General features: G+C 32.8%; 1 protein-coding gene across 1 annotated transcript; it reads right to left on the bottom strand.

The window, feature by feature from the left end:
* Positions 1 to 24,687: 24,687 nt before the first annotated feature.
* On the bottom strand, positions 24,688 to 43,314 carry LOC133335444 (lachesin). The gene is made up of 11 exons (XM_061543717.1): positions 43,197 to 43,314; positions 34,417 to 34,523; positions 32,180 to 32,387; positions 31,912 to 32,073; positions 30,999 to 31,127; positions 28,834 to 28,924; positions 28,581 to 28,664; positions 26,026 to 26,135; positions 25,756 to 25,818; positions 24,898 to 25,158; positions 24,688 to 24,770 (listed from the first exon to the last, which is right to left on the bottom strand). The coding sequence occupies exons 1-11, from the start codon at positions 43,312 to 43,314 to the stop codon at positions 24,688 to 24,690; spliced, it is 1,416 nt and encodes a 471-aa protein (XP_061399701.1).
* Between the last annotated feature and the right edge of the window lie 28,775 nt (positions 43,315 to 72,089).

Below are 72,089 nucleotides of genomic sequence, written 5' to 3'. Positions count from 1 at the left end.
TATATAGGGACTTTGAGGCACCATTTACATGAAATCGGACGAAACTATATATGGGAGCTATATCTAAATCTGGACCGATTTTCTCCAAACTTGGCAGACATCACTCTAGGCTTAATTCAGTACGTTATGCCAAATTTCGTGCAAATCAAAAGATATATAGGGACTTTGGGGCACCATTTACATGAAATCGTACGAAACTATATATGGGAGCTATATCTAAATCTGGACCGATTTTCTCGAAACTTGGTAGACATCATTCCAGGCTCAATTCAGTACGTTATGCCAAATTTCGTGCAAATCGAAAGTTATATAGGGACTTTGAGGCACCATTTACATGAAATCGGACGAAACTATATATGGGAGCTATATCTAAATTTGGACCGATTTTCTCCAAACTTGGCAGACATCACTCTAGGCTTAATTCAGTACGTTATGCCAAATTTCGTGCAAATCGAAAGTTATATAGAGACTTTGAGGCACCATTTACATGAAATCGGACGAAACTATATATGGGAGCTATATCTAAATCTGGACCGATTTTCTCCAAACTTGGCAGACATCACTCTAGGCTTGATTCAGTACGTTATGCCAAATTTCGTGCAAATCAAAAGATATATACGGACTTTGGGGCACCATTTACATGAAATCGTACGAAACTATATATGGGAGCTAAATCTAAATCTGGACCGATTTTCTCCAAACTTGTTAGACATCATTCTAAGCTCAATTCAGTACGTTATGCCAAATTTCGCGCAAATCGAAAGATATATAGGGACTTTGGGGCACCTTTTACATGAAATCGGACGAAACTATATATGGGAGCTATATCTAAATCTGGACCGATTTTCTCCAAACTTGGCAGACATCACTCTAGGCTTAATTCAGTACGTTATACCAAATTTCGTGCAAATCAAAAGATATATAGGAACTTTGGGGCACCATATACATGAAATCGGACGAAACTATATATGGGAGCTATATCTAAATCTGGACCGATTTTCACGAAACTTGGCAGACATCATTCTAGACCTAAATGATTAAGCTGTACCAAATTTCGTGCAAATCGAAAGATATATAGGGGCCGTTTACATTAAATCGGTTAAATATATATATGGGAGCTATATCTAAATCTGAACCGATTTTTCCCAATTTCAATAGGGTTCGTCCTTGGGCCGAATAAGTGACCTATGCCAAATTTCATTCAATTCGGATCATAAATGCGACCTGTACTTTGTTTACAATTTAACATGGACAGACAGACAGACAGACAGACGGACAGACGGACGGACGGACGGACATGCATAAATCGACTTAGAAAGTGATTCTATGCATATTCTCAAAAGGAACCATGTGTCTATCTCGTTTCCTTTTGCCTGTTACAAACATATGCACAAAGACATAATACCCTGTACCACAGTGTGGTGAAGGGTATAAAAAGGATAATACATCATTTGACATCACACTTAAGGAGAATGTTTGGTCAATATTGAAGAAACTCTCTAAAATATATATTACAAACAGGGAATGCATTTATTTTTTTAAGATCTGCAAAAACATTTCATGTGGCCTAACAGACTTCATTATTGGGTTTAATTTGGAATTCATATTAAATTTGGGAACAAGTTTCTTCAACAGCTATAGCCGTTAAGAATTATTATTTACTTTTAAATATAAAAAATCTACAGTCCATTTTTATCACAAAATGCAATTCAATTCCCGCTCACCCCAGACAGTTTTGTAATAGTAATTTGCTTATTTATTTTCCTGCTGCTCAAGAAAATTTAAATTGGATCCATGGGTTGTGGCTGCCTTTTAGTGGAAATACTTCTACCGTGGTTATGCACAAAGAAGGATCCTGTTTTAAAACTTTAAGTCAAGTCGTTTGTCCCCTTTGAGTGTCGGTGTGATTTTGTGGTGGCCGATTTCATGCTCATCTTTTGTGCAGCTGGATTGTTGGTTAGTGCTCGGGACTAGTGTTGCGCTGAGCAACGCCTTCAAATGGACTTCCTTGAAACTGTGGCTATTGCCGTGGTTGTAAATCGCTTTAACAAAAACTACATGCTAGTTACAAATTTGTTTTCGTTTTTCAGCAGAATCCCACTCGACGCCTTTTACAGTTAGTTTTTCTTTTCAACAGAATTTTTATGCTGACAATTTTAAGAAATAGAAACAGAATTGTGGCAATAAGGATAACATTAATGTAGCAGATACAGTGTTAAAAAATGAACGCCATGTATATTTGCCTTTTGTACACCATGTTCTTTAATAAACAACAACAACAGAATGGAGTCTACTTCCAAGTATATAAACAGCAATGACTGTAACTACGATTATTCCAGTTTTTATAGTTTTTTTTTTATTTTTTACCAAAGTGTTTAACATTCCCCAGCAGCTTGTATTTTTTTAGCTTTGCCTTTAAATTGGCTTTAGGAATATTCTTGTATCGTCTGGCAATATGTTGCCTCTTAAAACATTCATCTCTCATCTCAACTATGGCATTGTTTCGAAAGTGGCAGAGGAAAGTTTTTGTTTCTGGTATTTTTGTGGACATTTTTCCGCCACACCTGTGCTTCAAAACTAGAAAATAAAAAAATGCAGAACAAAAAATCCAAAATGGCAAAAATGTCAAAAAAGAAACTTTTTGTGAAGTGTTTTTTAAAAAAATGTCATTAAGTTGTGTGTGTGGACTTGTATGTAAAAGTACGTGGTTAGGATTCTTATGGACAAACATATAGAAGTGTACAAGGATGATATATATATATATATATCTATATATATGCTTACTGAATTATGGATGATGGGATGAACTTACACAGTGAGAAAAATGCGATATCTTTATATGAGGGTTATTGACCAATATTTTAAGTTATCTGCTAATATTTTATTGTACGTAAGATAACACAATGGTGTAATGTATCACAATTCGGGTTTTTCATTAACTCTTTGCTGAGTGTATACATCTCTTGCTGACGAATCAACGAACTTTCTATTGCATTCCAAGGACACTGAATGAAGCTCTCAAACATGTATAGCTATTTGTTTATGAATTACCTCTGATATGGTGTCTTTTCGGCAGGCATGTATGTGTTTGTAAATCAGTGTATGTAGAAAATTTATATAACTGTAATACAATTTAAATCACAATTTTCATTAAAAAATCATTAGACAATTTTTTAACAATTTGACTTTAGGTTCTACTGGCAAAACATTTATATGTTTCATTGACGTAAATATGTGAAGCATATACACCAACAAAAATCTGAAATGGTCACTGGCTAATTTTGAATATTTATTATCTCATGTTATTAATAGGGACACATCCATGAACAGTATTTTGTCAAATTATATTTCTGAGAGTATTCTTAGTAATACCAAGTTTTGTTGTCATTCCATAAATTTGTTCCCTAAAAGCCTGGAACACTTCAGAATGTAGCAAGGATGTCACGAAAAAAAATATTTATCTAAATGTGGTTTTATTTGCAGTGCTCCTTTTGTCTTCTAAACTGTTTAAAGTTTGCAGGACAGCAGAAACATTTTAGCAACGTCCTAAACCGTAATATGAGTTGGCTCCATTGAATTACAATTTAGGAAAAAGTTAATAATCTAAATTATGACATTGGGCAATAGTTTTTACCAAAAATCTGTGGACAAATAAATGGACAAATGTGTATGTCGTGCATGTTTATCCACAGGCAATATATAACGTAAGTGTGTTTTGAATTACACACAAAAACGAATAGTAGCAGTGGTATTTGATTTAACCCTTTTTTGCTTTGTGTGAAATTGATGTTCATATATATTAATATATTATATATATATATATATTATTAAAATGTCGTAATATCGATTTCATAGACATAACCGGCATATAAAAGTTCAAGCGCGATGTTAAGTATTTTGACAGTAATAGGGTTTGCTTTCCAATTTGATTTCAAAGATCAAGCCAACATGTCATAGCTGAGTGTCTATATTGTAGCATTTCATGTTCTTAGTGTATTAAAAATTGGCTGGCAGCAATTTTCGATTACATAGCTCTTTAAAAATTGCTACAGAATTATAGATATTTAAAATTCCGAACTTAACTACCTGTTTATTTATTTTCTACAATAATGTGACACAGTGTTTTGACGTTTTCCTTTAGTCACGATCCAAAATCCTAGATGTTTTGGATTTTGGATCGTGACTAGAGGAAGTCAATTATCGGATAAATATGACATTATAGTCCCTTAGTCCTTCCGATTGACATAAAGTTTTGAAAATATTTTCGATTGGCACGTAAATGCATTGATTGAAGTTGGTTGGATTACATATTTAATTTCGTCCGATTTCATGTCAATGATCCCCAAGGACATCTGACCGAACAACAGGATATTGTACACATAAAACCACAATAATTTAAGGTTAACAGTTAGTATGTTTGGGTTCGGAATTTGAAAATTATGATTTTTCAAAATTGGTACCTTACGCCCAAATAGACAATGTGAATTTAATTTTTAATATTTAATAAAAATTGTTGTTCATTTGATGGTTATGCGCCACAGACGCCATATAAGATGTGTCCAACAATACAGTTTCTTAAAAAAGAAAAAAAAATTGCCTTCATGCTCATGACCCGTTAACAAAATTTTAAACAATTTAATTAAACTGAAGACAACAACAATAGCGCACTCTTAAACTTCATTATAATTGCATAAATACAGCGTGTAAGCGATAGTTACGAAGTTAGCAAACGATAACCAGTACCCATACCGTGTACGATGGGAATATACACGTGTTCACCGCACACTTCTTGTCTGATTGTCTATTAGACAGATGAACATATCACGTGCAATATGATTATTTATGTGAGCAGCTTCAAATATAATCCGCAACAGTACACGGAACCGCTTTAAGTTTATTCTCATACTCTGTACCCCTACATCATACGTGGTGATTGGACGCAAGATGGAACAAATGGAGGGGGCAATAAGAAGCCGGCGGAGAATCAAGTGAGGTAAATGGCCGCGCACATTATATAACAAACTACAACTCTACGTGACTGTGCGGAAGGCGATTAAGATAGAAACGAGTGTGAGTGTTTTGCGAAATGATATGAAGATAAAGGTATTACGTTATGTATGCATCAAGCTGTTTTTGTTGCTCTGAGATAATTGAAAAAGAAGAAAAAAAGGAGTTGTTAACTTTTCGATGCTAGATGGTAGGGCTATGTTTTCAAGCAAGTAGCTGTATTTTTTTCGAAAATTTCAAACAATTATATTTCGTGTTTATTTATTCGCACATCACGAGATTTTTCAATACAATAAATCATTTTTATACATTTTTATAAGACACTGTGCGTAGTTAGTGTTACACTCCGTGTAATATTTGTAAAACCTTTATCATCACTCCCATTGTTCCTTGTTCTCGTTCAATATTTGTGTGTACGAATAAATCCAAGTCACGTAATATCCTATATCATAAGAAGGCTATTTGTCGAGCGACTGGCTAGTTGACCGGCTACAATGGGCTAACGTTGATTCAATTACTGAACCATAAATCAGTTTCTGGTAAATTAACGGCCATACTGAAGACAAACTACAGACCCTATCTATCTCTGTCCATACAACACTTGGCGTTGTTTAAAGAACCATGACATCCAATTTAGTAGTTTTGTAAAAGGATGTCATATGTGTTGCCAGGTAACAGTAGCACAAAGCTGATGTAACAGAATCACAAAAATAATTTGTATTCAATACGTTTCAATTAGTTTATTATACTTGCCAGATGAAAATTTATATTAGATAAATGAGAATATATAATTGTAACGCCTACATTTTTTATTTCGATCTGACATTTCCTGTAGTGAAATTCTGTAACTTCTTTGCTTTTACTGATAAATGTTGGTAATCTTAACACACATATTTTTCGTGTTAGAATACTATGTCATGTTGAAGATCTACGTTATTGGTAAAAATTTTCGACACATCCGTTTGCTTCACATACGGTCTTTACCTCAATCCCTGGCAATTGTCCTATGCGATGGCTACTTTATAGGATAATATGAACATATATTGCTTATACGCCACCACATCCAATAAATATAAAATAAAATATTCGTAATCAAAGAATTAGTTGAATTATCACCATTTCAGAATTTTGCACAACCTTACTATTAATTCATATATATATACTTAAAATAAAAACTCATTTTTATTTTTCTTATTTTACATAAAAAACATTTTCCTCTGGAAGTGAAGTAAAAGCATATTTGTGTTCTGACGACTGGTGAAAATGAAGCGGATTATATTTCACTATGACATATTCTAAATCTAATTTTTACTTCAACGCCTTTAAAAAATGCCAGCTGTAATCTCAGGTTTTCAGATAAAGAGAAACTTATCAAAAGTTACACAAAACCTACCAATAAGTGGATAAATTTTTTTCTTCTAAGAAAGTTTTTGCCTTGCCTTGGATGTAAAGCACTGGAGGTGCCCCATATAAGGGCACCCCAGTTTTCGGTATTTTGAGGTTCTTGAGCGCGATTTTCAACCGAATTCGGTGAAATTTGGTACATTGGGTTCTTACTGGGTACAAAATACCTCTACTAAAAATTATAAATATCGGCCCACTTTTTCATTTCAAATACCTGTCAGTATACCTGTGGTGAAGGGTATCCAAATTTCGGCCCGGCCGAACTTAACGCTTTTTCACTTGTTTAGTATTAAAAACTTCGTATTGATAAAATTCCGAAAATTAAATATAAACACATACATACAAGTATGTAAATATGTTTGTTACATATTTGTTAACATATGACATTTTTGCCACTTTAATGTGATTTCCCTTGCAACCCTTGCAGACAATGTAACGCAAGCAATTTAAATGGATTATTATCCATTCGATTACATATTCTCTTTAATTTACATACATACAAATGTATACTTGTTTATACATGCATGACTGGTTGGCTGGCTGGCTGGAGGACGGAACGAATGTTGCTATTTGGATACATTCGCAAATAAAACGAACGCATTGCAGTTCTCGTTACAAATACAATAATGATAAGAAAATCTGCTAATGGGAAACGTGTCATCCGGCATGCTTGTCGAAATTTAATTACATTAAGGATGATGTTTTGTTGACAATGCGCTTCATTAAACGATGTTTATATTACAACAACTTGTTGCAATGACGTGTGAATTGGTCCGTCAAAATTAGTGTACATTGAAAGAAAATTGAGGTGAGATAATCAATAGGAAAAGGCAGAGCAATTTAGAGAGTACTAATGGTAAATAAAATTTAGTTTATATAATTTTTATCAGGATATTCACACTGGCAATGTGTGAATGTATGTGTCTGGCTCGACAATAATAGTAAAAAAGTAGTACATAACGTTAGGTTAGTTTTATGTGCATATCATAGGAGGCTAGTATTGATAGGTTATTAAAAACTCAATATTGCCCCCAAATCTTTTATCGAATTCGGGTTCCTGATATTCTAATGACATTATATTGTCTTGTTACTAAAAATCGTATTTTTTAGTGTGTAGAGCAAATCTTCTTAACGTTGCAAATGATAAATGAGCTCATCTGCATTTGTATATGCATATTCTATTGAAAACAGAACAAAACTGTATACAGTGGAGCAAAACTTATGATAAGAAGTGAAAAATATTTTTGTTTCGCCAAATTCGAGAATTATGTTGCATTCAAGATACATAGTTTGTATATGCACAGAACATTTGTACCAAGTATTTTATCCACCAAGAACACAACGTGAATACCAAATCTTTTGAAAGTAATAGCAATGCATGTGTCAAATGTCAAACCTCAATTTTATGGGTCGATTATGGAGAGCAACCAAACTCCATTTGCGATTTCAACGCCACTGAAATAAAACTTAACATTATGAATATCAACTTTTCTCAGATGCCGTCGATAATACCCTTTTGACACTTCTTCAACTAGAAATATTTTAAAAAGAGATTATTTTTGATGATGAAAATGATGTGCAAGGCGTGTCATCTATTAGAAGGCATTTAAGAGATAAATCCTATCCATTAAAAATACCACCCATACTGTGAGTAGATGTTTATGTCTAGAGAAATTTTCAATCGACGGCTCATTTTAGCTACAAGACGTATTTTTGGCTACCAGAAGATGCCATTGTGTACTTAGTTGAAGCATTAAAACTTGGTTTCCGTAAAGCCCGGCGGTCAACAGCAATTCCTTCTTTCTTAAAAGTGTGTGCAGCTCTAAGGGTTTTTGCGGAGGGAAGTTTTCAAAAGTCCCATGGCAATGAATTCAACCTTGGCATGCTTCAACCCACAACATCGGTGGTTTTGACCAAAGTTGTCCGGCTAATAGAGGAAAACTTTGTAAAATTTGGATTGTTTCCAAATTAACGGTGGAGGAACAAGGGAAGAATACACATTTTTTTATTCGAAAACAAAGTTCTCGGGTGTTGTCGGATGTAAAGATGGCACTCACGCACATATCAAGGTCCCAAAAGAAGATGTTCGGCACTCTCTGCCATTCATTTGAAGTGCGTGTTGGTGGACCATAGCAGTTAAGGTCCTCTGAAATAGCCTTCCACACATCATCGGTAGTGGTTTTGGTTTGACCAAAAGTCCGCACGATCCGTGTTACATTTATGTGAGCTTCCATCCGGGCAATTAAGACCTCAAATTGTTCTTTTCTAGTAATTTTAACCATTACGCCTACAAATTTCAGTTACTATTGTTAAACACGACTAAACAGCAACCAGAAATAAATGGTTGCCGAAAATTTCTATCTGAAGCAACTGAAGTTGACAACAGTTGTCATCCATAATTCAAATTTGGCAACTGGCAACGCCACTAAACTATGGTTGCCAAAAATTTCATGTGTATCAGGTGTATTCAGGTGTATTTCAGGTGTATATAATCAGTAGACTTAATATTTCATCTTTAAAAACACTGTGCCACTTAAATAAACAATAAGCGCACACGCACATTTTCTAGAATCGATTCGATATTTATTTAAGCAAATTGAAATTTTGTGGAGTTTTAACGAATCTCATTAAATATTGTAGTTTAAAGTATTCTATAAGTAATAAAAATGTTCTCAAAGAATTGTATAAGTAATACAAATGTTCTCAGACTGAAAACATCTTTTATAATCTTTTGAAATATTAACTAAAAACTTTTAAGATTTTGAGAAAATATAATAAAAACAATTTCTAATTGAAATATAATATAATCAACTGATTTAGCATTTATTAATACCATAGAGATGGAATTTGATAGATATGGAATATGAATTTGAATTTAAATATACTAAGTACAAATTTTTGAAAATTCATAGAAAGAGAGTGCAGAGGAACATACAATAATGTCTTCTTAATAACAAAGAAACTATCTCTCTATATAATATTTTGACAAACTATTAAAATTTTGAAATTCATTTCTAGGTAACCATATTAGGGATGGCTGGATCAATAAACGCCTAATTCTATTTAAACCGTAGGTATATGTGTGCGTTAATGTTTGTTTTGCAGCAATTTTATTGCAATTTAGAAACATTTATGGTTTTGTTTTTTTTTCCTTTTTTCTATGTATTTTACTTTTTTTATGTACAATTGAAACATATGTAGCGTAAATATGCCGCCATGTTTCGATAATAAATCAAATATTATTGTAACGACCCGAATACGTACACATGCACTGTCATGTAGCCACTTTAGAATTTGCCACACTTTACAAGTGGCATGGCATGAGAACAGATGGCGTTCATGACTGTCAATTTTTATTACATTTGTTTTAAATATTTGTTAAGACTTGTGTTTTTTATGTATTGACATTATTGCCACATTGGGGATAAGGCATACTTGGTGAGTAGGTGGAGAATAATGGTAAATACCAATATTTGAATATTGGTTACAATTTCAGTAAGGCATGAAATTCTACACCCCGATATTTTGAAAAATGTAGGATGAAGTAATAAATAAGAAATTAGTAGAGGATAAACCGCGGACCATGCCACACGACGTAAAGTTGTCTTCAGTCAAAGTTTTCACTAAATTTCGAATGATGTATAATTTTGTAATGCAACGAAAAATTTGTTCAACGGATTTGAGCTAGGGCATTAAAAGAAAAAAAACAACGATATATGTATGTTATACAGTCATTTGTCAGCTTAGTACTTGTTGTACAATTTTACTGCAAATTTCAATCTCAGCCCTAACATGAACTGTGTTAACAAAATTTAGGTTTCGACACGTTTTCACTCAATACCATTTGAATTAAATGCAGCACGAATTATTACAATTTTTAAACTTAAATTGTAAAAAAAGCCTCATTATTTCAATCTTAAACACCAACAGTGTTACCCAAAGTTATGTTTGAAGTTCTAGGTTTATTTTTGAAGTATCTACCTATCGTGCGAAATGTTGTACCATTTCGGATATTTGGTACATTTACAGTACAGTCAACTGTTTGAATTTGGACTTTTAATAATGATCCTCATTTCGAATTATAACATGTTAAATTCATTTATCAAATTTAAAATTTTAATGCTTACAACAATAATTCCAAGAACGGGAAGTCGATGGAAACAACTTGTCTTAAATTCATGTCCTATGTACAAAAACGTAAAACGCCTTAGGTGTTGTCATCAGTATTTTAGACAAAGAAAGAAGGTTTTAGCCGCAGCTGTGTATGTTGTCCTGTCGTGTCGTAGAAAGGAAAGTTGGTTTTGTCGTCAACACAATGTTGTACTTTTTATGTATTTTTGACTTTTTTATTTTAGCGTTTCCCTCCACCACCCGACCAACGTTGTTGGTGGTATTTTTGTTTTCTACTGTTATGTTTTTTCTTATAATTTATAGTTTTTTTTTTGATTTGTCCCTTGTTGCGTCTTCACAGGATATTTTGTCATTGTGTATTTTAACCTCATCTATGGAATGTCTAACCCACCCACACACACATGAGTTGGTGGCTGTGGAGGAAATGTGATGCTGAATTGAGTAACATAACTTCCTACCGAGTCAGAGAAAAAAACATAACAATTTTCAAAGAATTTCCTAGAACGAGTTATAAGACGCGTTAATTCGATGTCATTGTTGATGATTTATCATTGTTGAGAAGTATTTATTCCGCAGCTTCGTAAACTTTTAGAACATTTCACTTTAAGGATAAACCATGTTCATCTGTTTGATGGAAGCTTATAGTATTTCATGCGTCTCATTTTTGGAATGTGTGTTATGGGTCTTAAGTGAAAGTACGTATTACACGTTAACATGATTCTTAAACTTTAAATGACGTTCTTGAAATTTAAAAGCAGAATTGGGAAGAAGAATCCAAATTTACCATTTCTTTTCGAAATGTTGAACATTCTGGTCTTAATTAGGAATCTATGGAGTAAATTTTAAGTATTTTATCGGCTACTAGCAAAATGATTTAGTAAGGATATTCTAGGCGACCTTATTCATCCATGTATTACGATATTCTTTACCAACACATTACATTTTTATTATATTCAATTTATTAATATATTGACATGAATATATTATCCCAGATGTTATGTGATATATGTGCAAATGTTTCGATACATTTTACTATTAAAATTAAATAAACATTTCGAAAATATAATGACTTTAATATCATATTATTTTTAATACATTTATCAATAAAAAGGACAACAACAAATGATTGCATTGTTTACTCTCGCTGTTGGTGGGTATTAATTGTGGTTGTGGTAGAATTGTTTGGATGCATTGATGGTGGACTGCTATCAACTGGGGTAGAAAATGAATTTTCATTTCAATTCAATTGTTTGCACTGCAGAAACAGCAACAATGAAATAAAAAATATTTCAGCATATTACAATGACAATAACCAAAAGACCAGCGTTATTTTTATACATATAATTGAAAATATTACACATACACATTTTAAATTCAATTATGAGATCTTTATTCAATAATGTACAATAATTATATTCGATAAAAAATCGTATTGAAAGTGTGTGGTAGGTTTACTAAGAATATGAAGGCGACAAGAGTAAAAAACAATGTGTATTGTATGTGGAATATTGAGAAGAAGATCAATTTGAAGATCAGTAAATGTGTGGGCACATACTCATGTATATCAACAAATACCCAAATCTCTATATTTGCTCGGATTATTACCCGCAGATCACAGTGTTTCACTAAAACCCATAAACAAGTAAACAGTTTTAGTTCGTCCCTGAATAGAATTTTTTTATACAAAATTACAGCCATATCTGTGGGAAAATGCGACTAAAACTTTTAAAATACCGAAAATGGAATGGAATAGGTTTTAATATTAAAAATTTAACCGAGATACATACATATTTAAAAATAAGGTTGAAAAACCTACACAAACAACGCAGCTACCAAATAAAAATAAATAACACCCAGAAACTTGATATTTTCGGATGATAGATTTTAAACTCAGTCAATTTAGCTGAAACGTTAGTTGTATTACTTGGAACCTACCTAAAAAGTGCACCAATTTTAATCATTTTAGTAGGATAATGTTCTACCCTTTGAAAACACAAAATGCTAAATTACAGCTGATTGGGATGAAAACGTGACCAAAAGGTTCACAATACTGAATATTTGGAAGCACCGCTATATGGAGGCTACTCTAAACGGTGGAGACATTTTCCATACATAAAGATCATAGAGGTAGTAGCAAGGTTTCGTCCGATTCCATGGGATGTGTACTGCATTGTTTTTGTCTAAGGATGATTTACACATTTCCCTATAGATTTGTCTGGCTACCTATTACAATAATTGGTATGAAAATTAGCGTTCGATTATCCCATTTTACACGGTTAAAAACATATGTCCTGAATTGTGTAAATCACTCTTTTGACACATTTTTATTTTAGCATTACTTTACGCTTTGGTTCCATTTCAGTTGATTCCCATTAAATGGTGTTAAAACAATAGCATCTTTAATATTTCGCCTTTGTGTGTGTGTGTGTGTTTTTTTATTCTGAGAGTCTTTAACAGGCATACCGTAGCCATGGACCAGGCAGGCAGGCTAGCCGTAGCAACGACCAAAGTTATTTTGGCACAAAAACCCATTAAGGATTTATGCTTGGACACCGTTTTAAGCAATGAAAATATTGTTATTGTTTGCAATATGAATCTCTTCTCGAAAGCCGGCCACAATGCCGTTAAAATATATACGGGGGAAATTGTGGTTTTTATTTATTTGGCCAATGCACATTAAGTACATACTTCGGTGCTGTTTTATTCGCTTGATGGTGGTGGGGAAAATCTTATGGTATTTACAAAACATAATAATCGTCATTTTTCCCCTCATACAAGAGGACAAGTGTGTGTTTCCTTGTTTGTCTTTCATCTTACCATTCACCCTTATAATTTGTTGCGTTATTTCTTCTTGTTTACTAAATGTGCCATGTTTATCGTTTTTTTTTTTCGTTGAGGATATTGTTGTTCATAATCTAAGTAATACCAGACTCCAAAAACAAATCATTTTTGCAATTTACTCCGTAATTGTCCAAACAATTAATATTGTCGGCCAAATAAACGAAGATCCTTTAAAACAAAACAACACAGCGAAAATTACTTTATGACTGGTATATAAGATAAATCTGTAAATTTATTTTTGATGACAGAACGTTGGAATTCTTTGTTATAGGAAGCACAGTGGGTTGTTCTATAAAATTGCTCTACGTCTTCTAAAGGCATTAAATAAGAATGCAAAGTTTTTTGTGAAGATCTCAAATTCATCCCACAGAGGAGAACTGAAGATCTTATTATAGATAATAGGCCAATTTGTTCTTACAATTTAGACTTCAACGTTTTCTTATAGACGAAAGTTCATCGTTTTCTTTTAGAAGATTTCACAATATCTTCCTATGAAGGAAAGCTCCATTTATTCTCATAAGAGGCACTTAATTGTCTTTTTGTAGAAAATCACAACATCCATTCTAATTAGTTGACCGGAATTCATTCCTCCGTGTAAAATTTGTGTTCGCTTTGCAATTGTGACCTCTAAAGGGATTTGCGACTAGATCTAGGTTAGCTAATTCCGAAATCGAAATTCCTTCTTACATAGTTGTGTAGGATATAAATAATACATACCGCTAACAAACAAGAGTAATACAATTTTTAATTATTCACATATAATAAGAAATATTTCAAAGTGAAAATATGATTAAATGTTTTACTAACCACTCATCAATATGTTTCTGGTGCTTGTATTTATTTACTAATTTACTCAAACAAATATTGAGCCCCTTTAACAGCGCCCACAGCAAACACACACAGATCTAAAACGTTCGTTTTAATGAACATAAGTGGTGTTGTATTGTTTATATACACATTAATAACACACACTATTAATACATACAAAATTAGATATATACACATGTACACACATTCCATATTCTCCACAGGTGATTTATACTGTGTATGCTATTGTTCATACATACACGCCATGCATGCTTACATACGTATGTATGTATTTGTGTACACATAACTTGAAATCTTTTCCAATACAAATATAATAACCCATAGATCTGAACTCGATTGGAAGTGCACTTTGTGTCTTTGTTTGCGAATCGGATTATGTAAATGACATTTATTATGTTTAAGTTGATGTCATTGTTGACTTATCAAAGCGTCATTGTCTACATAACGTCGTCTGCATTTGTCTGTTGTTATCCGTCCTCGTTGTTGTCGTCCTCGTCGTCGTTTGCTGGTTAAAACTTCAGTAGAAAATGTGATAAAGTGCCATGTTTTCAGAATATGACAATATATGGATTTCTACGTCGGTAATGGAATATTATTACTAGACACCCACACTCGCCTACGCACATATATACGTATAAGCGTGGGCATGTAAGTATGTATAGTACTTTAAATAAACCCATGAAGCATTATTAATTTAATACTGCAGCAACAACAAACAATCATTTTATAAAATAATGTCATCACTAATGGACTAATGGACGACATATTGACATTAAAACTGTAAGAAGTCAATATGATTAGTTTACTATTCAGGCGGGGTGAAAGGAGATGGTTGGGATTATAATTTTAGTGTAGCTAGTGGATAACGTTGAATTGTACAGGTGTATATCGATGATTCATAAGAAGTATATTCGGAGTTGGGGTAAAATCAATTAAGGAAAACACTACAATGTGCCTCTCAATTTTAAGTATTTTCAAATCGTCAATCAAACGTAAAGTACCGTTTCTTATCTTAACCTTTCCAGGCCCAAAGACATCAATAATTTGTCTGATGTATTTGTAGGAAAATGTAAGCAGGAATCATATGTTGAGTTCGTACCCAATTTATAATACCTCCCACCATAAGGTGTAGTGTATATTAAATTTGTCATTCCGTTTACAAAACCTTGAAATATCCACCGTAGGCCTCATAAAACATTATATTCTTGGTCAGAATAAAATTCTACCTCGATTTATGTGTGTCCGTCTGGCTGTCTATTGAAATCACGATAGAGATCGCAATATTTAAAACTGAGCTCCACAGAAATTGCTAGTACTCCAAGGACGTTTGACATTGCAAATGATCTATATCGGTTAACGTTTTATTGTATCCCTATTTAACGGAACCCCTTATATTCGGTATTTTTGGGATTTTGGACACGTTTTCCAAAAGAACTGTTTGTTAGTAGTATTTAGGGCACTCATTGTATATCACATGTCCGTATCACGATATAACGGAACTCTCCAATATTCGGTATATTGGCTTTTCCAACAAATTGGAATGGACCAAAAATTATAAAAATTTACGTAAGGGTAGACTAAATACAACGGTACCCTCACATCTGTTTGTACTTTACTACACAAAATAATCAATATTGATCCCTGTTTTTGTATAGCTCCATTAAACTCTGGCCCCCTTTTAGTTAATTATCCGTTTCTCCCGTCTTTTTCTGTAAAGGAGCCTCCATAATTTTACATATTTTTAATGTCATCCACATGGTGGAGGGTATAAAAGGTTCGGCGGTGGTCTAAAGATGACAGATACATACACATATTTATTGCCCTTCAATGACTCTTACTGTAACATATTAAAAATTATATGCATGAAAAAACGCTACCACTTATATGATATCGGACTTAAAATATATAGCAGCCGTATGAAGATCTAGGTATTTTTTAACAATACTTAACATATACACTGCAGGTTCGATGTGCAACATTCTTATCATTTGGATAAACGGTGGGTCTTTGGTGGATTATTACCATATGCAAACTGTATTTTAAATAGAACCGTCATTAGATCAAATAATTTCATAATTTTTATACCCACTACAACCACCATAATACAAGATATGTGTTAAATTTGTCATTCCGATTACAACAAGCCGAAATTGTCGGCATTTTGAGGCTTTTACGTTTTCTATTAAAAATATCACATTGGTCTACTTTTTAGAATAGCTTGAAGTATTAGTATTTTAAGCAGTTTTGCCAAAACAACTAGGCTGCAATTTAATATTTTGGATTCTCATTGAGTAGTAGTGAACATATTTAAAGCTTCGAGTTATCGTTATATTGAAAAAGGCGACATTGTTTATTGGACTTAGGAATTCCAATTCCCTTCTCATTTATGGTATGCCCCATTCATTTCATTATGGCTTTAAAACATTATGCCGCAAAATCTTCATTAGCAACCTTAACCCACTAGCCATGTCGTCAATCCTAATATGTTTACCACTTACCCCATACGATATCATGCCCTGTCTTTAGCATTTTAAGCATTGTTTGTGTGTGTTGGCTTCATCATTAAATTATTAACATGTTGCTGGTCTATTTACCTCTTTGGGTTATTAGAACTTTAGTCATTATGCCGTATTACCTCGTTTCAGTAAAACTTCATTGATGCGCGGCAGAGGTTGACCCCAACTCTGTCGCTCTCTCTCGCTCAGCCATTGTTGTCGTTGCATCGAACCCATTTGATGTTGGCTTAACGCCAGGTGCCGGTAGAAATACAAAAAGTTAACGATTCGTCGCACGCCAAAGAACCATGACAGCAAGTGTCAACAGGCGCTAACTCGTGATGGGGGAAGACATGAAACGATGATACTTCCAATGTAGTAAAGAACGAATTTACCAATATATGTAGGCATGTTGAAGTAGTAGATACACATATATGTGTGTTTACACGGGGATATATTTTGTGTATTTAAATGAAGTATGTTTTTAAAGGGTTGCCACTAGCTTAACTCAGTTGAGTAAATGGGAATTTTTAGAATTTTTTAATATGGGGGAAAATGAAAAGATTTCAAAGGTCTTTACACCATTTTGAAACAAAATTATTTTTTTTTATTTATTTCTCTTTCAATCATGTAGGCCATATTTTGATATGGCCCCTATATTTTCATACCCTTTTTCCATATAAGGTCTATTGCAATTAAGCATTTTGAATGTATTTCGAAGGACCTACTAATTGCATTTTGAGTGTTTGTTGCATATAAGTTGCATATGTCAAAATAAAAGGGCATATTGGGGTATCAGAGGTAAACCAAGATTAGGTTTTAATATTAAGACCAGGCCACGTTTTTGGGTTTCGAAAATTCGATCCATTCGATTTTTCTTTCGAAAGGTTTAAACCACATTTTCTTTAATAGAAATGGCTGTAGCTTCCCTTTTCGTATTTTCTAGGCATGAAAAAACTCTTGGCAGAAATTTGTTGATTCTTTAGCATAGCATTCATATAAAGTTCGGTGTATTCTTGTCGCTTTTGCTAATCGACCTTGGTGAATGTTGGGATTCTCAGAGAATTTGGCCCAGTTACAATTTACGCAAAATTTATATATTGGACCCATTTTAAAATTATGAGCTTCTAATTTGACAGTTCAAATTATCAGAGTGCAAAACATATATTTGCAGCAAATGTTTAATACTGGCGCCTGAAATATATGAAGCAATGATAAATTTTTCATAATTTTAATACAATTGTACCTTTCGAATTTAATTGGTGTTATGTTCACGGCGATCTGGGAAGTTTATTTTTCACTTTTAATAATTTCATACTTTTCAAACACCACATCGTTGTAAATAATTGTTGCTTACATGACAACTCTGTTATGTGTGCAGTCAGATTGCATATTCAAACAGCTGGTCCACACAACGAAAAAGAGAACATAAAAATATTGACACAAGGTGAAATGTTTGCGTGACACAAACAGTTAATGCGTTGCTAAAATGAACACGACAATGAAAACATTAGCAGTTGCAACACCGCTACCACCATCACGAATACCAACCAGCACAGGCAACAACTAACTGCTTCACTTGTTTTATGGGAAAAAATGTTGAGCAAATACTTACCGCACACCTCAGCTGCGTGTTCTACATCACCTGTTAAGTCATTAAAATTAATGAATAAATAACATTCCGTTTTTTTGTATTTTTATCTTTAATATGTTATTTTATTTCTCTTTTTTTGTATTCTTTAAATTTGTTTTCGTTTTTAATTTTAGTTCTTTTTATTATAAATAATCGCCTGTTATACATGTCTTACGTTAATGTGTACAATTTGTATGTAAGTTTTTAATTGTTTGCTTTTCAATTGTTGCTGTTCTTCTTGTTATTTTTTTTTTCGAATATATTTTGAGGTTATTTTAATAGTACACAGGATATTTGTTGTTATTTTTGTTGTTTTTGTTCGTTTTTTTAATTCTCTTTTTGTTGGAAATAATGGTTTATTGTGCCAGTAACTCGAATGTTGTTAGCCGTGTTATATCAGAGATAAAATATAGAAAATCAAATTTAATATAATTTGAAAGTTTAAATATTAATTTTTGTTTATTTTTTATTTAATAAAAACGAAATTAAATGCAGAGCAATAATAAATAGGCTATACAAATAGTACATATTGAATTACATTGTTTTCATTAATAAGCGTAATTTTGTCAAGTGTGGTGGCTTTCAAAAAACCGGGAAAATTAAATTTTATGTTTAACAAAATAAATATAGATGCCAGACTAGGTTTTAAATAGATATTAATGGATACAGAATATTATTATATTTTATTTTGATTTTTATTTTAATGGTCGTAGAAAGGCGTTGCTTACAATATGCTTCAATAATGCTTTCATTAGGAATTGTACTCAGCAAACATATTTTGATACCTATTGGTTCTAGACCCCATGTTTCCAAACTTAGTTCAAATTCGAAGACGGGGAATATCGGTTCACTCCTTCTGGGGCTAGATCTAAATGCGGCTATAGTTCATTATTTTTATTTTTTATCTCGCTATCCTCCGCAGGTGAAATGATTACAACAGAGTCTTAGAACCAAATTCAAAACGCGGAACAAATCAGGTAACTATTTTAATATAAAAAGGGGGTTATATGGGGACTACCCCAAAAAGGGGGCGAATATTAATAATGTTTGATAGGGAGATTTGTTGCCATACACGACTACAAAATACAAATTGCAACGAATTCGGTTGAAAAACGCGCTCAAGAATCCCAAAATACCAAAAATTGAGGGAACCCTTTTATGGGGGCTATCCGAAAAAATGGACCCATATTCATAACTTTTTGTGGAGATATTTTGTACCTATTAAGAACTCAAAATACTAAATAAGAGCTAATTCGACGGAAATATACGATCAAAACCCAAAAAATACTGAAAATTAGGAGGTACAGTTATATGAGGGTTACCAGAAAAAGTGGACCTACACTGCGTATCATAACTATAGACGCACCCTTAATTCAATTGGTATGTTAGTTGACAAATAAACTGGACCCATTAAGTTATTGTTCACAATAAAACGATCAAAAACACATATTATTCAACAAAAATAATTAATTTATTCTTTATGGTTTCGCCGAATTCTGCCCTTTCAAAATTGCTGGTGTTGCATAACTATAGACGCACTTTTACAAAATTAGAAAAAAATATTTTTTAAAACTTAAATAAAATAAAATAACTTTTATAAATAATGGGTAGGGCCTCCCTTATTTTGAATAAGTTCAAAAATTTTATCCATCACACTGTTGATCAAAATTATTCGCAAGTCTTCATCGATTGACCGCCATTCATCGATAATCACTTCTTGGAAATAAAATAATGTTTGGTATTGGCTGTTTTCTGCATAGACACGACGAGTCAAGATTCCACACATGTTCTCGATCGGATTCTGGTCAGAAATTTTAATATTTTTCGATTTTAACCATACTTGAGTATGGCCACTTTTATGAACTGGTGCGTTGTCCTGCTAAAAAACGAGTCCTTGATTGTTGCTGCTTTCCCAAAATGGCAATAATTTGTCTTCCAAGACTTGAACGTACTCCATTGAATTCATCCGACAACATGGAAATGTCAAATAAAGCATTCCGTGGCTATAAAATGTTCCCAAGGTGGCGGTTACCGAAATATCGTTATTTCTTAATACAATATTTCGGTGGCGGTTCCTTAATGGCCTTGGGAGCATTTTATAGCCATTATTTGACATTTCCATGTTGTCGGATGAATTCAATGGAGTACGTTCAAGTCTTGGAAGACAAATTATTGCAATTTTGGGAAAGCAGGAACAATCAAGGACTCGTTTTTTAGCAGGACAACGCACCAGTTCATAAAAGTGGCCATACTCAAGTATGGTTAAAATCGAAAAATATTAAAATTTCTGACCAGAATCCGATCGAGAACATGTGTGGAATCTTGACTCGTCGTGTCTATGCAGAAAACAGCCAATACCAAACATTATTTTATTTTCAAGAAGTGATTATCGATGAATGGCGGTCAATCGATGAAGATTTGCGAATAATTTTGATCAACAGTGTGATGGCTAAAATTTTTGAACTTCTTCAAAATAAGGGAGGCCCTACCCATAATTTATAATAGTTATTTTATTTTATTTAAGTTTTAAAAAATATTTTTTTCTAATTTTGTAAAAGTGCGTCTATAGTTATGCAACACCAGCAATTTTGAAAGGGCAGAATTCGGCGAAACCATAAAGAATAAATTAATTATTTTTGTTGAATAATATGTGTTTTTGATCGTTTTATTGTGAACAATAACTTAATGGGTCCATTTTATTTGTCAAATTACATACCAATTGAATTAAGGGTGCGTCTATAGTTATGATACGCAGTGTATATTTATAATTTTTTGTGGAGACATTTAGTACCCAATAAGAACCTAATGTAGCAAATTCCGAAAATTGGAGGGTACCCTTATATGAGAGCTTTGCCTAAACGTAAACCGATGTAGCCCATCTTCGAAATTGACCTGCCTGCAAACAAAAGAAATATGCAAAATTTTGGCGATCTATCTCAATTCGTTTAGATGCTAGAGTAATTAAAACAGACAGACAGACAGACGGACATGGTTATATCGTCATAGAATTTTACGCTGATCAAAAATATATATACTTTATAGGGTCGGAAATGATTACTTCGATGAGTTACAAACGGAAAAAAAAATATTTTACCCTCCATACTATGGTGGAGAGTGTAATAATTTTTAAAAGAAACTCTGGATCTTAAAAGAAATCATAATTGTCCAAATACAAATTATTTAATTGACAGTGTTCAACAATCTTGAAATCGGAAAGCGAGCTGTGCCATTATATTTTGAGTGGTATGAAAACCCACACCAATTTACATTTGTTGACATTTGTTATTAGGACCTTCAAATATGAAAAGTTAGAGTTATTAACTCGTGGAGTTACATGTCTACTTTTCAATACAAGCATTAAATTAAAAAAATTAAATTAAATTAAATAATTATTGTGTGTCCATATATGTCCAATTTTAATATCCCTCAATCCATTTTAATTTTCAGTACGTTCAAACGCCTATCACAATTATTATTATTATATAAAGCCATATTCAATTTACCTTATTCGCAAAGGTTTCTGTTACAGTAATATGGGTAGTTGTAAATGTTTCCGACCGGCCTTAATAACTATTTTACTTGTCCGTTTGGTTGCTTTAATAAGGGCTAAAATATGTGGAATTATATGGAATATCTGAACTTGAACCAGTCATAGTCAGCAAATGGTCATGGTTAGGCCCACTTCGAATCTCATTAGATTAGTTTTGTCTGATTTCCATATGAAAGAATTATCATCTTTATTAGGATGTACCACACCATGTAGTGTTTATATAGTTAAATATTTAATAGAATTGTTAGTTTTGTGAACATCCTCGAGTACTCCAAATAAAACATTTCGTCATATTGTAAGCAATTTCGAAAATTCACCCATTTTACCATACAATTTTCTTCTGTTTATAGTTTATACAATATTATATTTATCTATATTTATATTTAATTTAATATTTATATATTTAATTAGTTATTAAATTTAATACACCATTTTTAATTATTTACATTTTAGCAACGACCCACTTCAATTTGAGGAAAGATACAAAAGTGAAATTGACTTAATCACTAAATACCACATTTGGGACACTCATTAAAATCCCAATTCTAAATAAGTATGTTTCTCATTATTTTTAAAATGTTCTGTAATAACCCTCGTAATGGTTTTGGGGTTAACACATTCTACAGAAGTTTACAATTAAGAATCCTTTATATTTAAAGTTTGTGGGTCGTTGATAGTCTGTGTTATGAGCTTATTTGCGAAGAAAAATGTCCTTTCTACAGTGCTCGATATGTACAATCTTCACTCATTTGCTCCTCGCTCTCCGTTTTACTTAGTTTCCATTCCATGGGTTATATGCAAACTAGTTTCCTTTAATACAATAATACTTAAGTGACTATCATAAATCTGGGGTTAGATATTTTAACAACAAACTTAAATTAGCTATTTATGCTAAATTTGAAATAAATTTAAAGTGCGTTACTTCTTCTGTGCCTTCGTCATTTTTACAGTCATATTCATTGCTAGTCCTTTCGCGTGTTGTTCTGTTTAGGGGCGAAGGTATTAAATACAGTTGTTTAGTTTGTCCTCCTTTTGTATGTAAATAAGTCTGTGTGTGTGTATGTTTGCAGGTATTTACATTGCAATATGTTCAATTTTGTTGTTGTTGTTGTTTTTTGCTATTGAATAAAGCCCGCTGGAAAAATGAGGGGGCTATTTACTAGTTCGAAAGGAAAGGCTTTTAACAAGTAATTATTGTTTTAGCTGCTATATTGGTCTGTTTGTTTGTATGTATGTCTGTATATTATTTATTATAGCATATTTTCAATACTCGTCATAATGATAACTCACTAGGGATGTTAATTTAGGGTTTTGCTGTATAATAATAAGTTGCGTTCAAATATGAATACGAGACTTGAAGGGGGAGGGATTATCAGTAGAAGTATTTAGTAGTAGTATTTGGCCTCTTTCTTTTACGTTTAACTATTTTATTTACAAGCTGTTTATTATTGTTTTTATTTCGCTATCGCCCTTTTTTAATGCTATTAATGTGGTTAGTGTAACCTCGTTAATTTGGTCAACAATAATAAATAAAAAAGCTGTTATCCCAACCAATTATCATTTCAGCACGATGTCAGTGTCAACGTCATTTGGTGGCGGCAATCGTCGACGCAATTGGCTTCGCTGTTCCTTCGCTATTACACAGTGTTATATGCATAAATTATCATTGAATTGATGTTTAACAAATGATTTATGAATACAAAATATTTTTGAAATTTAATGCTAAGTTGAATATAAGTGAAAAATAAGTTGGAGGTGGAGCGTGTGTGGGATTTGTGTTTTGTTCTGTGTTGGGGGGGATATGTGAATTTCGAGGGATATGTGTTAGTTTTTCTTTCACGTCATTAAATTTCTAAATATTACACCACAAGATGTTTTTTTAATTCCATATGATAAAACCTTTTTACATCTTTTTTTATATTATAAAAGTGTTAATGTCCCCTTCGTGGGATAAATCTTTAAAATATCGTACAATGAGTGATTATTTCCCAAAGTTGTTCGATCTATATTAGGCATCTCAAATGACATAAAATACTAAAATTGTGATTCCTTTTGCAACCGCACGAAATATTCTAAAATAATAGATATTTTAAAGAGAATTTCTTCATCCACGTTTCGGAATATTCTCCATATAATAATATCTCACAAAATGATCTATTAAATAAAAAATGTTAAATACACAAACCCGACCACTACACATTGTTTCTAGTCAATGGTAGATGGTGGTCCTATTACCTAGTACAGCCTTAGGCAGACCAATCTTCCACCAAGGGGAGATTATAAAAACAAATATTAACAATGATTACCTACATTTCGGAATAAAATTTCCGGCTTTTTAATTAATGTTTTCATTTCGAATAAAATTAAATCTAGTCGATTTAACATTAAAAAAACACACACAAAAAAAAAATATAAATAAACAAATTTTCTATTAGAAATTTAATGCCATATGCTTGATTTATATTCACGCATATATTAATGTAAATGTGTAGCGGAGTGTGTGTTTTGGATATGTCTTATTTATGTATGCGACTGATATGTGTGTACATGTTTTTTTTATTATTATTGTCATTCTTAAGTAAGGGGGTTGTAATTTATTAACCTTTGGTGTTTCATCCCTCGAGACGTTATGCATTTTGCTGTGTTTGCCGGATAATTCAACGTGCTGACTACCATCCATCATTTTGTTAATTTTTCATTCAATGTATTCAAATAAGATAATAGAAAATTGAATTAAATTAGTCTCCTGCTGGTGTTCGATATGATAATCGGATATGGTTGTCATCGACATGACACTTTTACGCTGTCGTCCATCTTAAGAATAGCCACGCAAAACTGCTGCAATATACTATTAAGTATAGGGTGGGTTTAGCTGTCCAGGCTGAAATGTGATAGGGAAATATTAAAAAAAAATGGTTGATTTTTTTCGGAAAAATGTATTTAGAAATTTAAAATAGAGTTATATGCAATTATTTAAAGATAATTTAAAATGCTTTTAATATAATCACCTGAAGCATCTTCCAGATGATTGGGTGGCAGTTCTGTGTATGACATACTTTTTCCTATCGCCAGTAAACCTTTACGTTCCACCGAACTACTGGATGATCCAAAGATTTGTAAATTATTTCCAGTTAATGACGGCACTAAGGCTGTTGCACCCTGCAGAGCAGGTGATGTTGAATCACTCGTACCGAGTAATTCGTTTTTCAGCGAATGTACATCCGTTTGTAATGATTTCAGTGAATCATTACGCACCGGGATAATATTATCTGAAAGGAAGGAAAGGAAAACGAAACGAGACGAAAAATATATTAAATATTTAATGCCATAGAAATGGATGTAATGGTAGTCCAATAAAATTATAAGGAAACTGGTGCATTTAACACTAGAAAGACTGAAGTTTTGTATATACCAATAGTGCCTAAAATCGGTCAAAATTACCTCATTCTGAAAGAATTTTTATTGTGTAAAGAAATTTTTTAACTTATTTTATAATGTTTTTACATTATTTACAATCATACAAAATGTTGTTATTATTTGTTTTCGGTGGGAGGGCTTTCAAGTTTAGCATTTTGAAAAAATGTTCGAAATTTTGAAAAGTGAAATCGACTGGAAATTTCCCGATTTTTGTGTTCGTTTTGTGTTTCTATTCAATAATAAAAGTAGTTTGATTTGATTATGTGAATACGGGGAATGAAAGAGGGGGAAGCAGCTATTATGATTAATAAACGTAATTCTATGTGGTACAAAAAGTCACCAAATTTTAAAAAGCTGTGTCATAATATACACAATTCTTTTTGTATTTGAAATTGAAAAACTGTCAAAATAAACGCCTTCGTCAATCTAGTGTTAAATAATTTACTTACTTTCTCTTGTATCTATTGTAGAATGTGTCACCTGTTTGGAAGGCGTTGATGGAAGTGGAATTTCTGGAAAAAGGTAATTAGAATAAATATTAAATTTATGTTGTTAAACTATTTAATAGAGATATATAATGTAATACATTAACTAGAGATATTGCAACCCTCAAAAACCTGTTATACTAAATTAAGGTCGCTTCGTAAGCAAAACAAAGGCCATGTATATACGTATTTATTTTTTAAAAATATGTTAAAAAGTTCATTTGTCAAACTTACCATAAACTCTTATTGATCCTTCCGTTTCTCCCAGTGAGTTCTTTGATATACATCGATAGTTTCCAAAATCTCCATACTGGAGATTTCTTATTGTCAGTTTCATATGAGCTCTAAATACAAATAGACATAAAATCGTACAATTAAGAATATTCATATGTAAGTAACTATAAAATCTGTGACATAATATGAGACGTACGAAATATGTCAACAGATTTCCTGAGCAATTTACATACAACAACTAATTTTCTAGCGTTCCATTTTACAAAATTGCAATTATCTTGAATGACAGAAACCAACACACAGTGTTAACTTTATAAAACTACATACATTTTTGAAACTTTGTCCATATAAGTTCAAAAGTCTTGTCATTAGTCATTATGTCCTTGTAACACCCTATGTGACACTATTTCAAGTGGCTTTCAAATTAATTACAATGAATTGTTGCTAGTTTTGCGCGGTTTTTAATGAATTTCAATTTAGATAATTGTTATTAAATTCCAACTTCAATAATTGACAACCGTGTTTATTGGCCTGAAATTTATGTTAAACTTTTAACTTTTGAAACTATTTAAAAGTGTTTAAATATTTCCTTAAGAGTTTTCATCTTCTTTTGGCATTTTTGGGACTATGCTATTCAACATTCTTAGTTAGTTGTGCTTCGGCATACCGCCCCTCTGCTATCTTCTCTGTTTCGACGATTTTTCATTTCCTTGTGGATGGAACAAAAACAAAATGGAACTTTTAAAAGTGTCTCTTAAGACATCTTTGACAGTTTGTGTTCTACTCTAGACTATTTGCCATAAATAATGTTTTAACGTTTGTTCGACATATACGATAGATAGTGGATGTAAGGATGAATGTTTGTCACATATGAAAATTGTTCAAGCCGAAATTACAAAGACATAGACGGCTTCTTTTCATGTGTGCTATCAAAGTTTTCAATTCACATTTGATGTATATTGTTTCTGTTGTTCTTGTTACACTTACATACTTATAAAACTCATCACTGGAAGAGAGATGGAGTAAAACAGTTCATTGAATTAATACACAGAAGAAGGACTAGTGCCTACAGATGAAGATCCTATACTATCTGTAAAATACGTGATATACAATATTTAACAGCAGAAGCTTTGTTGGAAATCTGTGGGAATCCGGTGGAAAGTTTAACGTCTGTAGAGGACATACATAAACCACTTTTAAATAAATAATGTTTTATATATGGGAACATCATTGAAAATCAGTGGAAAGTATTTTGATTATAGAAGATCTGAAGTGTTACTTCATCAGAAGTCAATATAAGATCGGAAGGTATACTATTTTTAGAACGCCTGTGGAAGGTCTTATTGAAGATCTCAAAATTTTCTTATATATTGGAAAGCTTTTGACCCCTAAACAAGACCTGCAAAAAATATATATAAATAGATAACCTATAATTGAAATGTGGAAAATATTCTATATATGGAAGCCTTGTTAAATGTATACTATTAATAGAATATATGAATGTCTTCAATATATTGAAGAACAGTATAAATCTTATATTTAAAAAGGAGGTATTTCATCTATAGAAAATCTAATGAATAGTTTACTCTATTGAAAAAAAAAAAAATGTGTAAAGTCTTCTTTCTTTTGAAGACATAAAGAAGGCCTTCCGTTTACAAACATCTTTAGAAGGTCGCAATGAATGAAGTCTTTGTAGATGGTTTTAAATCTGTATATAAAATCTTCTCTGTAGAAGTTTTTCTCTCTATTGATATCCTGTAGAAAGTGTTCATTCTTAATAGTGTCATATAATGTTCCTATGTAATACGTATAGGCAGTCTTCTAGTAATTCCATACATGTAAAAGAACTTTTATCGACAAGAAACCAATAGGAGGTCTACTATTATTAATAATAATAATAATAATAAACACTTGTGTGAGTAGAAGACTTGTAGAAGATCTTCTGTCCACAGAATATCTTTAGAAAATATTCTTACAATATAAGGGCTGTATAAGGACTTCGGTCTATATAATAACGATAAAAGATTGATATTTCTATTCATGTCCCGCCTTTAAAGGACATGTATGTCTCGTTGCGTAGAAGGCCTGTAGAAGACCTTCATCTGTAAAAAATCTATCCTGCTTATAAAAAAATTAAACATTTTTCGTCTATAAATGTATTAAACAGGTCACGTAGAAGGAATGTTTTCTATTATATTTCTTTCTTCCTTTCTGTATATTATCGGCTATAATTCAAACGGCCAAAGGCTGTACACTATTCAAGCATCCTTCATACAAACACACTTCCAAACACTTGGGACAAGTTTTGTGAACTTTTGATAAAATGACTTTTGTTTATTAGTTTAAAATCCATTTGAGAATATTAGCAACTAATGTACGTACGTATGTATGTGTGCTGACTTAAGCCATATTTAATATTTTGCCTTTTGTGCTGTAGTTATATATGACTTGATGTCTGTATGTCTTCTCATTTATCTGTCACACACATGTCATACAATCCCAACTTAACTATGAACCATACTTTTGAATAGTAAATAGAAATGATTGTGACTTACCTGTAGGAATTCTCTGTATAGTCGGTTTTATACTTCTTACTTGGCAATACCATAACTGAATTGTAAACCCAATAGATTATGGCTCTGTGTGGTTGTATGGATGGGCGGCAAAGAGCAAAGGTTCGGGTTGGAAAAATGAAAACGAACACAAAATTGTTAAATAATTAAAAATTTCCCCTTCGTATCTACTGCTGTTTGTCTGTCTTCCTGCAGTCTCTAGACACCACAATAGACTTAATAAATGTCAACTTACTTGGGATGTGCTTCCGTATGGCAATCAATGGTAACATCAGTGCCAGCTGGAGCTCCAACAAGTTGATTTGGAACCCAAATCATTGGAGAAACTATTATTGCCAAAGGTGTGTTAAGCCACAGTATTGATGATGGTAAAGGAAGAGCAATAATAAATTTGATAGAAAGGCAAAAAAGAAAACATTATAAACAGCTTGTCTAGTAGTGATGCTGTGTTTAGTTAGCAAAGGTGAGACTTCGACAGATACCAAAGCGTGGAAGTGGAAAATATAAAATCCCTTAAAAGTATTTAATTTCATGGAAAATAAAAAAAAAATCTTCAATATTTACGTGCAAAGCTTAAAATGGCTTTGTTTACAACAAACAGAAGAAATGAAAACACGAAAAAGCAACAAAATGTTGCGGTGTCTGAAAAACAGAGCAACAACAATCACGTGTATTGAATTACCAATTAGGTATATACTATTTTTGTCTTTTTTTTTGTAATTTACAAACGATAACACCTCGTAATTTTCTACCCATGTTTCTGCAAAATATCCCTCCAAAATACTTTAATACTCTCGTAAGTTTGAGGTAAGCGTCAACCAAATACTGTGGCTACGTTCTCAATATTTTCCGGCTGTTACTTTGTTGTGGCAAACCAACACCTTGAAAGAAAATGAAGTGTAATTTTTCGTATGATTTTTAGTACGTGACTCTTGTTTCAAATCCAGGATTTTGAAACAATATTGTACCTCAAAACATTGTAAAATAATTGATAATTTGGGTTTGTTTTAAAGTGGGCGGTAATAACGTTACCCAAATGTAAATAATTTCACATAAGTATTCCTATGCGTACATCAGATATCAATGTTAGGAGCAAAATGATGAAGTTTCACCGATTTTCTCCTAGGGGGTTATTAGTTACCGAAGGCCTTCCGCAACAAATATTTTTCCAGTCGAAATCATACTAAATAGGTGATTGGTGTCGGTTTTTAGCCAAAAACTATTGTTAGGGTAGCCCAAGTATTGAGGTGAAACAAGGAGTTTTAAAAAGACTCTAATTGGTTATTTTTCTGAAATTAAATTGAAGCATTACAATTGTCAGTAACTCGACTAAAATGTCTTATTTTACTAAAAACAGCCATGTTGCATCAATCTTTTTGGAAATGTGCCATAAAAAATGTTATATTTAATTGTACCAAATTTCGTTTAGAAAATGTGACTAAAATACAGACTACCGTTTGTCTATAATAGTCTATAAATTTCAATATTATCGGGTCGCGGGCAATGTGTCTTAAAATTTAACATTGCTTAACAATGGTCAGCATTGTTAAGTTCGGACGGGTTGATATTTTTATACAATCTACCAAGAGGTAGGGACGCATAATTGGGCCTTATGTCAAAATATGGACTCTGGAGGATTCATCTGTGAAAACGAAATACAATTTTAGGCACAGAAATTTACAGGAACCATTTTTTATGAATTTTATACTGAAGGGAATATATTCGCATGTCTTTGTATAACCTACGGAAGTGTGGTTCAAAGAAATATATATTTTTCTTCAAATATCGATAGAAAATTCGGATTTTCTGTAATCCACATTCCGATGCGGACAGTTAACTTGAATACAAAGAATGACAATATCAAGTTGTTGTTATGTCGACCCAATTTAATACCCCTACAAAAAGTAGAATTCGCATAGATGTATTTAAATGTAGGCACCACCCACTTCCTGAGGAGAGGGACTTATATATATATGCACACTGCGGAAAAGAAGGACTTAATTACAAAAAGAAAACAGAATTCATTTTCTTATGCTTTAAGTTTAATGTCCGTCTGTGTTGAGCACGAGACCAGCCGGCCGATTTAATTCATTGTTTGTCCAGAATAATATTTGATTATTAAAACTAATTTAAATCCGGAGATGGAGTCTATAGGGCATCCTCTTCTGGTCAACTCGTTGATAATAACATATACTATTTATACAACGAATAACAAACCCTGTGTATAATTCCCTAGACCTCCACAAACTATAGACTATGGATATATATCTGTCGCAAACACTGAAACTTTTTTTGCTTCTTTTCACTCTTCCATATGTCAAATAGACAAATGAATAAATCACCATTGAAAGGATATTTGAAAGACCACCACAAGTTTAAAGTCATTAATCTATTACTTACACTCGACATCCAGTATTATACGCTTTGATACCGAAGGTGGTACACCATTGGTGGCAATGCATAGATAGGCACCCATTTCGTTACGACTTACTTTGGTCAGTGGCAGTACTTCACCGTCGTAGACCAAAACTGTGTGTGGCAGCAGCAGGAGAAGCGAGGGCAACAACATTTTTGGCAATACAATATTTGCATGGGGTATAACAAAGGATAAGACCAGAGAAGGGCATAGCAGTAACGAAAACAACAGCGACATAAAGAAATCCGACAATATACCGGACATTCATTGATGATAGTTTGCCAGGACAACAATTTTCATTCCGTTGTTCAGAAGTTTTTTTTGTGTTTTTGGAAGGGTTTTTGTAATGTTGCAAAAACAACAACACGACGAAGAGCAGCATGACAACCAACAACAACATCAGCAGCAGCAATGATAAAGCAACATGTAAATTGATGGCATATTGTGTCGTTTTGAAGTGGAGGAGGAGAAGAAGAAGAGAGGGATTTGTTTGGACGAAGGATCCAATACCAAAACACATCCGTGGTAACGACGATGGCGATGAGAGACGGAGAAGATGTCATTGCAGTCGTGGTGCAATGGCATGAGATGAATGTGTGCATTGTTGTGTAATAGATTCATCCATCCAGCATGGCAGCAGTACCATATTCCATGAGAGAGATTACAGAGATTGTGTTGTAGTCGATTTTTTGTCGTCGTCGTTGTTTTTGTGCGAGCCATTGTTTAGGTTCAAAAGGTTGATGTAGGTATGGTTATCAATTCCAACAGAGATTAAATAGACAGTTTAAGAGTCAACAAGAGAATCGAAAAAGAAACAAGAACATACACAAAAAAGGACATAAGGTTAGGGGGTTTGATTATTTGTTTTGGTTGTAGCAGGGATTATAGTTGAATTACCTTTCTTTTTCTTTTCGACGGCTATTTCTTCGCCATCTTCTCGCCGCCATATTATTTTTGGAGCCGGAAAGCCATCTGCTCTACAAGTCATGTTGATATTTTGGTTTTCCCTTACGGCCACTGAGGAAGGAGTGCTCTCAATGTCCAATATATTGGGTGGCACTGCAAACAAAAGTGGAGACACACAGAAAAAATGTACAGGCGAATAAGAAAGGCACTTTTGCAAATATATATATATATATATATATATATAGATCTAGGTACTTACCCACTACCTGGAGATAGCCCACTTGACTTATCATGGGATTCGTATTCACCTGGCACATGTAGTAACCACGATCGTCCTGGTGTGCCTGATTCACATGCAGCAGCCATGTGTTGGCATTGTCGTAGGTAATGCTGTAACGTGGTATTCTTGAGATAACATGGCGATGTATTGTCAAAATCATTTGTCTGTCAATATGTATCCAAGCAACCTGCCAATGACACAGCAAGGAAGGAAACAAAGAAAAGAGACAGAAAGAACAAAAAAAACTATTTTCAATATGTTTCCAGACACAAAAGATGCCAACGTAAGATAAAAGTTTTCTTTGCAATACCAGGAATGCAAATTGTCAAGTGAACATTAAACAAGAAACAAATATTCTACAAAGATATTTATATTGCCCTCATTCAGTATTGATATAGGGAATCTAGGTGTTCTTTGTATTGTGTAATAGTTCAGGATAAATAAGTAAGGACAAAAAAACTATTTCCAACATTGCTTGATTCAAAGAGTTGTGAAGAATAGCATAACCAAAAATCTGGAGTGTTAAAAGAACACAAAGTCAACATGGGAATACAAATTGGAATATGTTTACAAATGGGTTTAAATAAATACTACCCCAATTCTTTTGAAGAAGTTTATTACAAAAAGGTGTTTTCTTTCTACTTCAGTGTCCAAAAATTTATAAATTTATATAATATCGTGCATTAATGGAGAAATTATAATGTTTTGTATTGTAAACCCAAATGGCTTATTTAAACCTATGCTCCAATCCGATCATTTGGAGTCAATGTGGCGAATTTCTTCAGGTATTGCCCTACATCACGCAGTATACAGGGGATTGTCAATTGTTAATACCGCCAGTAGCAGATTTAATATATGTCTCTTTGACTATTTTAATTGAACTACGAACTACAATTATGATCTGAAACAAATTTACTTATGGTTAGTAAAACATGTCCTGAGGGGCCAGTGTGATATAATCATTATTAAAACTAAAAAAAAATTCAAAATGAAGGCAATTCTGTTGTCAACTTTGTACCTTATTACCAACGGTACTTGGTTTATATAATTTTGAAACTAAATATTCTAAGAATAATATGATGATTAATTTTGAGGATAGGGTTCTTTTGGATATAATCGGTTCAAATTAAATTCCACAATAGTTAAACTAAGTCACAAAGTGTGTCTGACGTGTGTGAAATTGTGTTGAAATCTGTTCAGATTTAGATATAGCTTCCATATATATTTTCGTTCGATTTTAACCAAATAGTTCACAAAACCAAAAGTTTGACCGTAGGACCCCAAATTGTGCACAAAGTTCTGAAGTTGGTATGATATGATTGAGATTAAATTTTTCACAGATTTTAGCATGGCATGGGTGTGGATTGATTTAAGTTGGTTCATATACTGTCCTTACCGGTTTTAATATGGCGAAGTCTATCGAGATTTCAGCAAAAGTCTAATTATTTACTTATTTTCACATAAACATTATATGTAACTGGTCTCGTCGTAACTGGTCTTCACACAATATATATAAAATTAAATACAGCTCTAATGTAATGGTATATAAAGACTAATGACTGTTTGTGATAACATAGGGTTTAATAAGGTTTGAAAAAAGAGTGCCTTAAAAAAATCCTTTTAAACAATTCGGATTTAATTTTGATATGTTCGACCGTCCTGGCTTTTGCGCATATCGTAATAATCCTTACAAATGAAGAAATCTCCAGATGGAGACTATGGAGGGTCAGTAATTTTGTACATTGAAATATTTGCATCGATCATGGATCGAGGGCGATTTCGCTACATCTTTTTAAAGATGATTTAGTTTCTAGATTAATTATTTGTTCATTATGACTTTTTAGACCTTTTAAAGTTATCCTCTAGCTTATAATAAATAATTTAAAATCCCTCAAAAATATATTTATATTTTCCATATTATACCAAACAACCCCTTTTAATAGTTGCAATAATTCTTCCCTTGTATAGATTTATTGCTTAGGGTTCTACATATTTTCAAAAGGCAAAAAAGTTAAACAAACGCTTGTCTGTCTGCCTGTATGTTTGGATGATTTTAGCCTTGTTTTACAATAAACAAATGATAGGATAATTCATTTTGATGACTGGCATATTGCAGAGGTCATTAAACTAACGTTTGTAATTCATGCGAAAGTAGCCCTTTTTGCAGCCCGAGATGGATATTTGCTGTAATGGCTTGACTCCTTTTGGCTTCTTACCTTATAGCCGCCCAAATGCTCCACCACACAGGGTAAATTGGCATCACGTCCCACAGCCACTGTTACATTTGGTATTGGTTGTGCAAAACGAGGTTCATCCATCATAACTGGAAATAAATAAATGAAAACAAGCATAAGACAAAGAATAAAAAGAGGATGGCTAAATTTTATGAGTAGCAAAGCGAAAGAAAAGCAAATGAGAAAAAACTAGAAGATGTAATTAATGTTGAGAATGTACGTCGTGTATGGTCATCTTTGTGGAAAACAAACACGTTCCAAATTATATTAATATTAAGATGTAAGCCTTATCTATGGGCATCCTCTGGTGTAATGAATAACATAATACTCCAGAAAATCCAAATGTCATACTAATTCCATTAAAGGTCTCATTGCAAAAAAGTGTGTGGTGTTTTATTGAAATTTGTAATAAATATATTGTTGTCATAATGTAATTGAAATTTCATTTCCAGTTACCATAATAACGTAATGATGTGTTAATAGGATGATAATTGATATTAAAAGAACAAGACTATGTTAGGCTGACGTTAGTAGGAAGAGGGTGGTAAAAATAATATTTTCAGGCTTTTTGTTATTTGAATTTTGCCTTGTAAGGGCAGTGATCATTTGAAAGTAATTTTTAAGTGATTATTTATACTCTTTCGAGTCGAGCTTGATGATCTAAGTTTTGCAATGAAAAGGAAAGCCAGGAGAAGAACCTACGTACCCACCATTATGCGACGCGTTTCGCCGTTGGTAAAGCGGCTCATCAGGCATATTGGGCTATGTGGCTTTACAAAGGTCGTACGTTGATAACTTGTATTTATTCCGCCCTGATGCGAAACTTGCATATGCGAATTAAATTCAAATTTGTCAAAGTTCGACATTTGTCTTCATTCTAGGAACAGTCCTTTTCAAAGCTGATTTTTGTTGTAGCAATGGATAATTAATCCTCACACCTACAATTGCTTCCATGGGATACACATGTTTTTGTACAAAATTTCTAAAATGGGTAGGAAACGTTATATGGGGGCTTCGTCTAACCATGAAACATTATTATATTTTTTTATTTTGTAATTTATTTATTTTTATATATTATTATGATACAATCATTTTATGTAAAGCCTCAGCGCCAAGATGGCATTATTGAGGCAGTTGGCAACTTTTTAAAACATTTCAATGTATATTTACAATTAAATAATTCATATTTCAATAGTAATAATCATAATATATATTTAATTTACAACAAAAGTGTTTCCATCAGACTGCACAAGTAGTTTTTACATGCGGGTTTAAATTTTGATAATGTTTGTGAAGATTTTATATATCCAGGCAACTCATTAAATTTCTTTGTCCCTGTATAGTCAATTCTTTGTTTCGTTTTCTCTAATCTACATTTTGATATTCTCAAATTGCTACAATTGCGTGTTTGGATATTATTTTGGTTTTGTTCTAATATAATCGTTTGGTGACCAATATTATTGATATTTTTGAAAACATAAATTAATGTTTGGTAGATGTGTAAACCATGTATTGGAAATATATTTGATGAATAGTTTTTAAACAATGAAGTGGTAGAATATGCATTTGGCAGTTTGTAAACAATTTTTAATGCTTTATTTTGCATTCTTTGCAAAGATTTCAATGCTATATTTGATTTATTATAAGCATATATTATTGCCATATAATTCAAATGTGATTGTATTAAGGAATTGAATATCATTAGTTTTGTTGTTTGATTTAATTTACTTTGCATTTTGTACAAAATACCGACTGCAGGTGCTATTTTCTTCTTAAGTTCTTCAATATGCACGTCCCAACATAAATTACTCTGAAGATGTATTCCTAAAAACTTCACATATACTTTTACCATCCACATATACGCAAAATTTCTCTGCATCTGGTCTTAATGCTTGCGGTCTAAATCTAATAATTTGAGTTTTTTTAGGGTTTAGTAATAAACGGTTTAATCGCGAAAATTCAACTATTAAAGCAGCATCTCGTTCCATCCTAACTTTCAACTCTATCTCATCTGCATACATAATAAGTTTTCCAAAGAGACAAAGGTTTTGTATATCATTCATATAAATGGAAAACAGCAAGGGACCTAGACCACTTCCCTGTGGAACCCCAACATTTATTGAACCCAAATAACTTTTTTCGCCATGAATTTCAACATATTGTTTTCTGTTTTTTAAATAGCTTTTAAACAATTCAATTTCCTTTCCTTGAATACCATAATATCTCATTTTATGTAACATTATATCGTGATCAACGAGATCAAATGCCTTCGTAAGGTCAAAAAATATTGCAGATACACCATTGAACCCCTTATCAAGTCCACTACAAATTGTGTGTGTCAAATTTACAACAGCATCTGATGTTCCACAACCTGTTCGAAAACCAAACTGAAATTTATACATTAATTGGTTGTTTTCTAAAAATGTTTGCAGCTTATTAAATAGAATTTTTTCTATGATTTTGTCGATTACCGATAAAACTGCGACCGGTCTAAATTTTTCCACTGATGTGACACTTTTTTCTTTTGGGATTGGTACAATTTTATGTATTTTTAATGCATCAGGATAAATTGAAGTCGAATTCATCGCATTAAATATATGAACCAAAATCGGTGATAGCTCTTGTGAACAATTTTTGACCAATTTTGGTGAAATGTTGTCATATCCAGGACTTTTAGAGCTGTCCATTTGGGATATAATGGATAAAATATCTGACAGATTTATGTTATCTATTCTAAATCGAACATTTACCCTAGGCAATGTCTGTAAAGCATTTACTGAATGACATGGTAGTTGCTCAATTTGTGATCTTAGTTCAGATGCAATGTTAAGAAAATAATTATTAAATAGATTCGCTTTATCTTTATGGTTAGTTATATAATTTCCATGCTCATCCTTCAAAACAATATCATTATTAACGGATTTACCAATAGATTCATTAATAAATTTCCAACATTTTTTGGGATTATTCCCAATTTTCTTTAAATTATCTTCATAAAAGTTCTCTCTACAAATCCTACTGGCAACTTTTATAATTCGACTTAAGCGTTTTAGAGTATTTTCAAGTTTATCATTTTTATTTTTTAACCTTCGCCGTCTTTTTAACAAGTTTTTCTTTAGTAGTAAAAGTTTTTGAAGATTTATATTTATCCAAGGGGAAATTTTAAATTGTAATTGTGTACTACTTTTTTCATCAACTGTAGAACCTTTTATAGCAGTATGAACACACGATATCAACCCTTCAGTCATAATACACACATCTGAATTAGAATAGCTATTTGGCAATATGTTTTGTAAAATGGTTTTAGCCTTTTGGTAATCACAATACTTTTTTAGAGTCTCCAACTTGTCGTTACCACAATTTTTAAATTTTAAAGTACATAAAAGTAGGTTATGATCAGAAAGATCGCATTCCACTGAATAAACAGATAAGTATTCAGATATATTACTAAAGATATGATCAATGCATGATCCACTTTCTGGTCGTGTTATCAAACTGTGAACATTGCTACAATCATAATTTTCACACAATGTTTGCAAGTCTAGAAAACGAGAGTTTTGCAACAAATCAATATTCGAATCTCCAAGTAATATTATTGGATTGTGAGCTTGTACATTTAAAATATTTTCCAAAATATCAATAAAGTTTGAGATATAACATTTCTGTGAACGATAAAAAGATACCAATTTCATAGGTTTATTTCTTATTTTAAAATTGTGTATGGTAAGAGCTACAATATCTACAAAATGTTCACTTTTGCAAACATCTACAGTGAATTCAAAACGATTATTTAGATATATTGTCGTACCTCCATAATTATCATCCCTGCAGCAATGCACACTTTTAAACCCTGGAATGGAATATAATTGAATGATATTTTTTTGAAACCATGTTTCTTGAATTGCTATAATATCAGGCAATTTGTTGAATGATGATAGCAAGCATTTAAACTTATTAAATTTATCAATTGAGGAAACACTTCTGATGTTAATACTTATAATATGAAAAGCATAATCATTTAATTCAGAAGTATATTTTATAAAATTTGAAAATTTTTTAAAGTATTGATTTTTATCCATGAAAAAAAATATATATATAATAAATTAATTATGATCTCGGAATTTTTAAACTTTATTTATGAAGGAGATTCATACGCAGCACCATCACAATCATCACTGGAATCCACATCATCCATTTCTCTGTTGCGTACCATAGACCTTCGATTGTAATGCTTATTTGTTGTTGCCTCCATTAGAATCTGGTCAATATCTTCTTCGCATTTAATGAAAATACTCCTCGAAATTTCACTTTTTTTACAAAATACCTTCCCATCTCTGGCATAAATATACTGGAAGCCAATAGATTTCAATGATTTGGCATAATGTAAAAGATTCAATGGATCTTTACTCAGGTAATCATTTAGAAATACATTTTTTGTTTCTTCATTTTCTCTTAGTTTGGCTTTAGATTTCATCAACTGATCTTTATGACCCCTATCAGCAAACTTCACAACAATGGTTTTGTTTTTGTTTCTCTTCTCCTTGTTTCTATTTCCAACAAAGTAAGCCGTTTCTACAGCATTCTCTTCTAAATTAACACCAATACTTTTCGAAAACGACAACACAGCATCAACAGCATTGACATCGCTCTCCACTTTTAATCCGTGTATGACACAATCTTTTTTTACGCGTTCATCATGAAGAATTTTTACGGAATATTTAAGGGATTTTATTTCAGTTTTCAATTCTTTATTCTCCTTTTCAATGGCAGTTATTTTTTTCTTATTCCCTGCTACATCCTTAAAAACTTCATCAAATTTGGCTGACATAAAATTTATTGATTCAGTCAGCTGATCAAGTTTCTCTAGTTTTTCTAGTTTCTTTAGTTCAGTTTTTATTGTGTTTAGTTCTTTTGTTATTTCATTTCCACCTTCTTCACAGCATGCATTACAGCTGAATAGCTCACTCTCATTTTTTATTAGTCTCTCAAATTCTCTCTTTGTTAAGCGCGTACAACGAACGTGATAATTGTTTTTGCATATATCGCACTGTATGTAATCATCACAATCTTCTTTGATCTCATTTTTGCACTTCTGACAAATCATTTTTTTATTGCAAATAATGCGTCGAGATGAAGCTTTCGGCATATTTATTTTATTTATTTCCTGATACCAGAAGTTTTTTCTTTCACAAAACACTGTCTTTCTTCTTTTTTATGTTTGTTTATTTATGAAAATATAATATTTTTTAAGAGCGATTTAAAAGTGACGAAAAAATGACGTCTATGCGTAGGGGTTGCCAACTCAACTTGAATGAATGAGCCTTTTACTTTCTAGTCACTCGAAAACAATTTTTCTGTAAATATGATTTTCAATAATGGACAGCACGGTTTATGTGGAATATACTAAAACGTTGACGGATATACCAAATTTCCAAGACAATATTGCGATCTTTGTGGTGATTTCCAACGAATATTGCACATAATTACAAATTGGTTGGGAAATTCGGTTAATTCACAAAAAACTTTCTATATGATTGTGTTTATATATGTGTAAAAGAAGTGTATAATTGTTGTATTCGTCCACCATTTTAACTTTTATTATTATTTTAATTATTACACTTAAAAACTAAACAATTATAAAACATTTCAATACAATTTCCATTCAATGGCATTATAGTGTAGTGGCGAACCACTTATAATCGCACGTTGATCAATTTGTTATTCTCCCTGAGATTGTAAAACCTTGAATATGCAAAAAAAAAAAAAAAAAAAAAAAAACAACACAGCAGACCCATCTCATAGCATCCTCAAAATTCCCCATGGTGCTAAACCAAAACAACAACAGAGTTTAAACCATGCAACCCTCCCTCCACCAACACCAACACCCAACACATATCATGTTATCCAACATTGGAGATATTTCCATTTTGCAAAGTAACACCAAACGAAACACCACCGAAATCCCACATTGTGGATAAATTTGTCTGTGGCAAAACCACAAATCACCAATTAAATATTTATACTTCAATCTACTCAGTGAGTATCGAAAATATAAAGGAATTTGTAATAAAAAACGTAGTATATGAACAACAACACTCACGTTCACACAAAACCACAACAGAATTTGGTTGTTGTTGCGATTTTTTTTTTTTTTCTTATTTTGTTTTTCAGTTTTATTACATCTATTTTTTTTAACAAAAAATAAAGAAATGTTAACTCATCAGAAGTTACGATGCTGCAAGGCAACACACAACATGTGTGTCTGTTTAGATTCTACTATATATGGACGTATACACATATATGTATGTACATTATTGGGAGTTTATATTTCACTGTGTGAAGGAGTGTTCAAAAGATTATTTAAAATCTTCGGTGGTTTTGTTGAAAATTATATACTGCATATACGATTTTAAAAACTTAAACGTAATTTGTCAACTCGAAATATTTACGAAAGAATTTTGAAATATTAAACATACATCTCAACTTCTCCTTGGATGCTTGGTGTTGACAAAGTCATTCTGGATTTTTGGAGTGCCAAAAAATATATATGGGCAATATTGCCAATTTTTAACATAGCTGAAGCGGAGGTTCATCCCTTTATAACTCGGGAATTACTTAAGTATATGAAAAAAGTAAATAGTTTTGGGTTAATTGATCTGTCGTTGCAAACTGTTGATGATATTGACCTCGAAACTTTATTTTGGTGGAAGCTGTGTGTAAATGTGTAAAAGCAGGTTAAGGCGAACGAGTTTTATTATGTTCTCTATCGATTTGTGATTAAGCCAACAAAATGGGGGCTACGCCCCTTATGTATCATTCTTCAAAATTTTAACTGCATCTACCTTTAAATGATGCTGACATTTGGAGGCTCGATTTTGAGTGTTTTTTTTTTTTTAATTTTACTTCTAGCCTTAATACACAAACAGGAATTTCTAAAAATCGATTACAAGATTATTGTAGTCGCGAATCTGAGTAATTTGATATATATTTTGTGTATGTATTATGCATACACAGAGTAATACTCATCCGAAGGTGGACATTTTGTGCGATAAAATCTGTCAACTGAATGATATGGGTACCCGCGATCAGTAAGGTTTCTTTAAGTTTCTTCTTCGTGAAAATCCGTACACTAGAACTGGCCTTCCAAAAACACGAAATTTGGCAAAAAAATTTTCTGAAAATATCGCGGATTTAATTGCATTTTCTGTGGATCATTTCCGCTTCAACAAATTATCTGATACGGATTTTGATCTTTTTCGAAAACAGCACTTTAAAAACTTCAGCCGAAAGAGAGATGTACCCAAGTTATCTCAAAAATAGAGTTACCTGGGTCATCCCTGGTTCTTAATGGACCGCATTGAAATAGGTATAGATCGATGTATTTTTTAGGGTGGACACCGAAATCGGATGCGCTTTAATGACATATGGAGTTTTCGAATATTATTCGCGTTTTACGACTTTTTTTGTACTTCAATGCAACGTGTAGTACATCTTAGCCGTTAAATGAAATTTCGCAAAATATATATGTGTATTGGAAGATAAACTTCAGTACTTCGTGGAAACCGCAAATTCAGTATAATTTGCAACTTTTTGATGTCCATACCACACCAGACAGTCATATGTCATTATTGGACGGATACACATTTTATACAGCAACAACTTGTTTTTGAGATCTAATTTAGATTTACGGCACAAAAGGGGATATAGCGCGCGACCACACTTAATGGCTTTTTCTAATTGTGTTATAAAATGATCTCTAAAGTTGAGATCTTTGTATAATTTGATTCCAAGATGCATTCGTAGGGTTGTAGGCAGCTAAACCCCGTTATTTTGATTTTTTTTTTGTGGAAAATTTTCAATATTGATCATTGGTCCTGGTCGAATTTTCCATCCAGGCTAACTACATGAAAGTGAGATACAAATCCTCTGGTTAGGCACTTGGAGGTATATTGAATGCGCGTCATTATGAACACTGTGCGACAGGCTTAGCATAAAGGTGCAATTATTTACTTTTTGAAACAACTCTTAGTAGTCGAAAATGCCTGTGTTCTAAAAGACACTTGAAGTCTGACACCCATATTTTGATTAAACACAATTTTATATCCCACACCCCCTTAAAGGGTATTAAGTCTTTGGTCATACGTCCACATTTGGTCCACACAAGAATGTCGAAATTGTGTTGAAAATTAATTGTATAATATCAGACAAGCAGAGCATTCGATTTAAACTAAACTTTGCACAACCTAATATCTGATGATTGGACCCGTCGGCCCACTACTTCCGCCTCCCCAAAATGCAAAATGTTGAATATTTGTTAATCCAATATCAAGCTAATATATATTTTGGAATTTCATCCAAATATAGCAAATACTAATAATTTTAACAAACCTAGATTAACTTCGAAGATGGGAACCGTCGGCCAACATTTTTAAACATGTAAAATTAATTTGAAGCGGTTTGAATAACCGATTTGATTCATATTGATTTGATTCGCACATGGTAATATTTTCCAAACCTACATTAAATCCCAATATGGGGTCTATAAAGCAACGTCTTCAGGTACCTATCCACAACTCAACGCAAGAAAATGGACATTGTTCGCCAAATAACGTACGTTTGTTGGATTGCCACAAATATTTTGCATTTTCTTGACGTACTGAAGAGTCTAGAATGACGTATTTTGGTCTGATGTAAATAATAAATATTTATATAATATATATTTATAATAAATAATTTTAAATTATTACAATAATTGTACTCACCATGTGTAACGAGATTTGTTAGGTAGATTAAAAACATAACCTTACGATTTGTAAATCGACTTGGAAATATATTCAGCGCTATGAGAAGCACTTTAATAACTGTCATTAGGAATATCATGTTGTTGTTTTTATTAGTGTTGCTGCTTCGTAATCTATACTTCCAGTTCTTTTTGGCGGTGGGTAATTAAAGACTGGCGAAATCTCCACTTTACTCACAAAACTTAAAAATACTCCAAAATATACATTCGTATTTGAGTTTGGAATTTAAATCACATTAAATGAAGTGAATGTGTTATTAAAACACTTGTCGTTATCGTCCTCGGTCTTCTTTTGGTTTGGCAATTTTTTCGTTGTATTGAAACTGCATTAAAATCTCACGGGATGCCAGTGGGTCGATTGTGTTGGTAGAGATATTTATTTATTATTTATTTTGTTTTTCGATTGGTCGGTCGTTTCGTTCAGTACGGAAGTAAAATGATTGAGAACCGCTGCAACTGACATCCATCAGGGAATGGTTGGATGTCATTGATGAAGCAGGCGTTGACAAGTGCATAACAAATTCAGGTTGGAAGCTGTGGTCGCTGGTCGATGTGATGTCCCTTGCCAAGATTGTTGTTAGCTACCGAATATTCAAAATGTTCATGCAAATTTTTTTAAATATTCAATTTTTTGTTTTATCTTTTTTTGTTTTTCTGTTATTCTTCTTGCATTGATGTTTTGTTGTTCTTAGTGTTTTGGACATCATTGTTGTGCCACAATTTCGGAAGTTGCCACAAACATACCTCTACTGGCAATCTGAGTAACATAAATGGAAGTTTATTGTTGATGTTGGCAGTGCTGCTGCAGTTGCATCAATTTTCCAAATGATTTATGATTGTGTATGCGACACAACTTCCTGATGCTGCTACTCTTTGCTGGTCTCGTTGTTTTTTCGTTCATTATTTACACAAAGTACTACCGGAGTCAGGCGGTATCAGCAGTACACATTCTTCAACGAATAATAGCAAATTTGCATTCACCTGCACATCGGTGAGATGGTGAAGATGTGGATTTTTTTTAACAAAACAAAAACAGAGAAAAGTTTTACTTGGGTTTTTCTCTATATGATTTTTCATTTATGACACACTCCTGGATTCAGTTTGGTTGCTATTGCATTGCACAATGTCCTGACATGGCTTATGTGCTGCTGACATGCTGTTAAGGCAACACTTGCAGCTTCACTGAGGGTTTTCAACTTTCATATATCACAATCGCCGCGCTCGAATACCTGCCATATGCTGTGAACTTTGCCATGTAAAATCTGTTTACGATGAAAAGGTAAGAGAAGAGAGGATGTTGGCAAAATGAGACATATTCATAATTTAAAATGTACAGCATTATCTAAAGTAAAATGTATATTTAATGGAAAAATTGTTCACTATTTTGACATTTGAAGTGTTGTTCTATGTGTGTGTGTGTGTGTGGAAGTGTATGTGTATGGTATTATTTTTCAATTTCAAAGTATTTTCAAACAGTTGTGTTGCATGACATGAAAATCCTATGTGAAAAATTATCACAAATCTATGTATGTGAATAAAAAATTATGTGTGTGTGTCATTGTAAGGCTATTGGTTTAGAATTTCCAACAAATACACCACAAAACCCTTTGTTTGGGGAAATGAAACCTTTCGTACATATTATATTGCAATTTTTTTATTAATGAAACAGTGGATTTATGTTGCAATTAATAGAATCATTTTTTGTTATTTAAACGAAATTTAAGGGACCCAATCTATTTTCTTATTTTGAAGATTGTTGTTGCATCTTCGTACCTATGTTGTTTTAATTCATTTTTCCGGGTTCTTGAAAGGAAAGATCACATATTTTTAGAACTATTTCGATATACATTTGTGTTTCGACATAACCTTCATATACAGGTAGCCGTTTTTTTGCTTGTTTTAAAAGAATTTTCTTGGACTTTTTCAGAAGACTTACGACGTAGCACTTATTTTGACATAGCCCGGTATGTTAAGGGTTTTAGTGGGATTTTCCCATCTATTTAGTTGTTATTTGGCACTCTAGAGTCCTGCTAAACAAATTACTTCTTCCCAGAGAATGTTATAGATTATGAGTTAACATATAATGGCCCACATTGTGGATGATTTACAAAGTTCCGACCTGACGTATCTAACTATTTTCTTTTTTATCGTTTGGCAAAAGGTCGTTGCTCGTCGTTGCAAATATGACAATTTTGTGTGTTTACACACCTATTAAACCAGAAATGGACTTATTCGGCTTAAAAACGTCGAAAATTTTTGGGATATTTTAAGGATTTATGTTCAGGCGTACACCTTTTGTAATCAGATTTTTTCCGAATGGAACCAATTTCTGTTAAAATAATGAGGTCGTACCGTTATTTATTGTTTCCAAATTGTTGACATATACATATGAGAGGGCAGTTCGCAAACTTCTTAGCCTAGCACAAAAAGCGCGGTATAAACAGAAAAAAAGTTAAGTTTTTTGGAAACTTTTGTCTCGTATAGATGATATGTGCAAAATCTTAAAATTCAATCAGAAAAAGTTCAGTGACTACGCCAATAGACAGCTGTTGGCGTAGTCACTAAACTTTGTCTGATCCATATTCATATATCGAGCAATAAATTTATTCTAAAACAAAATAACGAAATGACGCCCGGGCGTCAGTAGCATACGTCGTTCTTGCGAATTGTGTAGTCGATCGAACGCGATGTATTTTCTCCAATTATGCTTCTCATTGGTAACGCCATAATCTATGTATAAAATTCTACAACCCACTGTGCTTTTTAGCATCACTGTTGTTAGACAATATGAGTCCTTTTTGTTATAAAAGTTTAGAACATTTTTTACACAACACTTTTGCGGTCATGACATTTAGACGTCTGTTTGTCATTTGTTTGTACGTATATCCGTTTTTCCTATGACCATCATGGTCTGCCAATGCGATGCGAGTGTCTAGATACTTTCCCCACTTATGTTTGACATTTGAAAAGAATGAAAACATTTAGACACAGATTGTTACAATTCAATTTTTACCCTTGTTTTCAACTATTCGTACGCACACACACATACATCAGTAGGCATGCTGTAAAAGTGAACAATTCCTAAGGCGAAGTTGAACACCAACCCTTTTCTAAGGATTTAAGATTAAAAGGATGGGGCATTTTTTCATTTTTTTAATTCTAAACGACCGACACATTTAAATATTATTTGGAGATCTAAGATGAAATCAGGTGATAGTGAAATGAAAATATAGCCTAACAGACTATGATAATCTTTAACATTTTTGCATAAAATTAAAAGATTTGGTTAAGAAATTAATTTCAGTTTCATTTATTCCCTGACTTTACAATTACATTATTGTGCTTAAGGTTAAATTGAATAGGCTTCCCTTCCCTAGCGAACAACGTACATTGGAAAAGTCTCTTCATTTAAAATCCCATTTATTAACATTCCCCAACCAACCAACCAAGCAGCTAAAGGCTGCATTAAATTAATTTGTGTCCATTTAACACAATTGTTAACTAATGCAAATTTTCTTCTTGGAGACTTTTCCTCCCTCCATCTGATAACTTATTGCTGCACTCAATTTGCCACTGAACACAAGACGTTGGAAACTTTCTACTTCAACAAAGTTCCATGGAAGGCATTGTCATGGAATGACACTCACAAAAAGTGACTAAAAGTTTGTAATACTAAAAATATCACAGGGCGGCGAATGTGAACAATGAAAAATGTGACAGGGAACAAAGATGAATCCCACCCACTTATTTACATGCCAAATAAAAAAATGCTACTAAAAGATGACAACCACTTTAGGCATGAATATTCCAGGAATGTTTTATCCTGAAATGAACTGTATTTTCTTCTCCTTCGGTTGATGGTGAACATAAAAAAACATGAAAATTGGTTATCCATATGATTATATTTTATGTTGATCTCGAGGACATGGTTAATGGAGGTATATTTCAAAAAAATATGTGTTATAGATCCATGAGAGAATCACGTACGGAAATGATGTTCCAGTTGGAATATTATGCTCTAAATGTAGGAGTTCTGGGACCAAGTTAGGCTTATATTGATCATTCTTCGTAGGAAGACCGATGTTGATCCTTTATGGAAGATTTTGTTGTCAAATTTGTTGCCAGTATAAATCCAAATTCCTAACAATGGGAATCAAAAATATCATATTAAGGCCAATTTAGTTGACGAACGCGCTTAATTTGTAAAATTACCAAATAATATTACCAAATAAAATGGGGTCTTGGCTGAATTAAGAATCTAAAATATCAAATTACAGCTAATTTGGATTGAAAGCGTACCAGTGGTTTATGAAATATATCAATTTTACATGTAAGAGTTTCGAGGACATTGATTATTATTCTGCAAGAAAAATTTTAAAAAATTAAAAAGGGTGGATCGAAAATGGTGGTCAAAATTTTTAAAAGTTGAATTAATGAAATTATTTTTGAAGACGTTTTGTAAAACTATGGTCACTGATTACAAATGTGAATTCATATTTTAAAAATAAAAAAAAATTATTCCTAAATGGCGAATTAAAAATGGGAAATAATAGATATTTTACTTCTAGCAGTTTTTAGTATAAAAATAGGATGATATTTATACCCTACACAACTATGTTGTCAGTGTATTATAGCTTTGTGCAGCCCCAAAAGTTTGTAACGCGGCGATTGGTCCTATTGGTCCTATTGGTCCTAGACCCACCTTTAAGTATACCGATCGTCATATCTCGACTAGCTGAGTCGATCTATACATGTGTGTCCGTCCGTCTGTCCATTATAATTTGTAAACACGATACAGGCCACAGTTATGGACCAATCTTCAATCTTCAATTTTGCATGTAGGATGGGTTTTGGCCAATGAAGACCCCTATTATTGTTTGGGAAATCGGTTAATATTTAGGGGATGAAATGGACCAAATACTAAATTTTTGTAATTTTTTCTGGTCGCTCTAGAGGCCGCAATAATGGCCCGAACATCGTGAAATTTTGCACGGAGAAGGGGATCGGGAGAAAGAATAAGCATGTCTGTTTTGATAAAGATCGGTCAATATTTAGCGGGTCAAATTGACCATAACTTTTTTGTGAAAAATTACGAAATTTGTATTCTATAGCGTATATATTTACTACTGAAGGACATATACCCGAGAAGTCGATATTAAATCCAAGAGGAGTGGTTTACCTTTAAATTGATACCAATTATATTGTCGTAGGTACTTGGATGCGGGAGTTACACTTAAATATTTACAGGTTGCTCATATATTATTCAGTAACCTATTACCACACTTGAGGGCGGAAATATAGCGCTGATCGCTTTGAAATGTTCCATGAGGTTCGAGTTATGGTCAAGGGCAACGCCTAAAATGTTAGGTGATGATCAGATAATAATTTTTCGGATGAAGTGGACCGAAAATTTAATTATTTGTACTTTTCCATTCAAAAGCCAAACATCACAACCCAACCCACGGTGAAGGAAATCTGGATAAGTAATTAGAGGGGCTGTACTGATTATTAGTAACATTTGCTGACCTCTAACCAGTCAAAAGTGTGCAAATATCGCGAAATATCTTCATTTAATTTGAAATATAAACAAAATACCCAACAATGGGGAGTCCGTTTATAAGGGGCCTACCCCGAAACTTATGCCAATATTAATAGTTTTTGCTACAACGTTTTCACACCTAATGATAATTCAAAGTACTCAATTACAGTCAATTTGATAAAAAATACGCACGAAATATTGAAAATATCGAAGTTTGGGTGTGCTGTTATTTGGGCTACCCAAGAAAACCCCAAAATACCAAATTACAGGCAATTTGATTGTAGTTAAGAGTAATATCTACCAATGTTATCATCAGCAAGTAAAATATATTTTTTTTAATTTAACTATTAAAGGCAATTTTCAACGAATATTTTTATATGATCGGCAATAACTGCTAAGTTTATAAACGGTCGCAAAATTCTGGACAGATAGCATATCAAGGCGTTCATTGGTGCCATAGCCATTAAAATATCCTCTTGCACTGCTTGGCATAGGTCCTGGAATGAGCTTTAAATACAAAATTTGGATGATTATTTTAAAAGTACCAATCATTTTCAACTTCGTTATGATTACCAGATCCATATCTTAATTTAATTATTTAATTATGTAAATCATGTTTATAAAAAAATAATTTTTTGTTTTAACCTTGGCCCACAATGACAGAAAATTTTACTGGTGTAAAGCTCAAAGTCTACAGATTTGCCAAAAATAAAAAAAATGGATTCCTGCCCCAAACTGATCCATTTGTATCACGAAAATATTCTAGTCCTATTACATCCTGACATGTAGAATAAATCCATACATCTATGATGTCGTGTGAGAAGAAGCACTTATGTAAATGTAAAAATTGTAACGTCTTCCAAAAAGGACCCAAATTGGATTGGTGCTCCAAAATGATTTGAGGTTTCGATTTCAAAATTTACTGGGGTAAGAACAATAATACCAAAGTATATGTACATCTGTCTGTGGAACATAACTTCAACTGCAGCTTCTACCAACACTATATAATAGGAGTATTTGCCAGCAGTCAAAAGGGTCTACTAGGTATGGAATCACAGAAAATATTTGTTTGAAATCGGATCTGGAGAACCCGCTGCAATTAAGGGGACCCCACCCATTCTTGGTTTCAAAAAATTTAATTTTGTATTTTGATTTAATTCGAACCTACACTAATTCCAGAATGTCCCTATAAAATTTCAAGTGAATATCTCAACAATTTTTGAAGATATAGTCGATATATTGCATTAGTATCAAGTGGCAGCAAGAGACCTTCTCAAACTTTTTTGCGAATGGCTATCGTATGAACTAGGTTAACTTAATTGATAATTTGAACTGAATGGACAATTTGTGACGTTATTTATATTCACTGTTAATAGTCCTTTATTTTTTTAAAAATTTCCAAAGACATCCCGAAATTGTTTTATCTTAGAACGTTGGCACGAATTATGAACTCGCTTAACTTGTACTACACCGCCAATTCAGGCAAAACAAAATTAATAACAATTCAACATAAATTCCCTCAATATTAAGTTCTTTGATGTTGAAAACCGAATATTCGGCTACCGGTTTCAATTTCAGTAGGAAAGTGAAATTTTAAATATTTAAAAAGTTCTCATTGTTGTGTATGTTGCAGTTGCAACATATGGAATGACAATTTTCATCAACCCGACCTCTATTTTCAACATTTCAGTTTTTTTAGCATTTGTTGTAGTTGTTACTGAATTTTTAGTTTTCTTTTTCAGTTTCAACAACATTTTGCAATTTTTGTTTCCTCCACATAAGTTTGCTTTCAGTTCAGTGAATGTTTTATGCTCCCACCAGACACTTGAGATGATATCACATCAGTGGTCTTGTTTTTCTGTAATTTTCTCCAACTTTTTTATTTTTGTTTTTTGAAAATTTAACCCCAGTTTTGTTGTGTACTTTAAATAGTTTTTCCTACGATTTTTTTCTGAACTTTTGTTTAAGAATACATTCATTTGCAGTTGCACTTGAACAGATGAAACTGCAGATAATATTCCGGGCAACGCATCCATCTTCACTGCACTTGCAAATGCGTGCATTGAAGCACTTGTTAATTTGACCATTCAATTTGAGTCAGAAATTTGATGGGAAGTCAACACCAAGTCAGCATGCATTGGTACCTAGCTACAAAAGAGCCAGGCAGCCAGTCAGTCAACCAACCCCTGTTTCTGAGAATATATTGCAATTTAACGTCATATCAACGATGCATGGATGCATCGACGAAGTGAACTCTGCCCTTATTTCAGAGGATCAGAGGATGCTCATTCGAGTATGTGTGTGTGTTTGTGCCTGTACGACTTGGTGCTTTAACTGGTAACGAGCGTATGCTATTTGCCGTTATACGTGTGCCTTCTTATCCTCCCTAAACGGTGCGTATCCAGTGCACTCCAATGTAAGTGGATGGGTGTTGGAATAGATGGATGAATGTGTGCAGAGATGATATGCAGCTCCTGAAGAGCATGGCGTGTAATGGTAAATGAATGCATGTGCGATTTTTACATTTAGAGTGTGACACGTTGAGATATTAATATTGTGCTTGTTGAATTAGACACATCGCATGTTGTGCCTTCGTCATTTTGTCTTCCGTAAAGGTTGAATGTTTGATGAGGTCGTATCACTCTGTATTTGCAAACAGTGTTCTGTTGCCACTAAAGGTAATGGTTGAAACCTAAATATTGGTGTAATATACGTGTATGTTACCTATTTATATTTCCCGTTTTTTTAGAATATGGTAATAAATAATGCAGGTGACAAATATTTGAAACAATAGCTGAAATGCTCGCAGTTGTGTATCTATATATTAAAGTTTTTGTACCTAATGTAAATAGTGTTAAGACGTGGGAATGATTTACTTTACACACTTTATAAGCTAGCATCATAACTGAAAAATTGTTATTGGGAAACTCTTTAAATGCATCCGGTGAAATTATAGGAGATTTATACCTAAATATGAACCAACTTCTCCAATTATTGCCTCAATTTAGTTGACTGTCAATAGTGTAACTCTCGCTAATAGGTCAGTGAGAGTTTACTATTAGTTTTCGACCACATGTTTCTTTGGACTAAAACCGTTTAACAATTTTGAAGTCGATTATCAAATGCCCATCAGATCCGTCTGTCTGGCTGGTGTGAACGATAACTCTTGAAAGAATCAACCTATTTCATCCAAACTTAGATTAAGTTCGATGATGGGGAATATTCGAAGATTTGATACCTCCCGCATAAAGTAGTCGAAAATTTGCTGTCTTTTTAACTGACTGACTTAACGATTTATCAACGAATCTTGAAATTTGGGATGAGGGTCACTCTTGGCCCAAAGGTGTCAGATAAGGCTGTGTTTTTGAAATTCGTACTGGAATGGCGCGAAAAGTACTAAGTGTGGTACCATTTGTATTTGGCCGTTAGAGCAAAAAATTAATAAATTTGACATTAGGGACACTGATGGAGAGTAGAATAGATGTAGCAAAGGGGTTTTGGACATTCGAACTACAAGAATACGAAAAGTATCAAAATGTACTAAATTTGGTATAATTTCGCAGCATGTTTGGTACGTAGGGATTTTTGGAAATTTCTACTAATGTGTACTAAATGGTACTACAATTGGTACAATTTTATGTTAGAGGTACCGATACACTGAAATGTACATGTAAAAGTATGGATGTAATTATGGAAATTTGTACTTATGGGTACTAAAGTTAATAAAGTAAAACATTTGAAATTTTGATTACTGTTGGAGTGTAGAATTGAGGTATGTAATTTTGTAAATTCGTACTCAAGTGTACTAAATATTACTAAATTTAGTTAGGATTCTTGTTGGGGTTTAGGATTTGAAATTTGTACTTATGTATACGAAAAGTACTAAATTTGATAAATTTGGATTTAAGGGAACCCCACCCATTCTCGATTTTCATTTTTCAAGATTTTCAAAGGGCTGGTAAATCAATAACAACGCTTGTTAAGGTATGTAACTTTGCATATATATATTTGAGGATGTAGAAGAGAAGAGAAATAATTTACAAAAAAATTGTGTTGCTGTTTTTTGTAACTAAAGAAAAGTCCTTATTTTTGATGGCGGGCATGATAACTCCTCAATGGAACAACGGAATCCGAAAATTCCAACGGTGTTAGAAAGAGTACATGTCTGGCTCTCGTATGAACTAGGATTATTGACTTCGCTCTGAAATTAACAAAATGGCGGACCTTTGAAAAAATATTTTTGGAAAATCGCCGATTTTTGACCAAATACTAAGTTAAAAAATAAGGAAGATCTTCACCGATTAGCTTTATCCTAGTTCATACGATAGCTATACACTTACAGAGAAACGTGTAAAAATTTGGAATCGATTGGGTTATTAGTTTTTGAGTTATCGTGCCCGCCATTCGTTTAGAGAAAAACGCGTTTAAAGTTTGAGAAGCCCTTTAGCCGTCACATGATGTTGATAGAATAAATCGGCTATATCTTCAAGAGTTCTTGAGATATTCACTTGAAATTTGACCCCGAGAATGGGGGGTCCCCTTAAGTGAACTAATAGAGTGGGAATACTAAATATTTGGAATTAATATTACTATTGGGGTGCTGAATTGAGGTATGAACATAATTTTGAAAAATCGTTCTTATTTGTACTAAATGTATTGAATTTGATTCAGTTTGGATTTAGGGAAAGGCGATAGGGGTGTAATCCTGCAATTGGGAAATACGATTTCTATTGGATTGTATGATGTAAGTAGTAATGAAAATGTATACTTAGGTGTACTAAATGGTACTAAATTTGATACAATTTGGATTTAAGTGAACCATTGGAGTCGGTATCCTGGAATTTTGGACATGACTGTAGTTTTTGGAAATTTGTACTGATGGACAGTAGAATAGATGTAGATGGACATTCGAACTATAAGTGTACGAAAAATATCAGAATGTACTAAATTTGGTATACTTTCGTAGCATATTTGGTACGTAGGAATTTTTGGAAATTTCTACTAATGTGTGAAGCAATAGGGTCGGTATCCTGGAATTTGGAGTGTAGGATTGGGACATGACTGTAGTTTTTAGAAATTTGTACTAATGGGTACTAAATTTGGATTTAGGTGAACCAACAGAGCTGGAATACTAAAATTTGGAATTAAGATTACTTTTGAAGTGTGTAGTTTTGGAAATTCGTACTTATGTGTACTAAATATGATACAATTTGAATTCTATGTTATGATTTATGTGTTGAAATGTGGAGGTAACATTTTAATTACGGCAGTATTGGTTTTTAAATATTTGGCGCAATCGCTAACGAAGTAGTGAACAGTTTCTTGTAATTTTTTATATTGATAGGAAACTACTATATTAAAATATATTACAACATATCGGTATAGTCCCTATTTCGATATTTTGAAAGCTTTGGCCCACATGAAGTGATGCAGTTCGACTTTCGATATTTAATGATTTTGAAGTGTTATAACAGTTATAACATATTTGTGTAGTCCTCATAAAACGTTACTGTCACTTAATGCAAAAAAGAGGCTATATTTTCAACATTTTAAAATTTAATTTTAATTTAGATTTATAAATAGATAAATATGTGCAATAATAATGATTTTTTTTTTGTTAATAACTATAAAACAAAAGCAGCATTTTTTTAATTTTTTTTGAAATTTCATACAAAAATCTTTTATTATTCCAAACTAAATATTTCAATAATTCCTTTTACTGATACGGTATGGGTATTGGTCTTGGCTAGATTTTATTGCTTTAAAAATTCATTGCTTGGCACGTACATTCTGCTCGTTTTGTACGTTCGCTCGCACAGACATATTTCAGTTTTTGGAAAGAACTTTACAATTTCAATTAAAACTAAAGGTTCCTCAGAGGGCTACCCAGCAATACGAAACAAACAAAACAAAAATAATTGATGCAAAGCCCTCCTGCAATATGGAGCAGCAGCCGCAGCAACAAAGGCTGCTGGAGTAGCAGCATCAGTAATACCAACCGAACCGAACAGGATGATGGTGTTGAACGAGAACATGCAACTCATAAAAATAAACAATTCTCAGCAATGTGCAATGCGCTTTTCGTATCCTTGAGCAGTATATTCAGCAGTGTGTATGTGTATGTATACTTGGAATGGCACCAGTATTCCCCAGTTACCATCAAAAACATAAACACGAACGAAATGAACAACATTGTATGGACTTAAATAAAGAGGCTAACAAGGAAAGGTGCAGCTTCAGTGGCATCATCATCGCCCACCAATAGCTGTTGTACTGCCATACCACATTCTGTGGAATTCGATCGTTTGTTGGTAGGTAGGTTGGAAGGTAGGTAAACCAAAAGAGTATATCACCCGCATTAGAAAGCAATAATGATGTGTATAATACACACTGGAAGATTTTCCTAAAATCTCGAAAGAATATTTGACTTATTTCAGTAAGAAATTTGAAAAAATGTTACGAATGCTGTAACAGTTTGAATGAGTATACAGAAATAATAAATATAATAAATAACTTCCGAAACATGCGTGGTTCCACCGCTTGACATAAAAGATAAATGCAATTTTAACCTCAAATTGAAAGTATTTGAACCCCTATTGAAATTTTGTAAAATATATTGGTAATGTTGTGTCGATATACCAACCTTTGCTGAATACGACTTTGGAACGAATAGAGTAATTTCGGGTAATATGAACCATGCGTCTAATGTGGACCACCCCTATATCTTAGAAAATGTTTTACATATCACAACGTCGCATTGCTATATGATCTCCTAATTAGTGAAAAGAAACATGTGATTTGAAATTTTTTTACCACAAATATAAATATTTTAAGTCGGGTAGTGTGAACCACTATAAAAAAGCGAGTCCTTTTCATAAGGACAAGTTCGAAACATGGACCCATATTACAAATATTTCTGCGAGGAAATATTCTGCCCTCTATTTGTAGCTTCGGTTGTATAATGAAGCTAGGAACTTCAAAACGCCTCAAATGGAACGGTTCCCTTAAATGGGGCCTATTCCAAAACATGGTCCCATATATTTTTGCATCCATTACAATTTATTACATGTAATTCACAATATATGTATATATATATATATATATATATAATTTTGGACGTGGAATATATTTAAACAATATTTCTATTATGTTCTTGAAATAATTAATAATGGTGGTTCAAATTACCCGAAGTTCCTCTATTAGGGGACACCCCATTGTCGGTTTTAACAAATTTAATTTTGTATTTTGATTTAATTCGAACGTACACTTATTCAAGAATCTCAAGAAAACTTGAAGATATAGCCAATTTATTATGCTAGCATATAAGCATATATATGCTATATGGGACCATCCAAAACATGGTCCCATATATTTTTGCATCCATTACAATTTATTACATGCAATTCTCAATATATATATATATATATATATATATAATTTTGGACGTGGAATATATTTAGACAATATTTCTACTATGTTCTTGAAATAATTAATAATGGTGGTCCAAATTACACGAAGCTCCTCTATTAGGGGGACCCCTCATTCTCGGTTTCAACAAATTTAATCTTGTATCTTGATTTGATTCGAATGTATACTAATTCAAGATTGCCCCTATGAAATTTCAAGCGAAAATCTCAAGAACAATTTATTATGCTAGCATCAAGTGACGCCAAGAGGGCTTCTCAAACTTTAAACGCAGTTTTGTCCAAATAGCGTTTTTGCGAATGGCGGCCACTATAACTCAAAAACTAATAATCCGATCGTTTCCAAATTTTGGGACGTTTCTCTGTGAGTGTATATCTATGGTATGAACGAGGACAAATCCAATCGGTCAAGATCATCCTTATTTTTTAACTTGGTGTCTGGTAAAAAATAGGCGATTTTCCAAAAATATTTTTCTAAAGGTCCTCCATTTTGTTGATTTTTGAGCGAAGTCAAAAATCCTAGTTCATACGAGAGCCAGACATGTACCCTTTTTAACACCGTTGGAATTTTCGGATTCCGATGTTCCAGTGAGGAGTTATCATGCCCGCCATCAAAAATAAAGTCTTTTCTTTAATCACATAAAAAATAACAAACAATGTTTGTAAATTATTTTTCTTTTCCTTAAAATCTTCAAATATATATCTTAACAAACTTTGGTACTGATTTACCAGCCCATTGTAAATCTTGAAAATTTAAAATTGAGAATGGGCGGGTTCCCTTAATCTAGGTTTTTTTTTTTAAAGAAGCTATTAAAAACTTCTGGGAATAATATGCCTAACAAACAACTATGGGAACAGATGAGGATCAGTGGCGATATCCAAAACTATATATCCCTTGCTAGACAATGCCATACTTTAGCAAAATGTTTATACCTCCCAAAAATTGGGGTTAACTTTATATGGTATGGTTTTATATATATGGTTGCATACCCAAATTACAGAATAATGTGTTTGTACACACATATGGGGAGCTCGGCCAATATTATCGTCGAAAATGTCGATAAAATCGGTAGTTCACCGGCATGTTAGCAGTCGTAACATAAAACTGTTTTAAACCATTTGGGTGCCACACCAATTTACAGAAAAATGTGCCACACCAATTTACAGAAAAAATCGAATTTTCAGCTGCGTATCCTTGGCCAAACGGAATGAGATATACCCATTTCTTAAACGGATGGTAACATACTATAACCCTGTGCGAAAACGATCGTGGCCAAAGTGCGGTGGAGCACCTCAACAAGTGGACAGTTTAAAGATAGCAATTGACCAGAACCGGTCCGAATTGGCCAACAGGAGAGGTTTCGTGTTCCACCAGGACAACGCTAGGCCAAACACATCTACAGTGACTCGCCAGGAACTTCGGGAACTTGGTTGGGAAGTTTTAATGCATCCGCTATACAGTCCGAAATCGGCACCAAGCGATTATCCCCTTTTTCTTGCATTGTAAAATTTTTTTAATAATAAAAAAATTTCAAATAGAGAGCAGGACTTATATGAGAAGGGCATTATTAAGATCCCTTTAAAATGACAACAAATCATACAAAAACATTGCATATTTGGCAAAAATCGGACATACCGAAGCATGTTAAATAAAGTCCTATAGTTCATATAAAAATAATGGATTTATTTTCTTTCTTTACAGAATTTTTAGTCGAAACTCCCTAAAATATCGACATATGGGAGATATCGTTATAATGAGACCAATATTGATTATTTTGGGAAGGGGGATTTGTTACGTTATTAAAAAACACATTTTACCAAAAACGTTGTCTGAATACAGAATTTTGTGGGATATCATTATATTGGGGATATACAATAACGGTGACCGATAAATCCCATTTTCAATGCGAAACATCCTTCAAGTAGTACCAACGAAATTCCTAATATTGCGGGATCTTTCGTGATTTCAACCGATAGTCAGACAGACATGATTAAATCAGACGGATTTATTTTGAGTGCAAACCGAATGACAAATTTAATATATACTCCACTTTTGGTTTAGGGCATAGTTATGCCGTCATGGTTCATTTTCTGATATGTTAAGGATTTTGTTAACGATATGTAATCATGAAGATGCCATTCATTTTATGGTGTAGTAAATGAAAATAAGGAGTCCACGAATATGAAATAATCCGATATTTCTTCGTAGTAGTGAGAAACAAATAACTATTTCTAACTCCAACAAATCTCAAAATCAATATATCGATATTATTTTTAATATTTCGTAAAATTCCCATTAATATGCCAACAACGTATTTCTTACTTCATTTTCAGTTTCTTCCATTGTGCCTGAAATTGCCATCAACATTGCCAACAGTGTTGAATGGATACCGGCTGCTTCCTTTGTTTTGTTTTAGCTACCCATATACCTATTTGCATTGTCGCCTTCAAGTGAACTGCTGAGAAAGAAGAGAGCAACCGTGCGAGAGCAATAGACCCACAAAAACCTTTATTGTTGTTCATGGTCATATTAAAGTGCACAAATGGCTGTGTTGCTGTTGCTCTTGGTATTGTTGCGCTTAATCGTCTGTTAAAACATTTCACATTGTTATTTATGTCCACACAATGTGAATTAAATATATATCCCCGTGTCAATATCCCTCCCCGGTACACTATGCATATGGATGTGTGTTTGCGTGTGTGTGTGGTAAAGTATCGTTGACATTTAATGTGGTTGTTGCTGTGTTTACATGCACCATGTATGATAGAAAACGTGAAAGGATTATAGAAAAATGCTGCAAATCTTTATATTTTGGTGCATACCTTTCACTACACTATGATGCTTCGTTGTTGAATATCCTTGTTTATCCTTCTTTGAGAATTTATTTATTTTTCTAACAACAATAATTTCACTATTTCCAACGCAAAATCGTATTTAAGCCGTAAACACTTTAATCTCTCTATTTAATATTCAATGCAAAATTAAAGTGCAACACACATGCCGCTATCACACATGTTAAAACACCACAAGGAATCAAATAACCATTTGCCCATCATATATTCGCATTATTAAATTTATTATTAATTAATATTCTTTTGATGGCTTAATTTTACTCAATGAATAATTAAACAATTGTATTTGGATTTGTTATTTATTACACAAATAGTGATGTGTTAAGATCTCTCAATAAATTAACACTCTAACTCTTTGCGCTGTGATATAAATTGGAATTGGATTATGAATATTTTATTATCTTCATTATCACCATCATCACAGAATTCATACACATCACAAAAAACACACAGGCCGCAATTTTTCGAAACACGTCTACGTCCGGCGCAAGCTTAAATCAAACTAAATTTTCCTAACAGCCTGTTTGTGTTTAACATAAAAATTCCAGGATCGAACTTCGTGAAAATTCGTAAGGCATTCGGCTGCTTGTGATTGGTTGGTTGTTCCAAGCAGAGAGTTTCGTTGAATTAACTGTTAACAACAAGAAACTAACACAAATACCCTCACTCCCATACGGCCATCACACTGAGAGTTTGTGAGAATGAGAGTGAGAGAACTCAATGTTGTATCGTGTTGCAGACAGGCATATAAACATAGAATAACAGTGTTGCTCTTGTTAATATTGTTTGAGTGTCATTTTAAATCATATGAACAGCGTTGACCTACCTCAAGGATAATGAAGAAATTCCAATGGTTTTACTTTTTTGTATTGTTTTATGAGGTCGATATACATATAGACAGCAACCATAACAGACTTGACAGTCACTATTCTTAGAATTTATTAGAACTTCAACGCAAATGTTTTTACTGCTTTGACTAGTTTAACCTCCTCAACCCTGAACGCAATTTGGAAAATATGTAACACTGAACAATAATTGACGTATATAAGTTTCAGATACTCTATACACCAAAAAACGACTATAGAAGTTTCTAACCAGAGGTTTTTTTTAATTATCTGCAATTTCGGGATATATCACTTTTGATATTTTGACAAGTATTTGACAAACACTTGACAAGTAAAAAGTGTGTCATTACTAAAACTGGGATAACATAAGTGATTATATCAATTTTTATGAGTTACATTTGTTCGAGTTTCTGTTACGATCGTATACTCTTATGTTATATACGTCGGTAATATCAACCATTACGGAATGTCGGGCTTTAGGTATACGATAACTCTGGTAGGAAGTATGCCATTTGATCCTATCGTTGCACATCAAAATATTTCTTCCACACTTAAATCCATTTCGAAGATGGGGAATATAGATTTATATATTCTACGAAAATTAGTTTTATAATATTATGCGCAGGTGTAATTTTTATTAACCCGTCGTCAGCGCCATCTATTGATGGATATGCTTCAAATCGGTCACATCAGTTTTTCGAGTCCAACTTTCGAAGCGTAAAACAGATTATTGCATTTCAACGAAATTGGTGTCATATGAAAGCGTAAAAAAGTCTACTTTTGACATGACCCCATTAAAACACACATTTTTCCGAAAAAACTAAGATAAACTTCAATACTAAAACATTAAGAATTCCATAACATTTATGCAATTATATCTCTCACATCAAAAGTTATAGGAAAACCAAATGAGGTTTAAATTTTGCATAATCGATTTTGAGTGTATCCATTCAACAGATGACGCGGACGACAAGTGTTTGCCAGTGCTTCCAAATTTAGAGAAAACTATCGGTATTTTAGATCCTTCATAATTTTTGAATGTGTAATGATACAGAAATAGTTCTAAAAAAGTACTGTTTTCTGGGATTCTTCATAACTTGTGCTTCACTTTGAGATTCAATAGGAAAAAAGAAAAGTGAAAATGCTTATTTTCATATTCAATAACACGGACATTTATACATTCACTTAACTTATAAAAAAGTGTGCAATTGTACTTTTCATATGACACTCCTTTTATTTTTATATCCGCAATAGGAAAAAGTTATGTTAAAAGATCACGTCAAAGGCGCCATTCATTCATGAAAGCACTTTCATTTAAATAGATGGCGCTGAAGACAAATGTTTGCCAGTGCTGTCAAGTTTGCAAATCATCGTAGGTATTTAAGACTCTTATAGCTTAACGATACTGAAATAACACAAATGCATAATAATAGTACATTAGTACATCAACTATCTTATAGTGCCCAGTATAATTGACAGAGTTACGAACATTAGGTATTTCGAAACATCGTTGAGTTCAAATGCAAATAACTAGACTACTTAACCGATGTTCAACGAATTTGGAAGAAATTCTAAAATGTTATTACATATTGACAATTCATGTATAAACTAATCTTACAAAAGGGGAAAATATCATTATGTGAAGTCCAAACATAATTTAAATATCGTCTTTTTTAATGTATTCAAAGCAGTACAGTGCAAAAATAAATGATCCATGGCCACATAACTTATGTTTTGTAATATTACATTGTGTGGGATGTACCAGAAGTTGATTTAAGTTTCAAAGAAATATTACAATATGCGTATTTCGTATAAAATTTTTGCCCAATTAAAATAATAAACAAAGCGTTTCATTCTTATTACTACTGCCACAGGTAGTCCAATAGGTATTTCTCAATAAATCGTTTAAGTGCTCGAATTAAATAGACAATTTAAAGCCAGACCCACATCCATTCATTTTGTATTTAATGTGCACAATATCGAATTCTTGAGCATCTTTGTTTCGTCCCGCACCTGAGTTAGGTCTCGTATTCTCCTACTGGTCAACCTTTACAATGCTAATGTATTCCAAAGCAATTTTTAAAGTTTACCCTGACTACCTTCAATGTTCGCGAACTTTTACCTTTTAGGTATTCTTTTGTTCAGCGTGCACTTGAGCCTAACGTTGTTGTATCACAAAACACAATTACAATGGAAGGGAGTCTTAATGCACTGGTAAATTATGGCTTTCGTCCTTAATTGAATTTTCAGGCGCAACATTTGAAAGCATCAGGTAATGGTGCTATTTCTTCTTCTCTCGTTTCGTTGTTATTACCCCCTTGCTTTTTCAATTTTTTTTTTGGTTTCTATTTGTAAAACGAATGAAATTTATTGCCTCTTTACCTCTTTGCTTTCAGAACAAGGCCATGTCTTCATAATTATTTATTCTTTAATTTATATACTTTACCAAAAATATGAAAGCCACAATATTAATGTAGACCAGAAATTTATTTATGATAAATTCCTTTGCACAAACTTTCAAAGGAAACAAATGGATTTTAGTGCATGCTGTATTTTAGCTACTTATTGACATTACAATCCATTTCATATTAGAAATTCCCCAGAAATTAGTTTTGACCACAACAAATTGACTTATTTGTCAATCTACTTGTGCAAATTATTTCTTGGTTTTTGAATTAATTCAAATAATCTGAAAAATGACCACATAAAATCATCAACACTGTAATTCATTTGAAATTTTGATTTTTCCTGATGTGAGTAAATGTTTGATAATTTGTGAAATTTGTCCAGTCATACCTCTATTTTGAAGAATGTCAAAAGTTTAATTTGCAACATAACCCTATTTAAGATATTTCCAAAAACTAATTTAGCATAATCATAAACAACATTTGCCAACCACATTATATCGAGTAATTAGGAAATCTGCATTCGTTTGAATACCATAAGGAATGTGAGTTTGGGCTAGTATTTTCCAATATTATTTGCCAACAAGAATTATACAGAAGGTAAAAAAGGTAAAATTATAAATGAAAAATGTTGTGAAATCTGTACGTTTAAAAAATAGCATTATAATGTCTAACTGATCATTTCTGGACCTGACTTCAAAGTGGAGGAATTATCAGTTAGGAATGGAACAAGGCTGGTGCCGGCTTGTTGCTTGAATCACACCTTGAATCGCAATGTTTGATCGCCTAGAATAGCATAAACTCTTTGGGCCACACAAAGTTACAACATAATACAGTTACAAACATAATGGGTTCTCATGGCACAATTACGTGTTTAACAACTCCACGGGAAAACTTGGGTCCAATACCATTACAGACATCATACGGTGTTACTATCCGTATTGCGATTGCCTGGTTTGCATGGCGCTTCGATAGACAGATTACCTAGAGCCTTGAATGTAGTCTCAGATAATAAAATCCAAACATGGCAAGCGATGCAGAATTCAGACAACCTTATATGCTACATTACAAGTCGGTTAACATTTTAGTCTTCTTCTTTAAAAATAACTTATATAAGGCAGGATCTGTATATGATGCCTATGTTAAATAACTTACCACATTATGCATAATAAAACTTGAAACGGGCTTCCAATGTTTAGTAAATTTTATTTTAAGGGACTATAATGGGATAATAGGCACCATTAAACTAACCACTCGCTCATAACATATACCTTATATTGACGCTTGTGGTATTATATTAAATATTATCAAACGACCACCATATACTTATGTATATATTGAATTCAGTCACAATTTTGGACCACAAAATAAATGAAATGTTGCTGTTAGAAACAGATGTGTGTTTTGAGACAAAATCTCCAAAAAAAAATTAAAAATCTAAAAGAAATATTTATGTATATACTGGTACCTACGAAATTCCTAATGAAGGACATGCCATACAACAACAAAATCAAATATCCACAAATGGAATCCTCAAATTCTCATAAAGAGGCTACGATGAGGCCATTCTTTTTCCATTTACTAAGAGTTGTGGTGGGTTGTTTGGTTGTTACATTTTGCTGCATCATCAGTAAACAATGTTGGGGAAAAAAAGGTAAATGGCAATTGAAAAGTGTTTGTGAGAGGTGCACCTTTACAATCAGGCTGTATCACAAACGACCTCAGCAATTTTGTTTTCCACTTTTATGTTTGCTGGTCCGTTGTTGTTGCTATAGCTGTTATTGTCTTCTTTGTTGTAAAATGCGACAGAATAGATGAAACCATTCCCCAGGATGTCCTAATGACCAAACATCACAATACCACACTATTCTCCTAGACAATGTTGCACGGAGTATAAACTAAGGAAAACCACACGCATACACACACATTCAACTTCTCTAAAGCCACACTCACAAGCACTAGATAAATCATTTGGCTTTGGTTCACATGTAATCCATACGGAAGAACATCCCTGAATGTTGTTACAGATGTTTTCAACGACAACTTTCTAAAATTCGAAAAGAGCTACAGATTTGAATTCCAGAAAATTGTCAAAAAATACAGCAAGGAAAACTTTCAACCAAATGGGACTCTAAATTTGGCAAAATGGTAAAAATACTCAAATGTGTTTAGCTGCAGAATGCTTGAGGAGGAGGGTGGAGTTGGCTGAAATTCTTTATTACACAACAAAAGAAACAATGATGTTTTATGTCATGTGCCAAAGGAAGCACATTGTAAATGTTCGTTTAAAAATCTCATAGATTTCATGGGAAATACAGTCAAATACTACTGCCCTCTCCCTCCTCACTTCGTTCATTCGCACACACACTCACACATAAGCGTGGTAATATATTTGTGAATGTTAGGTCTCATACGTAAAATATGCATAACACGAAAGTCATTCGTACAGCAGCCGTAGCAGCAGCGGCAATATATGACTAGCTAAAAAAATCACAAACGAAACGTATTGTAGATGACACATGCATAACTGTTATTTGCATACGTTAGCTGTACATCGTTTGCACGTCACATTTGTACGTACTATATACATATATAAAGTAAATATATTTTCAATGTAACGAGTAATACATAGATCTGCAGCAGGGACAACAGCGATATTCCGAGGAATTGGACAACGTCAACTGTAATGATGTGAATAAAGATTTGCACAGTGATCATTTGAGCATGGTATTTATATTATCACTCCTCAAATTAAATAGAAAAGAAGAATAGAAAACAAATAAAAATGAAGCTTAGAACTAAACATCGAAATATAACACACTTCAGCGATTGAAGTTGGAAAGTATGGTTAAAATGTTCAATGTAATAAATATTGAGGGAATAGAGGATTTGCAAATGCCGAATGCTACGGTTCCCATTATATGGATGCTTTATACGACTATAGGCCAATATGTTTAACTTTTGCCACGAAAATAATTCAATTACAGCCATTTTGGTTGGAAAAAAAATTCCTCAATATTGTGAAAATTATGAGTACCGTTACATGGGGACTTCACCGAAAAATTAAATAATTTATATAATTTTTAGTACGGAAATACGTTACAATTAAATTTGTCATAAAGTCCTCCGATCGATTATCAAATGGGGGCTATGCATAAACGTCCCGTGTATAAAAACTATCTCAATTCTTTCGAAAGGAAACTTTTTTACAATAATGCCGAGTATACTACATACCGAACAGCTAGAATTGGCTAGATTGCCCTGCTTTTAGATGATTGTGTAGTTTAAAATTAAAAAGTAACTCGTCAAGCTGAATAGTATAGAAATATTGTGAATTAAAGTGTGATTATACCCTTCACCACACTGTGGTACAGGGTATTATGTCTTTGTGCATATGTTTGTAACAGGCAAAAGGAAACGAGATAGACACACGGTTCCTTTTGAGAATATGCATAGAATCACCTTCTGAGTCGATTTACGCATGTTCGTCTGTCCATATTAAATTGTAAACAACGTACAGGTCGCATTTATGATATGAAATTTGGCATAGGTCACTTATTTGGCCCAAGGACGAACCCTATTGAATTGAAAAAAATCGGTTCAGATTTAGATATAGCTCCCATATATATTTTCGTCCCATGAAGATTCACTTTATCGGAGTATGCGATCGCGGTCATAATTTTCATGAAGTGATCTTCAAACATCTTTGGAAACAATCTTCCTTAAACAGTTAACGTTCCGTCTTTGTGTCAGATGGGGAGTATGTAAACTTCTAAACAATTTAAAGACTAAAATAATATAATTATATATATATATATATATATATATATATATATATATATGCACATGTCGTGTTTGTAGAGTTATGGTTAACCTCAATGAATTATAATATTTTGACTCTAACATGAAGTCCATAAAAACCTATGCCAATGTTATTGGCATAGAGTATTTTTTGGATTTTAATTTTTGTAATCGAATATACCACTGTCTGACATAGAACAGTTATCTTTGAGATCATCTGGAAATTTTTGGCACGTATCTATTCCCTTTTTTACAGTCGTTCTTTATGTAACGAATGTCAAAACATTAAAATATTATTTGAAATTATGTCTACGGCAAAGAAACTATTCTTACGTGAACCTTTGCCATTAGATGTCACATGAATTGTATGGTCTTGACTTTTTTCCCTTGCATGTCCATAAGTATCGAAAACTTTGAAGATGCCAACCAAATTGTGAATATATTAAAAATACATTTTTGTAATACGTACGAATAAAATGTCACGACACATGTCATATATGGCAAATATCATAAAATGACATGTAATAATATAAGGGGATTAGTTGTTGAATTCAATGAGCAAATTTCGAATTTACCATTGAATCTTTAATAATTATTGTGCACAAATTCTTGCAGACTGAAGTTGAAAGGACATTGGGTGATTTCTATGAACACGAAATATTTTGTAGCTACATACAATTAAATATATTATATATAAGAATCCATAACATTATGAAAAAATATATATCCAGGAAGCTTATGAAAGGATACATATCATGATATTTGCGTATATTAAATGCGTGTACATGAAAGTATACTGCACATGGATTGTTTTAAGAATTCAATGATTTATTAGTCACGCTCAGAAGCATACAAAATGTTTGCGTACAAAAATAAATTCTCATGAGAAGATAAACTCAAACCTAACCAGATAAATACACCCACATACATAAATGGATCAAATAATGTTCTGACAACCTGCACAAAATAAATAATTTTCAGATCATTGTACTTTTTAACGATGTCAGTAATGTTCCAAACGCGTAGCGTGAATACAACGAAAAAAATTAAAATATTTTATTAACTCTGCGGAATTGTATATAAGATACATTTGAATTTTAAATAATTTTATTACACAGTACGACGTGACGAGTTCACTTTTTTCTCATAAGGTAACTCATGTCGAGAATATTCAGTGAGTAACCACCTAGGTAACGTGGAAGTTATATTTAAATAATAATGATGTACGCTGATGTATTTTGTTATGTAACATGACATTCTCTATTCACTCTATATCCCACAAGTATGATTCGAACACGGTCGGTGAATATTAAAAGAGTCAATGGACCAATTTCGTTGTTGTGAGAAATCACCTATTTGCCAAGCAAAGCTATTTATGGGGCATACATATCGTAATAGTGATTAATATTGCTATTATCACAGTATACTGGCAAATTTAACACAATGTCACGACATTTTTGCTTCAGCACACAATTTAGTTATGCGATGTACTTTGGTTTAGTTATTCCTTTATTTGGATGTTCTCAATACACAAAGGCTTAAAAAATATGTTTGTGATGATCTTGTACGGCCCCTATCCCATTCAGTTTTTACTACACTCACAGTCTCAGATATGACACTTAAGCTTGGGAACACACCCGTCCTCTGGGTTGGGGAACAAATGTGGTACGTAAATCCCAAAGACTGTGTAGGCAATGCTGTATGGAGCTTTAAATATCATTAAAAAAGTATATGAAGATCTGAACACATCTAATCTGAGGCCGATTTTGGCAATTTTTATTAAGATTTGACTACCAATGAGAATAAAAAAATATTTAATTACAGCCAATTCGATTGGACTTTATTTTTTCGAAAACGATGATGGAAGGGCTGTCAATTTGGAGCGTTAGGTCATACGATAACCGACTTTTTGCCTGCCATTGAAGCATACGCCTTGAATAATATGTAATTTCAACAAGACGATATCACATGCCGAGCGAATATGATTTTATTGCAAAAGTCGTTTTTAAGACTCTGCGAGCAATTAAAAACTCACATTGATTAAGTTATGGCTGAGACACTGCGCTATATGTGTTAAAATATTGTAGAAAATTAACTCAAAATAATCCCAACAGTTCTCCTGGAGGACACTTGAATGATTTAGTTTTTCACACATAACTTCAACGTCAAACTATATTTAAAAAAAAATATTTTATTTACGTTTTGAATTTTAAACCACAAAATGGATAACGATGTATGTCACTTCATCCCAACTCTAATCTTGAGTGTATTGGATTTCATTTAAACAATTTTATGATGTATACTATATCAAACGGGCATCATTTAAGTATAGATTTTTTGTGAATATCTATTTTTGTGTTGAAGCGATAAATATCAAGTTTTACGAAATAATCAACCTCCATTAGATTAATATACAACCACTTGCATTCGAAGAAGCCTAATATAATAAAATATAATAGTTTTGTTATCCAAACATAAAACTACTAAATTTAATAATGATCAGAACATAGGATTTCATCGTGTAATAATAACACATAAATATTTTATAACATTCAACAATCAATACAATAACAAAAAAAAAAAAAAAAACCAGTAAGGAAAGTAGAAAAGTCGGGCGGGGCCGACTATATGATACCCTTCACCACTTTGGGTATATTCAACAGATGAATGCTAATAGACGTCGAATTCTGCAACCTATACTAAATTTTTCATTTGTTCAGATATACGGTTGCTTCTTACAATGGGACAAAATTACCAAAACTCGGCAGAAAATATATATAGAAGCTCTATCAAAATCTGAACCGATTTCTACACTTTCCAAATTTCAAAACTTTAGTACGTTGTGCAAAATTTGTGTCAATTTTGTGTAAAATTGGACAAAAATATATATGTAGAAGCTATATCAAAATCTGAACCGATTTCAATGAGAATGGCAGAGATTATCTTATATTAACTTCTGTATTGTACATAATTGTGTGGCAATCGGACAAACTTTGGGTCTTTAGTGCACAATTTACATAAAATCGGAAGCAAAAATATATACGAGCTATATATAAATCTCATTTCACTTAAATCTCCAGACTCATTTTAGTACACTATGCCAAATTTTGTGCAAATCGAAATATGTATAGGGACTTCGGTACACTATTTACATTAAATCGGACGAAAATTTATATAGGAGCTATATTTAAATCCAAACCGATTTTCGAGAAACTTAACGTGCACTATTCTAGACTTAATTAAGTACGATATGCCAAATTTCGTGCAAATCGAAGGATATATAGGGACTTTGGAACACCATTTACCTTAAATCGGACGAAAATATATATGGGAGCTATATCTAAATCTGAACCGATTTTCAGCAAACTTAACACACATAAATCTAGACCTAATCCATTTCGCTATGCCAAATTTCGAGCAAATCGAAGGATATATAGGGACTTTGGGGCACCATTTACATCAAATCGGACGAAACTATATATGGAGCTATATCTAAATCTGAACCGATTTTCAGCAAACTTAACACACATCAATCTAGACCTAATCCATTTCGCTATGCCAAATTTCGAGCAAATCGAAGGCTATATAGGGACTTTGGGGCACCATTTACATGAAATCGGACGAAACTATATATGGGAGCTATATCTAAATCTGAACCGATTTTCTCGAAACTTGGCAGACATCACTCTAGGCTTAATTTAATACGTTATGCCAAATTTCGTGCAAATCGAAAGATATATAGGGACTTTGGGGCACCATTTACATGAAATCGGACGAAACTATATATGGGAGCTATATCTAAATCTGAACCGATTTTCTCGAAACTTGGCAGACATCACTCTAGGCTTAATTTAATACGTTATGCCAATTTTCGTGCAAATCGAAATATATATAGGGACTTTGGGGCACCATTTACATGAAATCGGACGAAACTATATATGGGAGCTATATCTAAATCTGGACCGATTTTCACGAAACTTGGCAGACATCATTCTAGACTTAAATGATTACGCTGTACCAAATTTCGTGCAAATCGAAAGATATATAGGGACCGTTTACATTAAATCGGTTAAATATATATATGGGAGCTATATCTAAATCTGAACCGATTTTTCCCAATTTCAATAGGGTTCGTCCTTGGGCCGAATAAGTGACCTATGCCAAATTTCATCCAATTCGGATCATAAATGCGACCTGTACTTTGTTTACAATTTAACATGGACAGACAGACAGACGGACGGACAGACGGACGGACGGACGGACATGCTTAAATCGACTTAGAAAGTGATTCTATGCATATTCTCAAAAGGAACCATGTGTCTATCTCGTTTCCTTTTGCCTGTTACAAACATATGCACAAAGACATAATACCCTGTACCACAGTGTGGTGAAGGGTATAAATACATATAAAATGTGTTGATTAAGATAATAGTCAACTATTGCATTGTCTGTCATTTATCTGCTCGATGTGTGTTCGCGATTCCAGATATCTGTAACGTATTCAAGTTGTTTTCCAGGGAAAACAGAGAGAAAATAAATAGCATTATTGAAGTGACTAACAACAGTCCCTAAGGAATGCCAATGTAATACGAGTTGTCAGTTGCGTACTACGGCAATTGTGCTTTGAATTTAATGTATGATACGCGAAACAATACAGCGAATACAATAGCGTATAGGTGCAATATGGAATAAGTCGCAAAGAAACGTATAACAACATGTAATGAAGTATGTATCAACATTTAAAAGAATTATTTAATATTTAGCATAATCATAACATTTAGCATAATATTTGATTAATAACTTCAGTAGGAAATCTTGTAATTTATTTGAAATCTGTCTTCATTGTTTAAAAAAAATCTAAATTTGCCTTTATGTATGTAATTTTAAATTACGTTTTTGTGGTAAAGTATTTTATTTCAGAGTGTGAATACTCTGCAATAAATACTCTGACATCTAAATATTTTTTCCCGAATTGTATCACAAATTCAAATACGTTTATTCCAAAGAAACAAAAAACAATCGCAAACTTTAAAAATCTACTCTGTTGCCATTTTTCACACAACATTCGTTTGTTATCACATTTTGTATTTCACATGTACAACAGATAGTCTTGTATCTGTTATTTCCGATACACACGTAAAGGACTGGATAATGTAGTCGCTTAACACGTTTAAACACTTCACACATTAAAAGACAAAATCGACTTTTATCGCTATGGTGGGTGCTAACAAAGTGATTTAGTTAGATTGAAGTAAAGCTCTTGACAATTGTGCATATCTAAGACAGAGAGATCACACACGCACATCGACTTGTGTTAAGGCGTTAAGACACGCAGCCACACACACACACGCTTATCACCGCTTAGCCATCCATAGAAACTGTAAAAGTTTACGATTCGCTTGAATAAAGACGTCACATGCACACAGCAAGACGACTTAGTGTGGCGTATTAGTTTCAGACATATAAAATGTACGTTACGTATTCGGCACCCATGTATTACCGCATTTCAGAAGTTTTCATACAGAGTGATCTAATGGATATTCGGATTATCTATACGACATAAGCTGAATTGATCCGTTGCGTCAACCGTCGTGTTATTTCTTATCAATAATACAACAATCACAAGGGAACGATAACATCAACGCTTAAATTTGATGTCCGTAGTTATATATTTTAAGAATCGCTATGTCGTTCAACTAAATTTTACAATTGTTAAAACGGTTCGAAGTATAATGGGTAATGTAGACCAGTAGATACTGTAGATTTCATGAGATCATTGCTTTAGTCCCTGTATACCAAAGGAAAACCAAGGTAGGTTTTGACTTCCACGTGTGGCCCTGTTGGCCCCAAAAAACTTGCAGAGGGTTTGGGTAAGATCTCTGTAACAAATATTTAAAAATGCTTCGGAATCTATAACGTTCATTCATTTAAACATTGATTTAAGTATAGTAGTATTCTTTTAATGTATATATAATTTTGAGATTCGCA

The sequence above is a fragment of the Musca vetustissima genome, unplaced genomic scaffold, assembly GCF_032173495.1.
Source record: "Musca vetustissima isolate MV318-11 ecotype Yass unplaced genomic scaffold, APGP_CSIRO_Mvet_v1 utg185373, whole genome shotgun sequence".
Taxonomy (NCBI): Eukaryota; Metazoa; Arthropoda; class Insecta; order Diptera; family Muscidae; genus Musca; species Musca vetustissima.
The sequence above is the reverse complement of the archived record's forward strand: the minus strand, read 5'-3'. Positions and strand labels throughout refer to the sequence as shown.

Excerpts from the sequence above, each read along its gene's own strand:
- LOC133335444 (XM_061543717.1), bottom strand. The coding sequence starts at position 43,314 with ATGATATTCCTAATGACAGTTATTAAAGTGCTTCTCATAGCGCTGAAT. Across the intron at positions 34,524-43,196 it reads AACAAATCTCGTTACACATG|TTATGATGGATGAACCTCGT; the intron begins GTGAGTACAATT and ends ATTTATTTCCAG. Across the intron at positions 28,665-28,833 it reads CATACGGAAGCACATCCCAA|AGCCATAATCTATTGGGTTT; the intron begins GTAAGTTGACAT and ends ACAACCACACAG.